Below are 72089 nucleotides of genomic sequence, written 5' to 3'. Positions count from 1 at the left end.
CTGGGTTCCACTGGACACTTTTCTTCTTTCCAACAGTGACATTTCTTTGAAGGCTCCTATTAAGATCAATGAGGGTTTCCAACGCCAATACAGCACTATACATCCGGCTTTCCTGGGATAGGTAACTCTGGTACTTCGGTATCCACTGGTGGGTTGGCTCTCCAACCTTCTATGATCTAAAGCATTACCCCTCGCATTGAATTGTACGTAGCAAGCGGTTGTGTTCTCACACTGCACCCGTCTTCCGTGGGGTCCCTCCTCACTCACCTTGGGTGGCTCCTTGGGGTCCCAGTGATTCTACAACCTTAGACACTGTCTTGACTCAAGTCGGTGTTCTAATTACACTAGTTTACTATACGGTTTGGTCTCCCGCTGGAGCCCACTGAGTATTAGTGCTACTTACGATTGTTTCTGTGCTACTGTATTGTGTGATTTGTGTTTAACTGCGTTTAGCAGATATTGTGAGGTATTTAAGGTGTGTTATAATAATAAATACATATTTTTATAACTACTGTGTGGCTCTCTTTCATTTAACCATTACCCTAAGGTTGTATTCTGGTAAAAACAAGCTGCTTAACATTCCTTCAAGACTAAGCCTGAAGGCTGCTCTACACAGCCAACACTTGAATAGCTTTCTAAGGTTATCTTTGACCTCTTCAATCACAATAACGGTTGTTTGGACTGGTGCCAGGTGCCCACTTCCATTAGTGAACATCATATACCAAGCCAACTTCTCACACCTCAATATTGTGCCAGTGGTCCAGTCAGAGCACATACAATGAGGTCTGGACAGCACAGATCCAGTGTGCAGAGTTCAAAAACCGTCACTAGCAGTTAACAATGAAAATGGGGGTGACCATCCAAAAAGAAGCACCTTCTCACACATCCCTGGATTCACTATTTAGGCCTAAAGTTAGACTAAAGGTATTTAGACTGCATCCACAAGATGGAAAGTATGGGGAAGCTACTAGTAATCCATTTTGGCTCCAAGATAAACTCACTAGAAACAACAGATTTTTTGACACTGTTAGTCTCTTATACACCATTTTGGTCCTTCATATGGTTAAGTACTTGCAGCTGGATTTTTGGATCTCAACAAGACAACTTTCAGAGCGAAATAATTCAGGTGAAACAGAACTTGAACTGCAAAATGCAATACTTGAACTTAAAGAGTCCACCGAATGGTAAAGAGAGCTATGTTTATTGACAGAAACGAAGATATCCCCAGTGGAGCAACCATCGCTTGAATGTTGCAGTAAAAGACTTATGACAAGAATCTATGAACATGTTTTAATCCATTTGTTAAATCTGCCACACTTAGAAGAAATCATTCCTTTACCGTTAATAGGATTTATTGGATGTTGAAGAAAATTGTAAAATGTAATTGCTGGTGCTCAAGTGCAAGCAATTTAATGAGGATTACTTGCATATGCCTTTCACCTGTCCAGCTCCACAGTGCTATTAGCATGCTGTGAGTTATTTTTAGAGCTTGGATAAGAAATAGAGATAAGTGCCATCCTGGTATTTTGTTGAAGTCACAGTTACAGTAGACACAATACTGCTAAAGGAACAAAATACATTTAATGTATTATTGCTGCCAAAGAAAGAGGTTAGCAAAAACATATTTTGAATCACATTCCATCATTAGTTAAGTACCCACAGTCTTTTGAATTAACTTGAAAATTAAATACAGCTTGTTGATCAAGAAAAGAGTAATCATCTGGCTTAAATTTAGATAACTGGCTAGGGGGAGTGAGCATACACTGGCAAAAAGGAGCTAATTATGTTTGTCCTTTTTTGAAATGTTCCATGATTATCTCCCCCCTCTGAAAAGTGGATCTGAAGGGTCTGGAATTTACCTCTGAGATGGTTGAGATCGACTTCAGGTGGGTAGTCTATTTTAAAGGCTTTGTTAGGGAGGTCATACGAGGACTTAAAAAAAGACTACAATGTGGTAAGGTATGTCAACAGATTAGGGGTCCACATTCAAAAAGACTGGAGGAGATAACAAATGTGTTTTGCCATTACTGTTTGGTCAAATTGATAACTTGCAGGTTCAGCACACTTCGCTGTTGAGAAATGTAACAGCAGATTTGACTTTGAACAATTTATTGAATTCCAGCAAAATAGAGATTCAGTACGACTGCTCTGAGGATCCAGGAGATGTTGGGTTCATTTGGGATGGGAAGACGCTAATGCATCACTTTGATTCTTCAGATGGTGTCTGGATCCAGAAACAATTAGAGTAGATGTTTTTAACAAAAGGGGCAAGGTTTGATGTCTTATGCTTTATCCTCTTCGTAATAGTTCCTAAAATATTGTTATGAGTGAAAAGGATCCAGGGCACAACGATAATAATAATGCAATTGCTATTGCAGATGTCTTAGACCTGGTATTTAATGAATATAGAGATCTTGGTGTAATGCCAGCTGTTGTTAGAGATATATTTGGGCTTCCTGATTGTCCCTTATAGGGAATATTAACCATGAACATGTCTATGCTTTTATTCTTTGCTTGCTAGAGGAGAGTATCACATTTGATAGCATTGCTTGTCACATTTAGGTGCTTTCTTGTCGACGTTTGTGATGCTTTTTGACAATGTCTTCAAGTAAATGTTATTCTTTTGTTTCAGGGCCATGAAAAGTTATATTCAGTATTTGAACAAGTATGAAAGGCACCAGTCATAAACAATTGCTGATTTCTTCATAGAAACCTCTATGTTTGAGTACATTGACCAGGTGGCTGAGGAACCTTACAAAGAAGGCTGGTGTTTATGCATTTAGTCATAAAGCAATAACCTTAAATGTGTATATGGTGGCTGACGGAGTAAGTAGAATAGATGTTGCTTTTCAAAGGTTCTATTTGACAGCAATTTAATAGAAAATGCTGCTGTGGAAATCGTTTAGATTTGAAAAGGCCTGATACTAGCTTCCATGCCTTGCATACAATGTAAATTTTCCACATCATGCTGGGTAGAAAATCATGATTTAATTAAAGACCTAGAGACTAGTAATTTACTGGCAGATTTTCTTCCCAACCTTTCATTTACTGTTTTGGTTAATTTCAGTCTAACAACTATCCTACAGAGTACGAAGCCAAAGACTTTCAGGGCTGATGCAAGTTACAAGTACTTGTTCTGGAGACATTCTATATTACTATGAGGGAGAGGCAGTGTTGGCGAGGTTATCTGTACTTCACAGCTTGTGGAATAACAGAAGGAAGATGGCTACAAGGTCTACTGCTTTTTCTCTGTTACACTATTTCCTTATTTTCAATACAGTGTTCCTTAATTGCACTACCACTCCATTGCACAGTACAGAAAATAAAGAGCAATATTAGCCTCTGTTAAATAAAGAAACAAGTCATGATCTAGTAACCTAATCTGCGGTGGAAGCCCTACACTGTTATGCTTCTCTTAATGGAATTAGAACACTAGAATGTAATCATTTTAAAATATGGAGTGGCAGAGGGTCCAGAATAGCTGCTGCTGAACAGCCTGATGTTTGTATTCTTGGTTCTCTGTATGTTAGATAACATTCTGCCCTCATCCAATAGAATTTTTTGTAGCATTATAGCACTGTAGTACAGGCTGGTTGTTGAAAATAATCTGAAGTTTAAAAAAACAGTGATGGGTGGAATGCTTGAACTAAACTCATCCACTTGTGTTTACTTGGAACTTCATCCAAGTCCATCATTACTTTGCTCACCATGCCACCTCTGATTTGATCTAGCTATATGCAAATACGTTTTGAACTTTCCCAATAGGAACAGGCCAGCCTGTACTGACAAAACACACCACACCGTCTTTGAACCAGACACAAGCAACCAGGACGGATTTTGCGTTGATTGGGGCTTGTCAGTCTTCTGTAGCTTGATTACAGTGGCACAGTGAGCACGGGACCCATGTCTTGGCACACTTAGGGATTTGGTTTGCAGTAAACAATACAGCGATGCATGGGATGTTTGAATTAATCTCAGCCACAGGCAAGTACTCGAGCCTCAATCCAGTTCATCATTATTTTGCTCATTTCCCCACCATGCCGCCTCGGATTAGACCCAACTATATGCAAATCAACCTTGTTCCAGTATGAACTATCTAGCCCAAACTGCCATGCCAGGTTCTCTTTGAATTCGAACACAAACAACTCAAGATCTGATTTGTCCTGGTATGTGCCCATTAGTTGGGTGCAGATTGGGTTTAGTAGTAATATGAGCACAGGACCCACATCTGGGCCTCTGCATGGTACTTAGAGCATCACACTGAACTAAGCAAAGCATTGATGAGTAGAATGCTTGTACTAATCTCAGCCACTGATAATTACTCGGGCTGCATTCCAGCCCATCATTCGTTTGCTCGCCATGCCAACTCAAATTAGATGCTGCTATATGCAATTTGGCTTGGTCCTCTTCCAAAATAGACAGTCCAGCCTGAACTCCAAGTCAGGCCATCTATAATAATAATAATAATACTGAGTTTTATAGAGCGCAAACAGCTACCTCCGTAGGAAGTGTCCCGCCGCTGGCGTGAACAGTGAGAGTCATAGTGCAAAGAGATGAGATTTATTGCGTGAAAAGCCATGTTTTCAGTAGGCTTCTGAAACAAGGTTCAGAGGGTGCTTGTTGGATTTCCTGTGGCAAGGTGTTCCAAAGCAGTGCCGTACTTGCGGAAAAAGTTCTGCCACCCAAGCGCGCCCTTTTCACTCGAGGGACGTGGAGATGGACCTTATAGCTAGACCTTAAGAATCTGACCTGAGAATATCTAGGCAGTCGTTTTTTTAAGTAATTTGGGCAGGTCCCATAGAGGGCTCTGTAGGCCAGGGTGAGCGCCTTGAATTTTATGCGACTTGCCACAGGTAACCAGTGTAGCATGCGCAAGTGAGGAGAAATATGATGTCTAAAAGGGACCTGCCTGAGTAATCTAGCTGCTGAATTCTGAACGATTTGCATCTTTTGCAACAAAAACTTCGGGAGGCCTAAATAGAGGCCATTGGCATAGTCTAGCCTTGAAGTGATTGTGGCGTGGATAATCGTTTTGCGGCAGCTCACTGGGAGCAGTCGGAGAAATCTGCGTAGGCTCCTCAGTTTACCTATGCATCCTCCAACAACCTTCTGTATCTGGGGAGCAAAGGATAGGCCATTATCCCATGTAACCCCCAAATTCTTTGCCATTATGCTCGGAGATGGTGCGGGACCCATCTCTTCCGGCCACCAGAACTCAGCGGGGGGGGTGGACGCTTGTGCCAAAGAAGATCACCTCCGTTTTGCCCGCGTTTAATTTCAGCTTGTTGGTATTCATCCAGCAGGCCACGTCTCGAAGGCAGCCCTTACAGTTAGAAAAGGCTGCCTCAGAAACCTCAGAAAATTAAAAGACCAGCTGGGTGTCGTCAGCGTAGGAAATTGCAGTGACTCCCCAATTGGCAATCAGCGTGAACAGCGGGGCCAAGTAAATATTAAAGAGCAGCGGGCTCAGGGCAGAGCCCTGTGGGACCCCGCAGTTCAATCTCCTGGAATCTGAGGAGAAGGTACCAAGAGCCACCTTCTGCGATCTGTTGGACAGATAGGAGTGGAGCCAGCCCAATGCCTGGGCTTGGAGGCCGATCTCAGCCAGGCGTTGTAATAGCCTGTTGTGATCCACCGTATCAAAGGCGGCCGATAGATCCAGGAGCACCAGCATTGCTGATGCTCCTGAATCCAGCGACCACCTGACTGACTCGGCCACCTCGATCAGGGCGGTCTCGGTGCTGAAGCCGGCTCTGAAACCTGATTGTGTTTCATGTAGAGCGTTACTATCCTCCATGAATTTATTTAGTTGCCGCTGGATTAATTTTTCGAGCATTTTACCCGGCGCTGCCAATAAAGAAATGGGACGAAGATTACTCAAATCTTCTGGGGCCCCGTTTGGCTTTTTTTTCAACTGGAGAATGGTAGCGTGCTTCCAGCACTCTGGGAACACTCCAGAAGAAATGGACACATTCCATATGTGCTGGAGAGTAGGTGCCACAAAATCCGCCATCAAACTCCAGAGTTTTGGTGGGCAGGGATCATCAGGAGATCCTGATTTGCAACTGTTAATTTCCTGCATAACGGCATCTCGTGTGATTGGTTGAAATTGGCCCAAAGTTAGTTGAGGCGCTCTATACTCCATGACATCTGATTTAACAGTGCTTACTGCAGGAGTGAAAGAGTCAGATACTTTCAGAATTTTGTTCTCAAAATATTCAGATATAGTATCACAGAGTTTGTCAGACGGAGTCACATCCAGCTCAATACATCTGGGTTTAAAAAAAGACTGCACTATCTTGAACACTTCTTTGCTAGAGTGTTCTGCTTGATGGATGGAGGTGAAGAAAAAAAGTTTTCTTGCGATTTTTATAGATTTGTGCAAAGCGCGGATGGCGGCCTTGTAACGTGCCTTCGCCAAGCTGCAGTAGTCCGCCCTCCAAAGTCGCTCTAACTTTTTACAGGCGGACTTCTCCGCCCTCAGTTCCTCAGAGAACCAGGGAGCGGAGGGGGAGTCTCTGTGGGACATTGCCCGTTTAGCTGGCGCAATAGAATTCACCATATCGCCTATCCATTTTGACATAGCCACTGCATCCTTATTAACATCAGATGAGAGTACAGGAGGGTTGTGGGCCAGGACGGGGCCTATGTTTTCAGGGGTCAGGCTTTTCCACTGCCTCTTCAGAAAGGAGCGTCTCCCTGTTTTGGGCCCTGACCCGGGTAGCCTGACCGAGAATGGGATTAAAGCATGGTCCGACCAAGTCAACTCTAGAGGTGTACCCACTACCAAATCGTTGATATTGGAGAAAATTAGGTCAAGCATATGGCCTGCTTTGTGTGTGGGAGCTGTGCTACATAGTGTCAGGTTAGCGGCATTCACTGTTGAAATAAGCCGCTCAGCTAGTGGGCAAGCCGCCGCCTCGGCATGCACATTAAAATCCCCCACAGCTATAAAGCAAGAATGGAGGATAGAGCTTTGGACAATGGCGTCAATAAGCGCCGAAAGAGTTGTATCTGCACAGTCTGGAGGACGGTAGATAACCATACCTGCCAGGGATTGGCGGGGATTAATTTGTAGGCAGAAGAACAAGCCTTCCAACCCTGCAATTGTAGTGGGTAGTGAGGACGTGAGTTTATAGCAATCTCTAAAGAGATCTATGAACTAGAACACAAGCAACCCAAGACCGGTTTTGCCCTGATTGGGGTTCGTCAGTCTGGTGAAGCCTGGTGCAGGACCCAAGCTGATTTGCATAGGGCTGGGTCTAGTCTGAAGTGGCACAGAGGACTAAAAATGATGGGATGGAGTACTGACTGACTGATTGCAGTTAGACTGTTTGCAAGTATCCCTCCCATCACTTTTTGATGTTTAATATTACAAATAATCTCCTTTATTGTAGACCCTTACTGCGGATGATGGAGATATTCTTTTATTTTTTCTCTTCAATGTATACATGAAACATCTTGGACCATTATTAAAAATTATATTATTTCATACCACTTTTACATTGATGACACTCAACTATAGCTCCCCAGAACACATTACCAGAACACATTACCTATTTGGTACAGATTCTGAGACAAATCCAATCTTTTGTCCTCTATCACCACCTTAAAATAAACTTCTCAAAGCAGAATTATTTCTAATATCTTCCCCCAACAGCTCAATCTCACTGCTATCTTAGTTGAATGCCCTCAACATCTTAGACTCCACCCATCCATTGATAAGCCTTCAAAATCAGTGAGCTTCCTCCTAGACAACAGCCACCATGTATAATCACATTTAATCTCTCAAAGCAATGATTATCAATTGCCAATCAGACTGCTACAAAGCATTAAACTATTTCTCTCTTCAGAAGATTTGAAACAAGAAATCCGGTTGCTAGTCTTGTCTACATTCATCTATGGGAATGCTCTTTTTGAAGGCATAGCAGAAGGCAGTCTTGCTCCTTTGAAAGACATACTCCACTCCTCAGCCAGACTAGTCAATGGAACCAGGAAGCCTGGCCAGACCACTCCATTTCTGGTGTCTCTTAACTTGCTCCCAATTGAATCAATAAACACTCTCAAGTTGGCCTGCATCATAACTATCTCTTCTGCTCTGAAATCAAAAACTACCTATTTAGGGAACAAGTCATCTCAGGTGGTCAACAATTCTGACGAAGCTACAACACCCTTCTTCTGTAAACTTGCATCTTCAGATCAGAAAGGACATATAAACAATCATTCTCTGGTACTGAACACAGACTTTGGAATCCCATCAAAGGATACTTTTTGACCCAGATTTCTCAGCTTTGATGTGTATCTCTGCCTGTTCTCCTTCATAGGTCTTCATCACCTGAGAATACTTTCGTGGAGCGGATATGCCCCCGAAGAATTGATCCTCAAAGGAAATCAATACCACAGTTTACAAGTCACTTTTACATCGCCTTTCTCACCTAGATCCCTCTAGTGACTACCTGACACACAGGCACGCTTTACTTCTGACTGATAATCATCATTTTCATCACCTAATATTCCCATACTTTTCACATTAAACTAACAATTGTCCCTCACTTTTGTCACCCAATCTTTCCCATTTTCCAGAGCCGTGCCATGGTAAATTTGCCTTATTACAGTGTTTTAATATTTTTACAATTGTGTAATTTATAAACCTGTCTGAGACACTGCGATCATGTCTATGCTAAAAAAGATCCACAAATAACTAAATAAATAATGAAAAAGTGTACATGCTCAAGTATACATAAGGCGATACATTAAAAGGTTGTGTTTCAATCGCTATCACACGTAGATTCGCTCATTCTGTCGGTAATATTGTTGCTTGAACATGAAACACCTTTGAAAAACAAGAGACAAGAGGCGTTTGGCAAAACATGAACAGTTTGTTTAATTAAACATTTACAATCAATCTGAAACATTCTTATATAGAGTTCATGCCATAAACAGTTTCCGGTGAATCTTGTATGGTAAGAAATGTAAGTTGCTGCCTTTGGAGTCATAAATTAATTGATTGATGGATAATCCAAGTGGGCTTCGACTTTGAGTGGACACAATGTGGCCAATGAGTAATGTGTCCAGATGTCCAGCATCAGGAGTGCGTGATCACTACTTGTGCATTTATTATTTATTTATGAAACTTGTAGAGCGCACGGCTACCCCCAACGGGGGTGTCCCGGCGCTAAGACTGTAAGCTGGAAAAGAAAAGAAGTCTAACTAAGCAGATGAGAACAACCAGGTCTTGAGACGGTTGCGAAAGAGTGCTTCAGAGGGGGTGAATCTGAGATCTAACGGTAGGCTGTTCCATAGTTTGGACGTGATGACTGCAAAGGCTCTGCCACCCATTCTAGAGCGGCGGAACCGCGGGACAACAATGAGGGGAAGATTGTTAGATCGTAAGGTTCTGACAGAGTGGGATAGAACTAGTCTCTTTCTTAAGTATTCTGGTCCTGCTCCATTAAGGGCCCGAAAAGCAAGAGTAAGTAGCTTGAACTTAATGCGACTGGCTATTGGGAGCCAGTGGAGCTTCTTGCGATAAATTGAGACCGAGTGCCTATAGGGAATATTGCCAATCAACCTCACAGCCGCGTTCTGAACGATTTGTAAGCGTTCAATCTGATATTGAGGGGCCCCTGCGTAGAGACTGTTGGCATAGTCCAGGTGTGAGGTGATCAGAGCCTGAGTAACAGTTCTACGAGCATCTAGAGGCAGAAAGGGGAAGACCTTTCTCATCATCCGTAGTTTCCAAAAGCAGGCTGCAGCGACTTTATTAATTTGGGGGCCGCAGGAGAGTGTATCGTCAAACTGGAAGCCTAAGTTGCGAGCGGTATGAACAGGGGTAGGGGGGGGGTCAAGTACCGTAGGCCACCACAAAGGGGATGGTATGCTCTGTTTTTGATTGAAAAACAAAACCTCCGTTTTGTCGGTATTGAGACGAAGATGGTTAGAAGCCATCCAGGAGCATATTTCACCCAGACAGTGTCAGAAGTTGGTGAGGCCGGAGTCAGAGTGATCTCTAAAAGAAAATATAAGCTGTGTATCATCAGCATAAGAGATCACCCTGACCCCAAAAGATTCCACCACCTTGGCCAGCGGGGCCAGGTAGACATTAAAAAACAATGGGCTCAAGGCCGAGCCCTGCGGGACTCCGCATACAAGTGGTTTGCCTTCAGATTGAAACGGTTTAAGAAGAACCCTCTGAGTTCGTCCTTGAAGAAAGGAGCTAATCCACGACAGGGCAACACCGCCCAGTCCAATCTGCTCCAATCGATCTAGAAGTCTCATATGTGACACCGTATCGAAAGCGGCGGATAGGTCGAGGAGGACCAACATGGCCTCCTCTCCCCTATCCACACATTCTCGAATGGTCTCAGAGACTTCCAGGAGCGCCGTTTCCGTACTGAAACCTGTGCGGAAACCCGATTGGGAGTCATGGAGTAAGGAATTGATCTCCAGGTATTCTGCGAGCTGTAGTTGGACAGCTTTTTCCAAAACCTTAGCAGGTTTGGGGAGGAGGGAGATGGGACGATAGTTACAAAATTGCGTAGGGTCCGCATCTGTTTTCTTCAAGATGGGGACTAGCATAGCTTCTTTCCAGGCGGTAGGGAAATGGCCATGATGAAGTGAGGCATTCCAGATGGAGGTAAGTGTGTGCTGTTTTCTGATTGGCTATATGTTCCTAACTTATGTGGCATCTGATGTGGTGTTTTAGGGGCATGAGTACCCCCTCTGGCCATGTGTGCTTTATTGGGGCCAGTCTCCCTTGCCCATTGTAATGTTGCTGCGCCTTTCTATGGGACTGATCTAAGGTTTCCTGTCTGTGTATTTGTCTGCCAGCTACGTGCCATCGCACCTGTGACCTGTCAATCAATAACCTCAGGCCTAGGTCTCAGTGCTTGCCTAACTACATATTTGTAAGTCGGGTTGATGTGGAATTCACAATGGCAAATTCGTTAATAAGGACGCTATTTTGTTCTCATAAATGAATGTATCGTTTCTCATTTACGCATCAACGTTTTCCATGTTAACAATGTCACTTGGGCTTCCATGGTGGATACAATCTTTTTGTGGATCCTTGCCTGACTACAATTTTGTATCTCCTGACACGGACCATATGCCTCTTCTTCATTCATATGAGGAATAAAGGGTGAAAGTGCTTGTGATGTTTCATCATTGATATTTTACTTCTGCAGATCAACAAAAAGCGTAGGTTTTTTTGAGTGGTGCACAGGGTCAGACTGGGGCAGAAAAGGTCCAGTGACCAAAATAAAAGTGGTCCACTTTAGTGAATTAGATAGCTGAAAAAGTGTCCCATGTTTTCAAAATGGGGCAGTTTTGAACTTGCGAAAACATGCTGTATAAGTTTGTTTTGCATTGTATGGAAGACAGCATGTATTTGAGCTTGCTGCAGGGTTTTTTGTTTTAATAGCAGGGCAATTAATAGTAAAAACCGTCCAAACAGACCATAAAACAGCCCCACAAACAGCCAAATAACTGGCCCACGCACTGGCCTGTCAGACCGGTCGGTCGGGCAGTGCCCGGTTACACTATGAGCCAGTTGGCACTGGCGGTGCGTGCACAGGAGTGCAGTAGATTAAAGGCCATTTCAGACTGCAGGGTGAAGTCCACTAAAAGATCAGGGCTTTGATCGTCCTCCCATAGTTGCCATGCAAGCAGCTTAACGTGTGTTTAAACAATGTGTTTAAAAGCAGTGAAGTAAAATAAGCAATGTCAGCTGGAGACAGACCAGAAGCAGCCTGAAAAGGAGTGAGTGAGGACGGCAGGCGGCATCCAGCTCTTAGGGGATGTTGTAAAGCAACATCTGCTAACAAATATGTTTTTTGTGTGGAGTTATAAATCTCTTGAGTTGATTTCTGAAGGGAATAGTTGCAGTATCCAAGTTTTCATAAAAATCACAAAATGGATGATGTTTCTTGTACTCCTCCTTTTAAGGTCACATCTAAATGATGACTTGCTTTTGTGAAATAGGCAGGCCTCGTGGATAAAAAGTATAGCGAGGAGCCCTGCTGGGATAATATATGAATCCCAGAAGTCGTATTACATTTTCTACATTTTCTAACTCAAGCGATGAACTCAAATTCAGTACAATTGAAACTAAAGTCTGTTTCTCGTTACATGCAGCAAAACTTTGAAGTGAACAGATTATGGTGGGGTGCCAGAGTGTACCTATACTAACACGCAACAATCTGGGACCTGTTCCACAATGGGAAGGCAAAGAACTTGGACCAATCAGTTGAAATTTCTGGTTCATGCCCAACAGGGGCACCTCTTGCATCGGGCTCTGCATATATGCCTCCTCCATTGTGAAGAAAACGTCCACATTCCAAGGGGCATATTACCAAGCAATAGCGATAATTATCGCTATTGCTTGGTTAGAGACAAAAATTTACCGCTGAGCTGCGGCGATTTTTACCGCAAATAAACCTTGGTATTAACAAGGTTTATCGCAAATGCGATAAAAATCGCCGCAAATGAATGAATATCGCTGAAAAGTCAGCGATATTCATGCATTACCGAGCTAATGCTCTTAGCCATGTTATCCACCTCCCATTGGATAACATGGCTAAGAACTGCTCAGGGCAGGTGTTAGCTTTTGGAGATATTCGCGCTTAGCGCAAATATCTCCAAAAGTTGGTAATAGGAGATAGCGATGTTAGTGACTGTTTTCAGTCGCTAACATCTTGGCACGCACACTTTGCATGTCATTAGTGATAAATATCACTGACTAGCAAAGTGGGGCCCAAGATGGTCGCTATCTCCTACTAGCTGTCGCTAACTGGTGTTAGCGACAGCTAGGTAATAGGGAGATAATTTTAACTCCGCTTTCTTGGCTTTTAAAGCCAAAAAAGCGGAGATAAACCCCCTTGATAATATGCCCCCAAATGCCTAGAGGTACTTTTCCAAAAAGTATGGCTTGCTTGATGTCATGGAGGCAGTAGTTGTGCTATAGTTAGTGACTAGTGCAAAACCGTTCCCACCATCACTTGGATATTAAAGTTTTAGTCGACTTTGCCAGATAACTGCACATGGTTCACCGCACGTAAAATATTATGAAGGAGAAAACTAGAGGTAAGTTAAATTGTTGTCACAAAATCGGGAAATTTACTAGCAGAAGGTGCCCCTATTATTACTGGTGCTAACACACAAATTAGGCTTAAAACGGGTACAAGTTTCGAAAATTTATTTATGGGCTGCAAGGGTGACCAACTGGCATGGGGTGCAAATTCAGGACGGTGAGTGTAAAAATCCAGGACAAAGGGTCAAAATTCACAACACAAATGCTGGACTGTATCTCAAAATTCAGGACAAAACTTTGAGACAAAAGGTACGTTTTACAGGCACACCAGTGGCATTTTGAGATGTAAAGGGGCATGCATAGGATGTAGCTAATTGGGACCTGCAGTGCTGGACTAGAGTGCAGTCCTCTAAGTAGACAGCTTTTTGTGTCAGATCGCTTCAAGCATTCCATTTCTGTTCAGCTGGTGGTGACTTGCATAGGGGCTGATATAATACTGATTAATGGATAAGACCCATAGCGGACTGGTCTAGTGTGAGGGTAAGAGCATTAAGCAGGAAAAGGAAGTTATTAACCAGCATGAGCTATAATTGTCTGCACACTGCTGAGCGTTATGGTATTATTGTGGTTTAGAGTGATTAGACACGTGTTGACATTACTATATAAAGACCTGGCTAGTGGCTAGCCATATAACAGGACTCCTTATTTTATCTGCATATTGGAAATAGTGTACTGCATGGGGTGTTTCATTCCTGTGAGCTGTAAACTGTAGATTCCCATTGGTGCACAGAAGTGTGCTGCAGACTAGAAACTGTATACATTGTTAAGGTATACTTGTGTACTGTGGGCAGAAGGAGGCACTGTCATTTACATACAGAACATTATCTATTGAATGAAAGAAAAATGCCAACATGCAGTTTTACTGATAAAACTATTGTAGGAAAGTAGTGTCTGCTTCTTATGGTTACCCCTATGTTTTGCTTGAAGTGATGCTGTTTTTGACTAGTCTGACTGGGATCCTGCTAATCAGGACCCCAGTCTATCTGCTTTCTCCCTAAACTGTTGTGTTCAGTACGAAGGCACATCCCAGATTGGACACAGGGGTACCCTTGTCAGTCCCTAGTATATGGTGCCCATATACCCAGGGCATAGGTACCTCAGAGGTCTCCCATGGGCTGAAGCATGCATCATGCCACCCTTGATAGACCATTCAAAATGGATCTACAGGCCTGCCATTGCAGCCTGTGCACGTTGGTACATGCACCACTTACTAAAGATATAGGTTTACTATACCTAAGGGTCACTGCACTTAAAACCTATAAGTTAACTCTATAGCATGCCTTTACAATCCTGAGGGCAGGATGCTTGGTTCTAAGTGAAAGGGTGCCCCATTATTAACAGGACAACCCTGAAGCATACAAAGTCAATTCTCCTGAGTTATCAGTGAAGCAGCCATATACCATATAGAGGGGCATTGTGTAATCACATTATGAACATCTCGAAAACGGGTGCAATAAATCCTATCATGTTTGGTATCAAACATGTTGGAATCATACCCCCACACCATAAACGGTGTAGGGGTGTGTGATTCCAGGCACCGGGAGAGCCCTCACTAGGCTTTCAGTGTTCCCAGTACAAGCCTTCCAGTACCGAAAAGCACAAAATGGTTACTGCTGACCAGAGACACATTTCTGCCCTCCTGCTGCTTAGCCAAGCTTGACCAGTAGAAATCAGAACACCTCCCAGCCAGGATTTAGTGTAATAGGGCTGGGTGGGTGCGGTGACCAGCACTTGAAAGTCTGCATGAAGGGCACATATGTTCTCCCTGTGCATAGTCCAGTTCAAACCAGTCCTGGGAGCTGTTGGCTCCCGCTTTGGCATGAAATTAGACAAAAGAACATGGGAGTAATCTCTCCCCTGTCCAGACCCCCGTTAGGTGGGTCCCCTGAATCTTCCCAACCCTTTCCTTTGGGTACTTGAGGGTTTACCTGGGTGTGTGTCCCTACATTTTTCATGGGATAAGATTCAGAACTGAAACCACTGTACTTCTACCGTCTGGGCACTCTGGACTACGCTGGACTTTGTTTGGGCCTGAATTCATCTCACTTCCAGTCTGCATTTGCAGGCACAGCAATGAAGACTACCGGTCTGTAGATCCCAAGCTCCTCCATAATCTGTGGGCTCTGGAACACAGGTCATAGTTTTCCTTAGCTCCCGGGGCCTGCTCTACCCTCTCACCAATTTTGAGGCCAGTAGTCCTTGAGGGGGTTGCAATAACTGAACACCTGGGTAACACATCCCTTTGCAGTTGTAAAGGCTTGTTGGCATCTTTGCAAGAAGATCTTTGGGCTCCAAGTAGCCCCAACCTCGAACACCTTAAGTGACCAGAATCTTTGGCCACACCACAATGTGTGTATCGTGGCCTACATCCTTTTGTGATCTGCTTGAGGTCCTCCTGTGACTCCAGTGCCTCCGGCCTGTGGTTCCACTTGAGGGTCACCTTTATTTTCCTTGGGCTCCCCTGATTTGATTTCTTTGGCCCTACCCTGACTCCCCTGCTTGTGGTGAGTCTCCTGGACCTTGCTGGTCCCTACTGTGTACCTTCTTTATTTTCTGTAAGAGTTGCATTTGGCAAGACTTGTTAATGCTACTACCGGACACCAACCCGTCAGCCCTCAATATCCTGTGTGGGACAGCTTGCATCAGTTCCTGGTCATCCTCAGCATTGCCTGGTCCTTGAGGCTGCAGAGTCAGGCCACCGTCATCCTTGTTGAAGCACCTGACATCAGAGGGCATTCGCTTCCAAGTCTCCTGGTCACTCCCTAGCGACACAGACACTGTCCTCTCTCATTTCAGGTAATCCTTTACAAGAATCCACGTTTGGATTCCTTCAGCCACTTTCACCTGTTCCAGCAACAGCACTTTCCTGAAGTCCTCCATTGGGTTTGAAGGTGGTTTCCCATGCCACTTCACACCTGCTAACCCGGCTTTCCTGGGATAGGTAACTTGGGTACCACAGTATCCATGGGTGGGGTGTCTCTCAAACCTTCTGTCTTCTACTGGATTTCTTCAGGTTCCACTGGTAAGGGTCTCTAATCTTTAAAATTCCAACCGCGACTTGCACCTAGACTTTTACGGTGCATGCAGTCATGTGCACAAGCTCTCCATGGGGTCCATATCTACTTACCTTGGGTAGTTCTGTGGGTCCCCAGCAATTCTACGTCCTCTTTACATTGTCCTGACTCGAATCGTGGTTCGTATACCAATTCCTTAGTATATGGTTTGGTCTCCCCCTGGGGCCCACTGTATATTAGTGCTATTTACTGTGGTGTCTTTGCTAAAGAATTGTGTGTCTCTATCTCCATGTAGGAGATGCTGTAAAGTACTTTAATCCATACTATAAGATTGCATTCTGGTAAAAGAAGCTGCTTTACACTCCTTCAAGAATAAGCCTAAAGGCTGCTCTCCACAGCTACCACTTGGATAGCTTTCTAAGGTTGTCTGAGACATCTTAAATCACCATAAGGGTTGTCTGGACTGGTGCAAGTTGCCCACTTACTTTAGTGGACATCAAATAGCAGGCCAGCTTCTCACAACTATATAGCGCACAAACAATAAAATGTGGAAATGTGGTTTTGGCAAACATGTATCATTTGAACATCACTGAGTTAGATGTCTTGATGTTTTGATCCTATTAAAACTCTGTTTCCAGCACAAAAAAGTTGTCCATTTGTGGTTTCCTGACTGCTGATGTTTTGAAATGTTAGCACAGTTCATTTGCAGATATTTAAAAGTCGTGTGTTATAAACTAACTCACAACTTACAGCCTTTGTTTTCCCATCCCTAAGAATATTTGGGAAAACATAGTGCATTCCACAACACATTTGCAATTATGTATCAATTGTTGTAGCTTCTAAAGTATAGCAAATGATGACTTTTCTGAGCATGGGTATACAACAATCTTATATGGGGCTCTTCAGTGAATCCCTCACTATCACCAACAATACCTCTCTCTCACATGTATTTGTTTATAGCACCTCTCATACCTGTGTAGGGTGCCATAGCACTTTACATCACACAAACATACATAGACAATGAATCATATGTGTGTAAATCAGTGTGTAGAACATTTTACCTAAGGCAATGGGAACTACAAGATGTAGGATGCACATCACCCATACTGATAGGCATTTTTTAAGAGTGCTTTGTCTGAGAAGCTCAAACTCAGGATTCAGAACATAACAAAGTAGTTAGTGTTGACTGTAATGATAAGAACTTATTACTACACACACAAACCTTTTTTAGCAACATCAGGATAATGAACAACTGGGAAGAAAACATAACTTTGTAACCTTTACCATGCAGCTTGGATGCAGCTCTTTGATGGCAGTTCATAGATCACTATGCTAGATTGCATATGTAACTTATGAACTGCACAGTTACAAAATAATCTCAGTGAAAAAAGCAGTAACTCTCTGAGCTCTGCACATAAAATACTGTTCTTTGATAGGCATGGTCACATTCTTTGCAGCAGGCATATTAACCCTCTGTGCTACCTTAGATGATTCAACACTGACACTAAACAAAACTCCAATCCCTCTCACTTTTATTGCTGCCTGAAAACTGCTGGATATACAAAGAACTTTGAAGTGCTAGCCCCCAGTAACAAAATCCCGGTATCCCAAGGAAACACACGATGCGGCCAGTCTAGCCCGGCCACCACTCTCCAATGGTGCCCCTCAGCTTCACATGGATCCCCTCTCATGTGTTGTTATTTATTTTTATAGTGCTACTCATCGGAAGTATGTACTGCAGGGTGTCAGAGCTCGTTACATCACACACATAATATACAGAGACAATGACTCATAAATGTGAAAGTCAATGTATAGGAAATGTTTCAAACAGAATTGGGGCTGAGTTATTGAACGAATCTGAGATAAAATCCTAAACTTACTACTTTTTGTATTCACAGAAGGCATTGGGTAGCAGTAAAGTTGGGACTCCTAACTTTACTACTACTAAATGCCTTTTGTGAATACCAAAATTCATAAAATTAAGATTTTGTCTCAGTTTTGTAGTAGTAAATTTAGGAGTCCTAACTTTACTACTACTAAATGCCTTCTGTGAATACCAAAAGTAGTACGTTTTAGATTTTTATCTCCGATTAGTTATGTGAATCGGCCCCATTGAGGGCTACCAGGTGTAAGGGTCAAATGTCACCTATACTGGTAGGTAGTGGTGTAGTGTAGGCAGGGCAGGGCCAGAGGGTTGGTTGCCCCAGGTGCAATATTCTTTGGGATGCAAAATTTTAAAAGAAAACAAATTTGCGATGGAAGGGACTTGAATCATGTCAGTGCTGTTATCTGCAAGTGCAGATTATGTTGTTTTGCCCATCTTTCCCTGCAGAAGGGCTGCACGGAGCTGTGCCCTCATGCATCTCTCATGGCCTCGGGCAGGTGGCGGGCTCCTCTTGCTGTTTCCCAGTGGCATGGGATCAGCACTGCCCAGCGGCACAACAGCGGAACGTCTCTTGTGGTACTATGGCACAGTACAAGGGATTTGTTTCTGCTTTTTCGCAGGCAGGAGCACTTCAAGCCTGTGTTCTGCACTTGCTACCTGATGTCATGTGTTGGTTTGGGATGGTGGGTTGAGTCACCCAGGGGTGTGGCATCCATTCATTCTTTCATCCATCATTTAGTCTCTCACCATTCATTCTGTCCAACCATCTGTGTGCCTCTCCATATCCAAACCTATTCAACCCTTTCCAAACCTATCCATCATCCATCCTTCCATTCATATTTTCACTCATCCATCCCTCCATCCACCCTTGCACTCATCCATCCATCCACCCACCCTTTCACCCCATCCAATCTTTCACTCATCCATTCACACTTCCACCTATCCATCCATTCACTCGTCCCTCCAACCATTTACCCTTTCACCCATCCAGCCATACTTTCACTTATCATCCATCTATCCATTCACCCAGTCACTCATCTGTCCATTTGTCTATCCATTAACTAGTTCAATCACCCATACATCCCTTTTTCCCGCTCTTCACTCCCCCTTTCACTTATCTATGCACTCTTTCAATCATATATCCTTCTTTTCAGTCATCCATACAGCCATTCGCCCATGCATCCTGTCAATTTTCCATCCATACTGCCACTCATCCAACCACCCTTCTTTTCTTTTTCCATCTCCCTTTCACTTAGCTATCCCTTTACCCATCCATCCACTCATCCACTCATGAATCTATCTATTGGACCCATCACTTATCCGTCCTTTTACTCATTAATCCATCCATCAATCCTTCACTCAATCATCCTTCCTAACATCCACCCTTTGACTCATCTGTCCATCAATTCACCCTTTCACTTATCATTTCATCAATCCATTCATCGTGTCTCTCATCCACCCATTCACTCGTCCATCATCCACCCTTTCACTCATCTATCCATTCTTTCACTCTTCCATCTACCCTTTTACCCATCCATCCACCCTTTTCGCCATACACCTACCATTCCACCCATTCATCTAGTATTTACTCTTTCTCTCATCCATCCATTCTTTCTCCAATTATCTATCGATTCACCCTTTCACTAATCCATCCAACCATTCACCCATTCCTTCACTTATTCACTAACCCACCTTTTCACATTAATTATGAGCTGAGCCTTTCCCTGCAGAGTTGTAGACATAAGGGCCTATCAAGCACTTCACCCTGGCTGTAGATACTAAAGCAAGGTGTGGGGCGGGGTAGGGTTCACTATGCCCTTGCACATAGGCAATCTGAAAACTTGGAAGTCATGAGTCATGATACACTGTGCCAGGATGTGAGGTGACTGTGAGTTGGTGTTGTTTTCCAGGGTTTTAAGTGGATTGAAAAAACGTGGGGGTCTCTCCAAAGGGTGTGTCCGAAGTAATTGAGGGTGTGGCTTAAAACACATAACCTAAAAATATGTGCTTAACTTAGTGTGCTGCTCGACTGGTATTCTGGCGCTACTGTTATTGCATCCAGATATATAATAAATTACACCTACAACAAGCCAGGACTATTGGCTTTGTCAATGGTTGTTAGTTGCATAAAATAAAAAAAGCAGAAACTATGGCTTTGTTGTATATACTATTAAAACGCTTCAGTTCTAAAATGTTGCAGACATTGTGATGAACCTAAAAAAGAGAGTGATATGCTCTCTTTATAAGACAAGGTGTTGTGCTGTGTTCCCCAGAGAGAAATTTCCTGCCGCATAATATGTCTGAGTTGGCCTCATACGACCCATTTGACTCAATAAAGCCCTAGTGGGCAATCATAACTTAATCCCATTGTGGCACAGATGACCGGCATACATATTGTAACTGCTCAGAATGGAAATAAGTTAGCAGTCCTTCCGGCGGATCCTATTGTCGACAATGTAATATCTGTTGGAGGCAACTGTGTCGTCATCTATGACGAAGAGATAGAATCCTTGTCTGTCTCTATCATTACGCAAAACTTAGAAGTACCTCCCGTATTTCCCATATTTACTACACATACAAAAAAAGAGGAAGAGGCTCATATTGATCTCCCAATTAATGTAGAAAAGGTAGCCCCTATAAAGCATAAAAAGAATAGAACAAAAAAGAGGAAACCTGTCCGAAGATTTTCTGAAAAAAGACAGAGGAAGCTCACTTTTGAAAATAACTTAGAGGCCTCATTAGAAAAATCCTGCTCGAATGAGCTGTCTCTCAATTTACCTGATGATACAACCCAAAGTGGATCAAGCGACTATTAATACTGGTTTTCCAGGATCGACGAATCACTCTCGACCTATCGATTCGATATTACCGGTAAATCTTTTACCTTCTACTCTTAATCCCCTGGCTAGGCCTTTTCACGATTCTCCTTCAATTGTGCCTATCCCCTCTGTGTCTATTAGGGAGAAAGAAAATGTAGATACCGCTTTTTTAGATTTATTTCCTCTGTTTGATACCGATCTGATTTTAAATAGATCAGTTCTTCTTAAATGTTTCTGTGAGATTGAAAGTCTAAAACGAATTCAAACCTCGGATCTGGACGTGGTATTTCTTTCGAACGCCACTTTTGGGAAAACAGCAAGGGTTAAATTTCATTCTAAACTGGTTTTAAATCAAATCTTACAGTGGGCAGAGGAATTGCAAATCAGAGGGATTGATGTTACCCCGTTCTTCGTAGAGGAATTGAGTGATAAATTATCCACCAACTTGCCAACAATCTTGGGTGTAAATCTGAATTCCACAGATCGGTCCTCAGCTAAATCAGAGGATTTAAAAATATGTGTTTCTAAAAATGAACGGCAAGTTCTCTATAAAAAATCCCCCTCCTCCTAAACAAGTTTTGATGGATGACAATTCAAAATGGAGTTGGTTGCCCGGCGTTCTTTCTAGTAAATCCACTTCTTGCCTTAAACCGCATCTACATTTTTAACACTGATGTGAAGATAATCTCTTGGAATATTGCGGGTTTCAAGAATAGCCAGGAAAAATTGTCATTCTTACGTTCTTTAGAAGCTGATATAATTTGTCTTCAGGAAACTTGGGTGGAAGGAAAATTAATGTTGGAAAAAGAGTACTTTGTTCTAGATGGCAGCGCATCTCCCTCCAGGAGAGGTCATGCGAAGGGTGGAATAGCAAGTTTACTTTCCAATAAAATCAATTGGAATTTCTCTCACCATTTAGAACCAAATAAACTGTTCCAGGCAATAACTTTGAAAAATTTGATTAAGGATTGCCCAAATAAATCGCTTGTTTTAATAAATACCTACATTCCACCAAATACTCGTTTTAATGATGGTTTAAAGTCGCTTTTTTCCTTTATATCTAAACTTATGGATATTTCTCCCCCTCCACATATATTGTTACTTGGGAACCTCAATTGTAAGATCTCTAATTGTGGCCTTGATTTGTTTAGAAATAAACTTAGGGAAGAATCTCTCCATATCCCTCAGGCTCAGTTTCCTACGAATATTAAATCCAACAAAAGAGGTAAACTAATCTTGGAAGGTCTCTCTAAGGTGGATTGCCTAATAATAAATGGTAGACTCCCCTCTGCCACCCCTGCAGCTTTCACACATAAATCAAAAAATGGAGATTCAATTATTGATTTTGTAGTTGCTGATTGTTCCTTTTTTTCTTATATGAAGGATGCTTTAGTTGTTAATTCTGAACTAAGCGACCACAAGGTGCTGACGGTTACTCTCAGGCCTTCCCTGTCGGATTCCTGGCACATTGACACTGATTTGGTGAATTTTGGTGCCAGTTCAGGGAAATGTTACTGGAATCCTCGGGCTTTTTGAGTGTTTGTTGAGTACCTTAACTTCTACCGTTGAGAATTTGTCCCAATGGGATGGGAGGGTACTCCTAGGCTTTGCAGATTTTTTAGAATTAGTAACTTCAATAGCAAAGAAAGTCCCCTCTATTAAAAAACCTTTAGTATTCCCCGAATCACTTCGGCAATTAAATATTGAAATAAATAAATTGATAAGGGGTCAATACTTATCATTTAATCAGGAAGAGCATCATAAATTAGTACTATTAAAAAGAAGGAGATCAAGGCTGAAGGCTAGATTAAAAAGAGACAAGGAGGATTCTTTATGGATTAAACTCCGGGAATCCTCGTATAAGGGTCAAGACAGGATATTCTGGTCATTAATTGGCAAAGGTTGTGGTACTAGATCTTGTCCTATGCCAATTGCCATTGATGAGCAGATTTGGGTTCATTACATTGAGAATTTTTACAGCAGCAATGGCCTGCAATGGGATAACGATGCTCTTTATGAGGACTCTCGTTTATATGATCCCCCGTGCGAAAAGGATATCGAACTTGCCATCAGGGGCATGCACTCTTCTGGTGCGATGGGTTCTGACGAGGTCCCCATTTCTGTTCTAAAACAACAGAGTGAATTATGGAGCAAAATTATTTATCCAGTCTTTAAATTTTGCTTTATTAGCGGCACCGTTCCCCCATCTTGGAAAGGGAGCATTCTAGTCCCTTTATTTAAAAAAGGGGCCAGAGACCTACCCCAAAATTATAGTCAAATCGCTTTGCTAGATGCCATCGGCAAGGTCTTTGCAAAATGTCTTCTTAATTTAATTAACGATTGGGTGTCTAAGGCCGAAATTTTGCCCTTTGAACAAACTGGTTTTAGGCAAAAGCACGGTACTCTAGATAATTTGACTACACTCCAGGTTATAACGGAGAAATATGTTAAAGTTCGCGGAGTGCGAGTTTATGGTGACTTCATCGATTTCTCCACAGTTTTTGATAAAGTAGATAAAACATTACTGTGGGGAAAGTTACTCGATTTAGGGATGCCATCCTTTCTTATTAGGTTAGTCTGTGCCCTGCATTCGGACACCTGGTGCAGAGTGTTGTTGGGTGGGGAAAGAGGACTATCTAGAACTATTCCCACGGCCAACGGGTTAAAGCAGGGTTGCCTATTGGCTCCTCTGCTGTTTTCCCTATATATAGTCGACTTACCTCAGGCTCTCTCTGCAAGTTCAGGTATTGCTCCGATCCTGGGGGGTTCCCCATTTGTATGCCTTATGTACGCTGATGACATTTTGATTCTTGACCTAACGCCTAAGGGGCTGAATAAACGCCTGCATGCCTTATATAAGTATGCAGGAAAGCATTATCTGCTGATAAATATCGCAAAAAGCAAAGTGATGTGTACGTCGGGTAGGAAGAATGCTAAATATGCAAACTTTCTTTGGACTGTGGGGGGCCAAAAATTGGAAACAGTGAAATCTTACACCTTCTTTGGCAAAATTGTTATGAGTAACTTAAGTGAAAAAGCTCACATAGCTAATAATACCCGGTAAGCTATTGTCCACGGAAAGAGTTTGGTATCCTTATATAAGGCCACAGGCAGAAGGCATTTCTCGATACTGCTGGATGTATTTTGAGCAAAAATCCCTGCCTCCTTACTCTATGGAATAGAGTTAATTGATATAAAAAGTTGGAGCTTCTTGAACTCCTCGGAAGGAAAAATCTTACGTAGCCTTTTATCTGTCAACACATCTAGTTCAACAGCTGCTCTCAGACAGGAATTCGGCTTACGTAGTAGCTGGGTTCAAGGTTTGGCGGGGACTGTGCGCTGGGTTTTTAGCCTAGCAATGGGTGAGCCAGGCACGCTAAGACATCTTATAAAAACTGAGCTGCTGGGAAACTTTAATGATTATTCTTTCATTTTAAAATTTTTCAGATATGCTGTGAGTCATTTACAATTAGATAAAGCTGTTTTATTTTCTTTATCGCCATATCAGTTAAAAACCCTTTTGAAGTCTACCTCGTGGGAACTAGGGTTTAGACTGGATAGAGAGCTTCGCTCTTTGAAAAAGGGTGTTACTCCAGTTATTGACTCCTGTCTGGTGAGGAAAGCACAACCATATGTTCATTGGAACATCCCTCATGGTGTCAGGCGTTTATTGTTTTTAGTAAGACAGGATTTACTCCCTTTGAAATCGCTCTTATCCAGATGTTATGGTTCATCAGCTGTCTGTGATTTCTGTTTTATGAAAGATCAGGACTTGCTCCATGTTATTTTTGTTTGCCCAGCTTTAATGCCGTACAGGCGAAAGTGGCTAAGACCCATTTGTCTCCAATTGAATATTCTGTCTGCCTCTGCTTTTAGTTTGGCCATAAACAATCCCCCCAATTAAATGTTTTGTTTTAAACTGTACAATTTTTTCAAATGTTTTTTGGATTTGTATTAAGTGGTAATTCAGACGCCTTGATTCCTCTATATCTCTTTTTTTTTATACATTTCATTTTATGTACAGGTTTGTACTTTTATTCATGACTTTACCGAATGTAATACTATGTTTTTTATGTGGATCTCATGAGAGTTCCGTTATCATAAATAAAATAAACTGTAAACTGTATAAACTGTAAACTGTTAACCGCCGCAGGGCTGCGTCGGCCAACGAATTTTCGCAGCACTATGGAGGTAGTGCTTGTGGTGGCCGTTGGCCGACGAACGCACGCAAAGGGATACGCACAGTGTATCGTAAGGGAAGAAAAAGTTGTTTAAAAGAAGGCAAAAAATAACATTACAATAGCTGATCTGACACTGATAGCTCAATATTAAAAACAGTGAATATTATTTGTCCGACAGACCCTGTCAATACTTGTCAGTACATGGAGATGTCAGTGAGACAACTGGATCTATATTTCCACCACAATTCGGCCCAAGTGGCAAATCTCCACCCTTAGACAATGTTAAGCATACATCATAGCTCTATAACTGGAGGGCACTGGTAAACAGAAAATATGTTTCATGTAGTACAATACTACTATGTATACAATCCCCAGCTAGGATCTCCATAGCATCCCTTATGATCACATCAAAGAAGAAGGAAGGAGAAAGCAGGAAGAATAGAAGAAAGTATAGAAAATAAAAAAAAAACAATATCTCAGCTCTTAGTTGCATTCAGCTCCTCAGACTCGGAGGAAAGTCAGGAGAAAGAGTCCAGCCCCGTGAGCAATTAGCTACAGCTCAGAGCATCTGTCCAAAAAGCTTTAGAAGGTAGCCCCAACATTTGTGATCATAAACAAGAAAATTAATTCACATTTATGAAAGTTGATATACATCATAAGAGACACAAAGAGCACTAGAGTTTATAGTCATTCCTACCTAGCTTTAAGAATACCTTGATTCATGTTGTGAAAGCAAGGTGGATACAATAGTTACTCACCTAAATGGATATCTAACTCCTTGTCAAAGTTCAGACCATTGGTAGCTCTAGTATCAAGATCCAATATATGTTTGGATTCAAGTTGTCTAAACTTGCGTGTTCTGTTCCCACCCCTTACAGATTTGAGAGACTGTCCATGGCAAAGAAGTGTAGTAGATTTCTGTTACCCTTGTGTTATCACTCAAACTGGTGTGCCACTAGATGATGATTATACGTTTCTTTACTGGATGTGTTGTTCTCCCTGTGTACATCTTGTCACACAACACACCGAGGCATACACACTAAAGTCAGAGAGACAGGTAAGATGCTTGCCAATCTTTTTATGAGTGTTTCGGTGGGAAATATTCTTTCACATTGGAGCTGTGTTTGCAGGCCTTGCAATCCCTACAGGTGAAACAGCCTACCAATGCAGTATCTGTCCTAGTAGGAATATCAGTTCATTCATTTTTGTAGAGTCTATCCTGAAGGAAGATCCCTTTCTGTAATTTATATTAGGATGAGCCTCAAGGAGGTCAAAGACGGTGATCTCTGTCATCATGTTCATTAGCTTCTCTGTGTGGAACATCAGAGTAATAGAGTGTGCTCTTAAGAAATGTGTGCATGTCTGTATACCATCACTATGCCTGATACTGGTATACAGGCTGCTAACATCAAGGGCGATCAACAAGTAATTATTTTCCCATGGAATATCATAGGTTCTCTGCAAAAAGTTCTTACTTTCCGGTATGTACAAGGGTAGGGATTTCATAAAATGACGTAAGAAGTAATCTATATACTTAGAAGTGTTTTCCAACAGAGAGCCAAATGATGATACAATCGATCTCCCTGGGGGGTGCTAATGGTTTTTTTTTGTTGTTGAAATGTTTTATTGAAGTAAAAATGTACAACATGTTTCAATGCAATAAAGGCATTAGTGTACAACATTGAATGGCACAGTAAGAAATGGAGGAAGGGGAGAAGGATAGGATGGTAAGGGGGAGGGAGCAGCAGTAGTGCAAGAGGGAGGATACAGGTCATTAGCGGAGACTGAATATCCAACCTTTCGCCCAATCGCTATGTGCCAGACCCCGGGCTACGGCCGCAGTGTAGTGGGCATAGGTATTTCTCACATTGCAATCAGCATTGAGGCCCATGCACCATGATACCTCTGGAGATGAGGAAGGGAGAAAGGAGTGGATATGAGTGAGTCTCCGTGCAGGGCCGGTGGGTGGCAGGCTGGGGAGGGGGAGTACGTTGTCTATGCCACAGATCGAGGTGGACCACAGGTCCCGAACAATGAAGAGAATGCCGCAGCAGGAGGAAGGGGTAGCAGTGGAGGTGCTCAGGGGGTCTGGGGTGCAGACGGGGGAAGGTCCTAGGCCTCCTGTTTGTGGTGCGTATAGTGTTCTTGAAAGGAAGGACTACATAAGGGTGTGGATGTACAATATTGGGGATTACTGCCAAGGGGGGAGGGTCTGTATGTCAGCGTGGAATGGGAGGAGAAGGGAGAGGCAGAGAGATAGGGAAGAAAGAGGGGATTCTGAAAGGGAGAGAGCGGTAGGGAGGGGAAAATGACCCGGGCAGTGAAGGTGAAAGAGGGAATAGGGGGAATAGAGTGAGGCTGGGGTGCGTGTGTAGGCTGGGATCCCAACCAGGGCAGGAAAGGAGAAGCCTTTACTACTGTGTTGAGGTCAGGTTGGCTCCGTGCCTGTCAGGGATGGGAGGGGGAGGTGGTGTCTGTATGATCGACCTCAGTGGGCTTCATGGACAAACGGCGCTCATGTCTAAGTAAACACCTCAGCCTGGTCCTGCATACCATTGATGACAAATTCATGGGACACCATCTGTATTGTAGTGTAATTCCTATATCCCTGGTATGCTCTGCGAATTGGAATAATATACACTATAGATTTGAAATAGAACTGAGGTTAGTATGTCTCTTTCGAGTACATTAAACTTAATTACTTCAGTGTGCTAGCTAACTCAGAGGTCACTAGAAACTTTCTCGATTGAACAAGAAGAGATTTGTTTCTGACAACTGCATAAACATGACAACTTTGAGTTGGATCAATATCTTCAGAGTCGTGGAAACAATAGATTACAGTTTCACTCAGTCAATCGTGCATGCTAAGTTTCTACAGAGTTGCATAGAAGTTGCATAGAAATAGAGAGACGGGTGTTTCAATAAAAGGGTTTATTGAACAGTCTCATTTCTCATGCAAGAGATATGAACTGCTACAATCGTCAGACAGAATGCAAAGTATAATACATACCACGTACATATTAATATAAAGTAATACTGTAATAGCATGGTCTGTAGCTATGACATATATAAAAATACATACATAAGTAACACAGGCTAAAATACTCAACTGGTGCTTCTAAAATAATCCTACCCCAGTGTATCTAACTTAAGTCTAGTACGAGTGGAGAAGTAGGTTCTGTTTTAGCTATAGTTTAGTTTAGTTTGGTTGTGCCAAGAATTGCCAAAAGTTTCTCCAGGTTCTAATCAGGTCCATACCTTAGAATGAGAGAGGTTGGTATCTCTTTCCCGGAACTCGATCTCTAACACTCCGCAAGGAGAGTCAGAAACACTGGATCTGGATTCTCGGCGAGGAGGATGACAGCGTCTGGTCAGTGTGTCAGTTGGGGGGAGGACTTCCTTCGGGACTTGCTGTGGCAAGCCACGTCGTGCAAGTAGGTAGCCGAACCGCACCGTGCCTTGTCGTAGCAAGTGGAGGTATATTTATACCTTAAAGGTGTTTAGGAATGCCGGTATTGACGTACAATTCGGGCATATGAACGTCATGAATGAACCCCTAAGGAATAGATGTTCATGCATAATAAATGAGTTCTTGGAGAAATCAATATCGAGGCAAGGGGAGGTCCTAAAGGCTTAAGAGTCTGGTTTTCAAGAACTCGTTGTGACGAGGAGGATCGGATGTAGTTGACCATGCCTGTATTTGGTTAGCATAAGCAATGCCTAAATAAGGGCTGGATTTCTATGCCTAAATAAGGGCAATGTGAATTATACCTATATAAGGGCATGAATCGGGAAATCTAAAGACGGTATCTAAATCGACACACAGCACCCACTCCACTTTCGTATGAACGACATTACTAGATCCTAAACATAACATATCTAATATATATCTACACACTGAGTGCTAAAAACATGTCAAAAACATATTTCTAAAAAATGCATTTCAAAGTGTTGCTGTACACATTAAAGCAATGTTTCATTCTAAGCATATGTTTACATTTGAATGCTAACTGAATGAATCACGAAAATATGCATTTGTGAAATGGCTCGTAAATACAGAAGAAAAAAGGGCCGAGACCTTTTCATGTCAGATTACATAAAACTGTTGTGGACAAGGTCATATATTGTCTCTGGAAGTTTTCAAAGAATTATGTTCTTGTGGCAAAATGAATTAACAAATTTGGAGAAAAAAAATTAATCATAGGAAAAAGGTTCCTAGACGTGGAGGGCAAGATGGCGGCTGCGTGAGCTGTGCGGATGTTGCTCCCCTACCATTCTGTTTATTCTGAATGTCTTCTACAGAGTTACTGCTCTGCTAACCCTGACCCTTTGTGCCCTGTAAAGATCATAACTGCCTCCAGTTGATCCCCCGGATGATTCTCCTTCCCGGACTGTGCAGGATCTGGCACCGCTCTACGGAACTCCACCTCCGGGTTCCGCAAAGCCGAGCGTGTCAGCTACTGGGGCTGTTTTAAACGCTGATTGCCGGCAAGTTATCCGGATTAAGATGCAGCATCGCAGAGTGGCTCCTCAGGAGGGGGCATCAAGCGTAAAGGTGAATGTGGCCACTAAAAAACCACCGAGAGTGAAGGACCCTGAAGGGGCTCCCATCTCCGTGCAGGGGGATGGGGAGAAGGCGGAGCAGGCAGTGGAGAGGGGCAGAACTCCCGACACTGAGCGGGTTTCGCTCAACAGGGGGGCAAGGAGAAAGACCCCGACGATCCCTGGGATGTTTTCTGGCAAGCCGCTAAGTGAGAAACCGAGCTACCAGAGAATGCCAATTCAGTTAAGAAGTACAGACTCTGTCTCTACTACAGCTTCATCTGTCACTGTTACTGCTACTGTTGCTCCCAGTAACTCCGCTACTGCTACCAGCAAATCCGGCAGACAGACAGTGTGTTTAATATACCGGAGGCTGTGGACTCTCATATTGTTATGTTACCTGAGCAGGATAGAATTGGAGGGGTGCCCGGGCTATGATCCCGATTTTTCTAATAAGCTTGGTGATGAACAAGAAGGAGGGGACAAAGTACTGGGTACCCCGGATGGAGAGAACTTTTTTCCATGGCTGATGAGTCGGATTGTATTATTGGCAGTGATCTGGATAATACAGATGCAGATGTTTCTGCAGACGATAGTGACATGGATAGTGCTTCCACAACCTTCTAGTCATGTCAGGAGGAAAAAGCACACAGGTTCCAGGCATGAGAGTTTACATTTGGATCCCAATGCCCATCTCCAGTGGGACTACTCTACTACAAATTCTGGAAGTGAAGGGGGTGAGGGGGCGTAGGACCTGGATTTCAGGAGGAAAATCGCTGTGCTTCAGGAAACAAGAGTGAACAAGCTCCCTCAATGTCACTAATCTATGCAACTCTCAAGGCAATGCAAGTTGAGGCTCGCCAGGAGCATAAATGAGCACAATTGGCGACAAAGAAAATCCAGGCGGCTATCCGAAAGACCACGAAAGCTTATACTGAAGTCATGGCACAAACTACGGCCCTGGAGGAACGTGTAGTATGATTGGAGGCTGGGCTGGAAAGTACAGAGCAAAAAGCATCTGCCAACGATGCCAGAATGATGGACATATTGTGGAAACTTGATGAGTCTGAAAATAGACAACGAAGGAACAATTGCGCTTGTTGGGCATTGAAGAGAAAGCTGAAGGTTGGGATATACGTAGCTTTGTGCTCAGGTTCTTCAAGTCTGCCTCCCCAGAACTCTCACACTGGAACTGGGAGACTGAGATCCAGCGTGTTCACAGATTCCCATTAATGGTAAAGAGAAATCCCCGCCCGGACCCAAAACCACGAGCAATCCTGATATTTTTGGGGAATTTTCTATTCCGGCAAGCGATATTTGAAAAGGCCTGGCTGGATGCCAAGAAAGTTGCAGAAGGTCAAACATTTTTTGTGCGACCAGACTTTTGTCACACATCCGTTGAGAGAAGATGGCAAGTTAGGCAGATGATCTCCCCCTTTCAGAAACTAGGTTGTGAAGTAAACCTGATAAACCCCGCTCGCTTGAAAGTTATACATCGGGGCGGGTTAGGGTATTCACCTCTGCGATCCAGGCGGGGAACTATATAAAGGAGATAACTGGCGAATAGGAGAGCCATTGTTGTGTCTGAAAACTTCGGGCCAATGGGTTTCGCATTGTTTTGATTCTTTCTTTTCTTCTCTCTTCTATGTCTCTCCTTCTCCATTTGTTACAACAGGGGGGGGGGGGTTTGGGTAGGGGGTAGGATATTCATCAGGAAAAAAGCAAAAAAACAAAAAAAAATAAGAAAGGCCTTGTATGTTTTTGTTTTTTTGAGGGGACAAATGTATAAGATTTATTGAATGATTTACTGAGTGTAAATATGGGTGGCAAAGGGGGGATGGTAGGGCTTGACTTCTTATTTTTTGTGTTATAGGTCGGGGAGCGACAGGGGGTGCATCAACGTGGGAGGCATCACAAGGGTCTGAGGACCTTTTCTGCTATAGTATTGGGTGTGGGGAGGGTTGGGATGGGGGTAGGTGGATCCATTTGAAGGGAAGGGCTAAAGGAATCTTTTGGGGGAGTTTAGAAATGTGTCTTTTTTTGATGTTATGAGTCATTGACTATTGATGTATGTACTATAAGCTATGGGATGTGTTAGGATAGCCACTATCAATATTTGTGGATTAAATGACCCAGTGAAACGTCATAGGATAAAAGAAGATGTTCGAAACCTGAAGGCAGATATTATCTGCCTCCAGGAGACCCACATCAAAGCCAGTAGAAGTAAGATCATGGAGTTGGATGGGCTCCAATTGATTTTATGGTCAAAGCAGGAGGTCAAAACAAGGGTGGGGGGTGGCAATATTTGCCTGTCGGGCGTGGCAAACTTTTCTCTTTCCATTTCCGATAAATATGGTAGATGGGCAATTACGCAATGCTCAATTGATAATAGCTTGTTCACACTGTGTGTGTTACCTACCCTCTTTCCATTGGAGTCCATCTCACAATTTGTTTATTATGTTGGTATGTTAAAGTTTTATTTTTTTTTATTTTTATGTAGTTTATAAAGCGCGCAGCTACCCCCGAAGGGGTGTCCCGGCGCTGAAATCCAGGGTTAACCAAGTGGGAGGGGGAGTGAAGAAAGAGGAACAGAGGGGGACTAGAGTCCGGAGAAGAGCCAGGTCTTAAGTTTGGCTCGAAAGGTGGTTTCGGACGGGCAGAATCTAAGCTCCAGTGGAAGGGAGTTCCAAAGTCTGGCAGCAATGACACTGAAGCCTCTGCCACCGGTTCTGGACAATCTAAAACGGGGTGAGATCAGGAGGCGGAGGTCATTGGATCTCAGGGATCTGGTGGAGCGGGAAATCGAGACCCTTTTTTTCAAGTAAGTAGGTCCGATGTTGTTGACGGCTCGATATGTGAGGGTGAGGACCTTAAACTGAATGCGACTAGCCACAGGGAGCCAATGAAGTTCCCTCCGGTAGGCAGAAACAGATTGCCGGTACGGGATATTACCGATCAGTCTGGCTGCAGCATTCTGGACAATCTGCAGCCGGCCTATCAGGTACTGGGGGGCTCCAGCGTAGAGACTATTGGCATAGTCCAGGTGGGACGTGATGAGAGCCTGGGTGACTGTGCGGCGGGAATCCAAGGGGAGGTAGGGGAGGATCTTTTTTATCATGCGTAATTTCATTTATCAGTTATGTTTCTAGTTATTTATTATATTGTTATCTTAAAGTTACATTTCTAGTTATTTATTGTTGTTTTAATAAAAGTTAATAAAAACAAGTATATATGTCTTCTTTTTCTGACAACATTTCACTATTATTTAGTGTGATAATCGTATGCTTAGAAAACATTAAACAATTAAAAATAGAAATTATGTTTATAACTAGAAGTATAATACTGAGGTTAACTCTTTATCAGCTATTTACCATAGTCTGTACCTGCGATTAACGGTTCCTATGGAAAATTTTAAAAACTCCAGCACAGTAACTGTTTGGATTAGCAACATTGTGTGGTGAACTTGTAACCTGTGTACTCACTTAAGTGTTCCATGAACTGTTACTATGGTACCAGGCAGTAAGTAGTTTGGGGGTAGGGTTGAAAGGTACTGGCTGTACAGAAACAGTTACATTTACCTAGGATCCTCTACATGACAGAGAGGAAAGCAAACTAAGACAGAACACTGTTTAGCAGACTTACAAGTCCCTTGCGCCACTTTCACGTAACTTTTCCTATGTTAAAAGTGATGCAATAGTGGCGCAAGGGACTTGTAAATCTGCCCCTATGTACATTACGAGCAAAAGAAGTACACAACTCTTCAAATTCTTTATCGATCACAATTAGACAGTGTTGCTTCACGATTCACAATGCACTTCACTAAATACTTTGTGCCTATTTAAATGGGAGACGGGATTGCCGACATTTAAGCATGGGTGAATTTTGTGAATTCGCGATCAGCGAATTTGCGGATTTGCGGATTCGCGATCCGCAAAATTTGCGAATTTGTGCGAATTTGCAGATTTTTTTTTTTTGCATGTTCGCGGGGTTTTTTGCGTGTTCGCGGGGTTTTTTGCCTGTTCGCGGGGCTTTTTGCGTCTTCGCGGGCCGCTTTGCATAGCGAAGTTACCCATGCAGTCGTTTATGGGAGAGGGAGAGATAGATAGATAGATAGATAGATAGATAGCTAGATAGATAGATAGATAGATAGAAAGAGAGAGAAAGAGAGGGAAAGAGAGAGGGAGAGAGAGAACGAGAGAAAGAAAGAGAGGCCAGATCTCTGAAGGGCCAGATTCCTGAGTTGCCCCTACAGAACATACAGCTTTTTATTTTTAGCAAAATGCATGTGAAAATTGTGCTGTAAAGGTCTCTTTTAGTTTAACCCCTCCTGACAACTCAAAATGGGTGTATTTGCCATCCTCTCCCTTCTTCCTGTTTTTTATATCTGTAAGTGCTTCCTGATGAGGTTTAATTCCTTGGACAGGTGCCTCGTTGCCTACTTGTAACTTTTCTCTGACCCTGCTTCAAGGGTCAGAGCAGGGTCAGAGAATAGTTGCAAGTAGGCAACGAGGCGCCAGGAAGCAATTAGCAGCAGGTGTCCAAGTTGAAGTTAATTTGTTTGTAACCCTTTTGTAAAAGGTTACAAAGAAATTAGGTTCAACTTTTGCACCTGCTGCTGTAACCCTTGCTTGGCTTAAAGTTCGTCCCCGCTGATTCGCGGATTTTACCGCGATTTCGTGAGATTCGCGGATCGCGAAATCGCGGAAAATCCGCAAATTCACTCGCAAAACGGATTTTACGCCCACCCTTAAAGACATTACAAAACTTAGGGGCATATTATCAAGGACGGCGTTAAAATTTTCGTGAAAATTGTTGCCGTTTTAACGGCAGAAAAATTCCACTACAACTAAAACGGCGATAATGGATTTCAAAATTCTTTCTTATCTTACCAGAAGATTTTTTCAACATTTCTGTTTGCTATGCAAGAGTGAGAGCCGAGTCTCTCGCCCTGCCATAGCAAACTTGGGGGCATATTATCAAGGACAGCATTAAAATGTTCTGGTGTAAACCTGGGCTTCTATTGGAATTATCACAAATTCACAAAATATATATATATAATATATAATGGGATTTGTAAAGCGCATGGTGACGCCATCTCGGCGTGTCCCCGCGCTGTGGAGAGAGAAACAGTGCCGTGACAGATAGACAGAGTCTATAAGGTGTAAAGATAGGTTTTTAAAAGTTTTCTGAACTTAGTTTCAGTTTCTGCTAGCCTAAGGTTCACAGGGAGTAAGTTCCATTGATTGGCGGCTAGCACTCTAAAAGAGCGGCCTCCCAACTTAGCTTTTTTAACACAGGGAATTTTGAGTAGTCCTGTCCCTTTAGAGCGAAGTGCTCCGCTTGGCTCATAGGTGTGGGCTAGGTCCTTAAGATACTGAGGAGCTTTGTGCCATATAATCCTATGGCACATTAAGAGTGCTTTGAATAGGATCCTTTTTTTTATGGGGAGCCAGTGTAGAGCAGCAAGAGTGGGTTTAGATGCTGCTCCTTTGGGTAGTCTCAGGACCAAGCGTGCTGCAGTATTTTGAAGTACCTGCAGACGCCTCAGATTTTTTTCGGTGGTTCCCAGGAATAGCACATTGCCATGATCTATACGGGAGGTCACCAGAGCTTGGGTCATGGTTTGTCTAGCCTCTAAGGGAAGTAGGTCCAGGGTGCGATTGAGAGTTTTTAATACCCCGAAGCATTTTCCCACTAACCTGTGAATATGGCCATCATATGATAATTTGGGATCAACCCAAATGCCCAGATTCTTAGCTTCTTTACAGGGGGTAGGCAGTGGGCCAAGACAGTTTGGCCACCAGTCCCCTGTCCAGCTAGAGTAATTCCCTCCTAGCACCAGTACCTCCGTCTTGGAGCCATTGAGCTTCAAGCAGTGGTGATTCATCCAACCTGCTAGATCCTGCATGCAGGCCTTGAAGTTGGCAGCTGCAGTGGTTGGAGCTTGGGATAGAGAGATCAGCAGTTGGGTGTCGTCGGCGTATGAGACTAATTCTACCCCGTACGATTGCATCACATCTGCTAAGGGCGCCATGCCTATTTTTAAGCCATTATGGCCGCTTTAACAACACTTTCCTAACGCTAAAGCAACACTCATTTTAACGCTGTCCTTGCAAATATGCCCCCAATATCACTAGAAATACAGCGATAATTTATGTTCGCAAGTGAAAACCTTATTAATATAAGACTGTGGACTTAGCATATCAATCCACCTTGCATATTAAACATGCTTAGGTCTACTTTGGAACAGATGTTAGGATCCGACAAAAACTGCAGTTAGCAAGAGTTTTCCTATCTGTCCACTGAGAACACCTACATTGCAACTCATTGGAGATACGAGGCGAGCCCTTAGCAAACCGGCTGCAAACATGCATTAATGCATCTAAGCGTCACCTAGTAAGTGGGACGATATAATTTTCACTGCATTTTTGGCTTTTTAAAAAAATTGCTGCAAAATGACGCTTGTTAATATGCCCTCAAGTTTGCTATTACACAGCAGGAACCTCGACTCCCACCCTGCCAAAGCAAACAGCAGTGTCCCAGGGGTAGACACTCGGAGACACAGTAGGAGCCGCTCCTGGGGGGTGGTGTTCCCCAAGGCTTTTGACTGCTCCAGAATGGAGACCACACGGCCCCCCTCTCAAAATATAAAAAGCCCCGGAGGGTGGTAATCCTCAGGGCTTAGACAGACCTTTGAGTTGCCGCACCCATTTTGTAGCACCGAGGAATGGCGGTCCCCAGGTTACAGGGCCCCTCTGGACCCCATCAAATGTAATTTTTTAGACACCGGGATTTGGCCCTTCCAGGTAGCGAATTTTTAAACAAGCACAGGCGCCCCAACTTTGTTTTTATTTTTATTACGGCGGATCCATGCACCCAATGCACATTTTTCTGTTTTTTCCCAAAAAATAATACATATTTTTTTGGCCCTAGGGGTACTTGTGGGACCCTGTAAGCAGGTCTAGATGATCAAAATATTTCTTACATGCCTCCTTTATACGTGTTGAACACTTGTCCCACTATTTCCTAGATCCGCGCTTCTACCGAGGCACAAAATGGCTGCCAACACTTTCTGGTTTCAAATGTTGACAACCACCTGACAGTCAATTACCGTGTGATCGGGACGGTGCACTTAGAGTGCGCGAAAGATGCGCAGATCCACCGAGGCCATAGATATATATGAACTTTTAAATGTAATTTTCTAAGGAACTATTGAATGGATTTACACCATTTAAGCAAAAGGCACAAGTCAGAACCAAAGACTACCACTTTGCCAAATTTGGTGTAATTCCGTTCAGCCGTTGGGGCTGGAGCCGCGATGAACGTTCCTATGGAAAATTACATAGGGAAAACAAGTTTTGGGACCCCCCTTTTTTCTCCGCCCGCTTCAAATGCAATATTTTAGACCCCGGGATTTCTCCTTCCCATGTTGCTAATTTTTAAACAAGCACGAGCACCCACTTCGTTTTTATTTTTTTTACGGTGGATTCATGCACCTAGCGCACATTTCTCTGTTTAAAAAAAATAAAAAATCTTTTTTGTGACCCACTAAGCAGGTCTAGAGGGTCAAAATATTTCTTACCAGCCACGTTTATACGTTTTGAACACTTGTTCCACTAATTTTCAGATCCTCGCTTCTACCGAGGCACAAAATGGCTGCCAACACTTCCCGGTTTCGAATGTTGATAAATCTTGACAGCCAATCAGCATTCTGCGCTTGATCGGGACAGTGCGCTTATAATCTGCGAAAGATGCGCGGATCCACCGAGGCCATAGATATATATGTACTTTTAATTGTAATTTTCTCAAAAACTACTGAACAGATTTACACCATATAAGCAAAAGGCAAGAGTCTGTACCAAGGACTACAACTTTTCCAAATTTGGTGTAATTCCATTCAGCCGTTCGGACTGTCGCTGCGATGAACGGTACATATGGAAAATTAAATGGGGAAAAACACGTTTTGGGACCCCCTTTTTTCTCAGCCCCCGCTACACGAATTACCCCAAGACTTTCAGGATAGGAGCGAAGATTCGTCAACGGTCGCCAAAGTCATTCCAAATAGAACTTTCGGATTTCCTATGGAAAACAGGTCCTAACTGTAACTACCTACTGGCGACTGCCATATATATATATATATATATATATATTCACTGAACATTATAGTTAGTTGGACATTTCACTAATACAAAAATCAGAGAAATTCAGCTAGTTGTGCTAACTATAACTTGCGCCCCTGCAATGCACTGCTGATGACATCACATATTACATCACTATGGTTTTTTCAGTGAATTTCTAAGGTTTTTTAAATGCTAATTTCTAACTATAACATGCCTGTAACCTAAGGTTTTTTCAGTGAATTTCAAAGGTTTCTTAAATGCTAATTCCTAACTATAACATGCCTGAAACCTACGTTTTTTAAAGTGAATTTCTAAGGTTTTTTAAAGGCTAGTTTCTAACTATGACTCCACATAGTTGTACTGGTAAGTCTAGATTTGTTCTTTTCACAGGGAGGCCTCCTTGTCCTCTGGTTGAACCGTCTTGGGTGAGTATGTTTGAATAATCCATCAAGGTGCCTCATTCACAAGATAAAAAATGTGGGTCATTCATGTAATAAAAATGTGGGTTGCCGTGAGAAGGAAGAAAACAAATGTTTAGCTAGGAAATTGTATTTTGATTCAAAACATTCTACTAAGGAGACAGCTGTCAAGATTGGAGACTTGGTTGTCATCAGACTTCCTGAATCAAAAGTCAAATTCTCAAAACCCATCAAAATGATCAAAGTATTCAAAAATGCTGTGAGAACTCAGGATCACAGAATTTATTTTGAATTTAAATAGAATTTCTGTTTGTTCTGGTTCAACTTCCTCTCAAGAGTCTTCATCTGGTGCAAATATTGAGGTTCATTCTTCTTCTCCACGATTGTCCTCTAGATGTGTTAAGAAGCCAAAATATTTGAAATACTATGTATCTTGATTTTTGCTGTATTTGTTCTCTTAGTTTATTGTTTCTATTTTTTGTTGCACAGCTCTCTCATCTGCATTGAAGGGGAAATGTGGGCTGTGGCTTGGATGTGTCTCTCTTTCCTTGGATTAAATTTAACAACCTTACTAATGGATTCCACAGCAGCTAATATAATAGGGGACCACCCCAATATCACCTACAGAAGAGCCAAAAATGTACAGGATAAGTTAGTTCATAGTCATTTTCAACCCCCTGAAATGCTCAAAACAAAAAGGAGATTATGATGGCCAATAAGCGCATGTGGAAAATCCAACAACTTATAAACTGCAAGAGTCAATTTGCTGTATATATCATGGAATGCCCATGTGCATTGAAATACGTGGGGAACACGAATTGCGAATTAAAAAAATGCATTTAGAACACGTTAGGGCCACTGGTAATAATGATCATAGTAACGCTGTGGCAAAACACATGTAAAAGGAACATGGAGGAAATTGGAAAGAGCTGAAATTCTATGCAGTAGAGACAGTAGGCATTCATCCATGTGGTGGAGATCACGAAAAAATCCTCAGGAAGAAGGAGTCGAAACACATCCTGAACTTCCGAAACCTGACCCCGAATGGACTGAACCAGGATGAGGAATTACATTACCACCTCTGAGCTATCATACTTGGACCATTATTGCCCCCCTATTTGAAAAATTAACTTTGTCCCCTTAGATAAGGCAGCATAAGTTGTTAAAATTACCCACTGGAGGGTAAAAGCGAAATCATTAATAACGAGTGTTAAAATTATGTGCAAAGGTATTTATCTAAAGATTTAATAATTTTCCAAGGAATGAATTGGTTCAATGAAGGAGTATTGAATATAAAATGAAATGTGCACTACATGTACCACAATTACTAGCTGCCGCCAAAATGAAATGATGTCACTTTGTTTTTTCACTTTTATTTAAATACATTTGCAGGAAATGGCAGTTAATAGTAGTCTCGTGAACAAGGTCTGTGCGAGACCGGAACGCATAGAGAAGTGCTGCTGGTAAAGCTGTTATGAAATTAAAATAACGTGCACTGCATGGAATTGCTGGTCGGCATTTAAAGAAAGCTGGTAGCACGCGAGAAAATGCCTTTGGCAAAAGGAAAGTTATTATTTGCAGCAAGGCTCTGCTGCACTTGGAACGCACCGCCAGAGAGCGCCCGGGAGCCCTGAGTTGGGCCACATTTGTATATACATATATATATACATATATATATATATATATATATATATATATATATATATATATATATATATATATATATATATATATATATATATATATATATATATATATATATATATATATATATATATATATATATATATATATATATTATAGTTATCATTATCTCAATTAACTATAACCCCTGTCCTAAGGCAACTGTAATAACTTTTACCTCAGCCATGCAAAGTTTTCTCATCAATAATTTCATTGTAATGCTGTTTACATAAAAGGTAAGGGTTGAGGCCAAAAGAATGCACCTGCTTTCACCTGTGGCTTATAAATAATAGTGATGGTGCTTGTGATTCCAAGGACAACAACCCTGTCTGTTCCTTCAAGGGCAAAGCCCAAAAATTGCAATAAATGGTAAGAAATCAGCACCCATCCAGAAAGTGTTTTCTTTATGGTTTCAAATGTCCACAATACATATGAAAGTGCACGATCTTGTAAAAAAAGGTCCGGATTCTTGCAAGATTTTCTTTTTCAAGTTCTTTATTGTAGTAATTCAACACAGGATAAATCCCAGAACACAAATGAATTTCCTTCTTAGCCAGCCAACACGTTTCGTCTCAGACAACAAGACTTCTTCAGGGCTTGAACGTTAATTGATAATCACAAATCATCTTGGTAGATATTCTCAAAGACAACATGTTTATGGTAATTTCTCTTTATCCTGACGAGATGTGCTCAAAGAGATAAAACTCATACAGATTCAGGAATACCTGTCTATAAGATGCTTGTATTTCTAATGCTGTTCTTGTCGTGCTTAGTCTTGATAATCTAAGAAAGGTATGATAACCCCACAAGTTCCACAGCACCGGTGCGACAGCAACTGAATACGGACCTTTTTTTGCAAGATCGTGCACTTTCATATGTATTGTGGACATTTTTGCAGCCTCAGGTTTGAGGCCTCAGGGCCTTTCTAGGCTCAGCCAGGAAGGCTGCACTTCCGCCACTATTTTATTAAGTATACCTTTAAGCATCAGCCTTGAAAATGCCCCACCAAATGTAAGTTTCAGAAGTCAAAACGTGTTGGCTGTGTAGGGATCAATGTAAAAAACATCATAAAGAAGTATATCATGGCAATTCCTCTGGATGTAAAGACCATTTTTCCACCTATGCCAATAACATATTAAGAAACTGTAAAACCACCATCGAGGTGACTTTTTTGACGATCTTTAAAAAGTAAATAAGAATTATAGCCAGGTTCTACAATAAAGAGTTTTCAAGTTTAATATATTCATCACAATATTTAATTATGTATTATTGTATTATTGTGGATATTTGTAAATCATTTCATGTGATGCAAGTGCATTAATCCACATTATGTGAAATGTGAGTTACATGAGTATTGCTAATTATGGAATGCTGAAGGCCACTGTTTTGTTCACTGTGTGTGCATACATGTGTTTTGATTATTGCCAAACATCTAAACAAAGATGTCCTGAGTGCTCAGTACAATCTTGATATTAGACATAGTGCTATCTCCTGAGGCGGAAGCCGGGAGAGTTAGTCGCTGCATCTTTTTTAAACCTGTTGTTATTTTAAAATTTGGAAACTTTGCACAACCTACCTTCTCCTAACTGCACCTTACCCCTCACAGCCGACTAGGCGCTGTTACAGGGAACACTCTGAGCAAGCCTCCATCTTGGGGGAAGTTCTGGGTTGCCGGTGCAGTTGCTTGGCCCCTCCCGCCCTCACTCACTAGCACATAAGTCGCACTAGGAGCCATGCGCGCATATTAGACATAGTGCTATGTCCTGAGGCGGAAGCCGGAAGAGTTAGTCGCCGCATCTTTTTTAAACCTGTTGTTATTTTAAAATATGGAAACTTTGCACAACCTACCTTCTCCTCACTGCACCTTACCCCTCACAGCCGACTAGGCGCTGTTACAGGGAACACTCTGAGCAAGCCGCCATCTTGGGGGCAGTTCCGGGTTGCCGGTGCAGTTGCTTGGCCCCTCCCGCCCTCACTCACTAGCACATAAGTCGCGCTAGGAGCTATGCGCGCATATTAGACATCGTGCGGGGAACACTCTGAGCAAGCCGCCATCTTGGGGGCAGTTCCGGGGTGCAGTTGCTTGGCCCCTCCCGCCCTCACTCACTAGCACATAAGTCGCGCTAGGAGCCATGCGCGCATATTAGACATAGTGCTATGTCCTGAGGCGGAAGCCGGAAGAGTTAGTCGCCGCATCTTTTTTAAACCTGTTGTTATTTTAAAATATGGAAACTTTGCACAACCTACCTTCTCCTCACTGCACCTTACCCCTCACAGCCGACTAGGCGCTGTTACGGGGAACACTCTGAGCAAGCCGCCATCTTGGGGGCAGTTCCGGGTTGCCAGTGCAGTTGCTTGGCCCCTCCCGCCCTCACTCACTAGAACATAAGTCACCCTAGGAGCCATGCGCGCATATTAGACATAGTGCGGGGAACACTCTGAGCAAGCCGCCATCTTGGGGGCAGTTCCGGGTTGCCGGTGCAGTAGCTTGGCCCCTCCCACCCTCACTCACTAGCACATAAGTCGCGCTAGGAGCCATGCGCGCATATTAGACATAGTGCTATCTCCTGAGGCAGAAGCCGGGAGAGTTAGTAGCCGCATCTTTTTTAAACCTGTTGTTATTTTAAAATTTGGAAACTTTGCACAACCTACCTTCTCCTCACTGCACCTTACCCCACACAGCCGACTAGGCACTGTTACAGGGAACACTCTGAGCAAGCCGCCATCTTGGGGGCAGTTCCGGGTTGCCGGTGCAGTTGCTTGGCCCCTCCCGCCCTCACTCACTAGCACATAAGTCGCGCTAGGAGCCATGCGCGCAAATTAGACATAGTGCTATCTCTTGAGGCGGAAGCCGGGAGAGTTAGTTGCCGCATCTTTTTTACACCTGTTGTTATTTTAAAATTTGGAAACTTTACACAACCTACCTTCTCCTCACTGCACCTTACCCCTCACAGCCGACTAGGCGCTGTTACGGGAACACTCTGAGCAAGCCGCCATCTTGGAGGAAGTTCCTGGTTGCAGTTGCTTGGCCACTCCCGCTCCCTTTAGCATATACGGCCACATGCATCAACCTATTTAGGAATTGCAAACGGTTCGAATCGGTAAATTCGGCTGTTTGCGATTCCTAAATAGGTTTTTGGGATGCATCAGACATTTTTGGAAAAATCGCTATTTTTAGCGAATTCCAAAAAAGCGATTGCTTTTAAGGAATCACAAATTTGCGATTCCTTAAAAGCAATGCATGATTACTTTTAAATTTGCGAATTCGCAATTAGGGGGTGCAAATTACCACGAGGGTGAACCTCATGGTAATTTGCGAAAATGTATTAAAATGCTCAAAATTGCATTTTATAACACTGTCATGTTACAGACACACATGTCCTTAGGACATGTGTATGTGAAACATGCACTTCAAAATACATTTCAAGGGTGCAGGGGGGGTCCTTTGGACCCCCCCCCTGTACCCATGGAATGCATTAACATTTTGCGAATCGCTAATTGAAATTCGCAAAATGTCAATGCCTTACTATTGATTTCTATGGGCCTTTTGGCCCATAGGAATCAATGGGAATTGCGAAATCGCAAATTAGAAATCGCATAATTTTTGCGATTCGGTAAAAATTGCGATTTTTACCGAATTGCAAATATTATGCGATTTGAATTATGCATCCCATTTTGCGATTCCTTATTTGCGATTCCCTAAAAATCGCAAATAAGGAATCGAAAAACCGGACTTTGATGCATGTGGCCATATGACAATCCCTTCCCGGCCGCGCAGCGGGTGCGCCTAAGGCAAGTCTGTCTGCGCCCATCCGGGGCTGGATGGGGCCAGGGGCCACAACCCCTGCATCTTTTATTAGCCCTATTAGGAGCTATAGTCCCAACTTTCTCCTCAACTTTCTCCTCAAATTAAGAACAACTGTAAAGGCCCTATGCCATCACTCCTGGTAGCCACTAGAAATACCTACCATCTACCCCCAATGCAATCTTGAGCTCAGCTCAATTCGCCATAAAAAAGAAAGGTTCGAACTCAAAATGTATCTCCTGGATTGCAGGTCACTCCCCAAGCATCGCATAGAAATCGCCTTGCTCCTAGAGGAACTTTCTCCAGATGCCCTTTTCTTAACAGAAACATGGTTAACCACCGACTCTGATTGAGATCTGTTGCAAGCACTTCCTCAAGGGTACCAGATCACACGGAAAGACCGCTCTCATGGAAAGGGGGGCGGCTTGGCAATTATTTGTAAAGATCGTTACACCTGCCGATGCTCCTCTGATTTAATCTCAGATTGCGAAAGCCTTTCCTTTTCTATTGATTTTTCCCCCAATAACAGTTTCTCCGGAACACTTATTTACCACCCTCCCAGAACCTTAAAACAGTTCCACAACACCTTACCCTCCATTGTTGACGGCCTAGCCACAAGCCCCTCTAACTACACTCTGTTAGGGGACTTTAACATTCATTTTGATGATAGTTCAGACCACACCGCATCAGAACTGATAGCCACTCTTTCTGCTTTACAACTGAAACAATTTGTTCTTTTCCCCACTCATGTCAAAGGTCACCTCCTTGACCCCGTTTTTAGTAATTGTACTGACCTCAAGGTAGGTTCCCCCTTCCCTCTTCCGTGGACGGATCACTCTCTGATCCCTCTTATTTGGAATACCCATAACCTCCCCCCTCAAATCCTACCTCACGAAAATCACGCAACTGGTCAAAACTTCCCTTAGACAACTGGACTGCAGCCCTAGAGACCTCCAGACCCCCAATAAATCAGGACCCCATATCAGCCAACAACAATTATAATAATTGGATCTCGAATTCACTGGACTCCACACTCCCTATATGTTGCACTAACTCGAAACGACATTCAAAAACTGCCTCATGGTATTCCTCTGGACTTAGGGAGAGGAAACGCCAGTGCAAAAAATTGGAAAGGAAGTGGCGACTACACTATACTCCAGTAGACAAAACCATATATAGGGAAGCGATAAGGTCTTATAAAAACGAGATCAAAACTGCACAATCTGCTTTCTACACAGGAAAAATCACTGCAGCCCCTTCCAAGCCAAAAAAAATATATCAGATTGTAAAAAGTCTCACTAAGCTCCCCCAAAATGTGCCACCCAATCACAACATAGAATCTCGCTGCAGCGACCTGGCAGAATTTTTCTTCCCAAAAATTCAACCCATCTACACTTCTTTTCCCACTACTGATATTGACCTCTATCTCGACTGCACACCCCTGCCCCGTCCGGAACCCATGCGGCATCTTCCAAATACTCTTGACAGCCTTCCTCTTCTGGACCTAGAGATGCTCAGTCTCATAATGCACCAAGTAAAGTCCGGTTCCCCTTGTGACCCTGCACCCCCTTGCACCCTAGTTGCTGCTACTCACAGCATTCTTCCTACCTTCCTTGACTTACTCAATGCATCCATATCCTCAGGCATTGTCCCTCCCTTGTGGAAACAAGCGATGGTAAGAGCACTCCTCAAAAAATCAAACCTGGACCCCAACAACCCCAGTAACTACCGTCCCATCTCCCATCTCCCTTAGCAAACCCCGGGGCTGTGGGGTACTGCAGGGCTCATCCCTGAGCCCTACGTTATTCAACGTACATATGAGCCAACTAGCTGAGATTGTCCATCCCTATGGTATAAAGATCATCACATATGCCGATGACACTCAGCTAGTGGTATCCTTCAATCAGCTAGACAGCCAACCAGCACAGGTCAATCTGAGGGGCTGCCTAGAAGAAGTTAACAACTGGATGACTGCCTCATGCCTCAAACTTAATGGAGACAAAACGGAACGATGCTCCTCGGTAGCTCCATCTCTCCCACGATCAACTCAATCTTGCCCCCTTGTCTCGGTCCTCCTCCAACACCCAAAGACACTATAAAAAGCCTTGGCGTCTGGCTGGATAATCTCTCAGCTTTAACAGTCAGGCAATCAAGTTATCAGCCACCTGCTTTGGCCTTCTTAGACTTCTCAGAAAAATTCTTCCCCTCTTGCCCTTTGGAGCTAGACAAATCGTAATTCAAGGTCTATTCCAGTTCTGCCTTGATTTTGGCAATGCCCTCTACCTAGGAGCCCCTGAATATACCTTGCAAAAACTCCAGATAATACAAAACTGTGCTGCTCGAACTCTGCTTCAGCTCCCCCGCCGCCTCTCGGCAAAACCCGGCCTGAGAAGCCTGCATTGGCTCCCTGTTAGGGAAATAATCAACTTTAAAACTCTTTGCATTTCCCATCAAGCTTTTTGGAAAACGGGCCCGGTCATTAACCATTCCCTAATCACTCCCTATCATCCCACTAAACAGCTTCGCTCTACTCATGCCTTCCTTGCCACAGTCCCCACAATTAAGCGATCAAGATGTGGAGGCCGATCATTTTCTTATACCGCGGCCAAACTGTGGAACTCTCTTCCCCTTCACCTGAGATCTGACCCCCAACTTACTTTCATTTCGTAAACAGTTAAAAACTTTCCTCTTTAAGAAGTCTCACTAAACTCTTGATGCTAGTAGCCTCACTAGAAAGCACTTCTGTTTAGCGCTAGGACGCCTCAGGGCAGCTACCGCGCACTACAAATTTTCTTTTCATTTCATCTTTCATATCTGTCATTTCCCAAGCTAAGACAGATTGTATGCCACTGGAAAATGGCACTTAGAGCTTTATTCAGCGTTTGGTAGCTGAGCTTCTCCATCAAAAATATAGCAGGTGTCCCATCTGCCATAGAGCATGACAGCTATGGAATTTGTAATACAATGGATTGAATATCCCCCATGTTAATGACAATGAATGTAGTAATATATTGTGTTTGCTGGATTCTGAGGCTTGTTGAACATGCAAGCCAATAGTATATGTTAAGGCTTAATGGATAGTGTGTTTGTATTGCTATTCAGTCCATCTTGTGGGTCCATTGAGTAATGACAACGTAGGTCATGTTTGGAGTTTGTAGATGGGACACTCCATCACAAAGTGGTGAATATCCTGTCCTCTGTATAATGAGTGGATTAAACCCAATGGCACTTGCAATATGGCTATCATATATCTGCCACGTTTTAAAGAAGTTGCCCCCTCCTCCAAATAAGGCACAGTGTTATTCTGCCAGGCACAATTTTGCATAAAGGGTTAGTTGACTTACTTTGTGTTTTTTTATTATGCACTCTTTCTTCAGAATAATGGTTAGAATCATTAAAAACATCTTTATTTTTTGCACACATTGATATTTCCCTCTGTACTGTTGAACTAATTTGGGCATAATTCTGCTTCTCTCTCCCTTAAGAGCAAGTGAGGTCGACACGGCCTAGTCTGCGGGGGAATGGCACATGGTCAACTGGAATTCATAAGGTGCACACACCAGCACTGAGGGACCCAGTGACACTTAGGATTAGAGTGCTGGCCATCAATCAAACTTCCTCAGTCTGGCCAGTGGCTGACATGCCCACTAGTACTACCAGCTCCTCCCTTACTCCTGCCCCAAGATACCAAACAAGCACCAAATCTAAAGACGGACTGGGGTGTTCGTCGCTCTTGGCATTTCTACCTCTGCTCCAGTTCCACCAAAACTATTGTCTGAGGAGGCACTGCTGATTCTGTAGAACATATCTGTTGAGGTAATAGAAATTTTCAGGTAGCTAATGTGTCCCCCACTCGCACCCTATCCATACACCCATGTTCCTTGTATGTCATGTAACTTCCTTCCCGTGCATGCTAGAAAGACGCATATGCATTTGCGTCCGACGTTAACATGTCAGATATATAATTCTCCAAGAAAATTACGTTAATTGGGCTTCTACGCCTATGGTGCCAACGTCTTTACATGGTACACTTCTGAATCTTGCACACGTTTTCTCCATGTTTCCTGGCTCAGTCGAGCTAGGCCCTTAATTGAGGCTCCAAGTCTTTTCTGTCTCTGAAAGCTGTAGTTTAGGTATGCATCCCTGACCTCTGCCTTACTTCCTGCCCAGCGAAGCGGTGCCCGGCCCAGCCTGGCCTTCCTGCCAAAGACAGTATTTTGCCTACAGTTATCAGCTCAGCCTCCTTGAAAACACATTCCAGCCTAGTGAAATAGGTAAACTTATTCCCGGCTGCAGAGCAAAGGGCCCGGCCTTCCTGTCCTCCTTGCAAGTGATTTACAGAACCCGTTACTATGGTAGGCCCATGGCCCCGCGCATTGCACCAAGACACGTATGCACGCACTAGCATCCAGTATTGAACGGCCTCTGTCCGAGAGACCTTTTACTCCAGATACTACATCCCCCAAACATGAGATACCAGATATGCCATAGGTACAGGTTGTTCTGACATCCCAGACACCAGTCTCCTCTTCTAGTGCTAAAGTCAAAGCCCCCAGTTCTCCCCAGTTACACGTCATATTCAGTTGCGCGCGCATCTAGGCCAAATGTTTCTGCTGACCCTGCAGGAATTCACTATGTACCCACCCACTTATGACACTTCTTGTGACGTTTCTCTGACATGTCAAGTGCACGCCCATGTGTACGCCTTCTTACACGCCTCCTGTTACGCACATGTGTTCTTATCTCTTACTTTTCACTTGTTACGCCTACTGTATTCATTTCAATTATACTGTTTTACTATATATAATGTGTGATGTTAATAAAGCGTTGAATATCCCTTCCTGAACCTTAGTGGTGATGGAACATGATGTCCTGTTCCTCGAGGATCATAATTAAAGCCCGTATGACTCAGATACCACGGACTCTGCCTCTCATTTGATTGAGCTATCCTTATTGATATTTAATGTATGGAAAAATAGTCCGGTAAATTTATTTACCACATAATCTGGCGCCTGAATAGGGACTCCCCCCCTTCCCCACTCGCCGGCGATGTAACGCAGGCCTTGACCCCTTCTACAGCCGTGAGGGATCCAGTGCACACCTACGGGTTTTCCTGCTATCTCCCTCAGGCCCACGGAGGAGACGGAGACTGCGGTCCGGCATCCAGACGAGGCGGTGAGGAATGCGGAGGATCCCGACCAGAGCCCCAAGTCGAGAGAGCAAGGTCCGAGGTATCCGGAGGCCCACCTGTTCTGAAGCGCATGCGTAGGAGAAATCGTAGCCCGACGCAGTCCAGTCCAGTCCAGTTTCCGAGGCCTTCAGTTTCTGCTTCCCGGTGAGTACCGTTGTTGGGAACGCATCTAGACGGGTTCATTAATTTGTGCCCGGTCAAGACGGGTCTGGGTACATAGACCTGGTCCAGACGTGTTCACTTAGGTGAATGCGGTATGACGTGTCTCTTTATGGGACCGGTATTGTCTGTACTGTTTTAGCAGTGCATCTAGTAATCCAGTATTCTAGTATTGTTTCTCGAGATTTCCAGAATATATGTTTTCTTTGTTCCAGGTAATATCAGTCTAAAATGTTTCAATGTGTTTAATGTCGTGGTATGAATGATTGTTTGCTATTCATTACTGTGTTTATTGTGCTCACGTTCAAAGTCAGTTCAAATATGCCGCTGTTCTCGAAATTACGTCAGATAGGTACTAGGAAAGGGATACTCGAAGAAGCAGTTCCGGTCCCGCCTAGGGACACTCCAGGACATTTTATGTACCACAAACACGGCTTAGATGCCATACTGTACCTAGATTTGTGGGTGGATTATACTAAAGATCTGGAAGAGAAGTATAGATGGCCTGTCTCAGGGACATGGGATGCTGAATGCATCATGAGAGTAGAAGAAGCATTATGGAAGAAGAAAGCCAGACAATCCCAGAAAGATGCCATAGAATTATGGCGTAAAGAAGCGCATAGAAGAACAGAAAAAGAAATCAGAAAAGCAGAGAAAAGTAGAGAGGAATCTGAAAAAGCTAAAGAAAAGGAATTACTAGAAGAAGGAGAACGAGTCAGGATAGAACAACAAGACCGTCAAAGAAATGCCCTTATTACAGGCATGTATCCTGTTCTTGCCTAGGGCCTGCCTAAAGCGACCCCGGAAGTACCCTGTAACTTGCCACCACCATTGGTCCCGACTAAACTCCATCATAAACAGACCGCAGCAGACATTTTTCTTTCTTCCTATTTAGATGATGTAGCTCCAGCATACACCAATGTACGCGTACCACCTGTTAATAATGTACAGCAGCCTATTCAGCCTGCTCAGCCTGTTCAGGACACGTTACCTCCACTCCCTCAAGACTCGACTCCCCCACCCGTCGTCATTTCCCATCCTGTCACTACTACTGCTACTGTCCCTCCTGCTGTCGGTCCTACCAATCCTTTTGCTACACTGACAACCCAGAGTCTGCCTACATTACCTACACCTACTTTTCAAGCTCTGACACCAGTAGCAACAACACATCTAGTTGATGGTTACGCTTCCGCTTCAGGAGGCGCCGTAGGAGGTCGCCCTGTGACCCCGCCTCAAGTAAAAAGAATGACGCTTAGAGAAGTGGCGTTACAGCGTACACCCAAAGCTGCGACATTCGCAACCCTTAGACAGTACATAACAGATTGTAGATATGATCCAGTACCAGGTGTAGAAGATATGATGTTAATTTCGTTACGTTTACGACGTGTTACCAACTATTTGATTCTTTTACCAGAAATGACTAACCATTTAGACAATATATACCGTTTTATTAGAACAGGGGAGAGACCAGAATGCATTCGCGAGGCCATGGCACACCACAAGGTTGAGACACAAAGAATGATCTTACAGTTTTTGATAAATTGTTTGATAAGGGAACGAGATCGGCCAGGTACAAGCAAGGAAGAGATGGACATACTGATAAATTGGAGTAACAATATAGCTGATGGTAAACATAATAAACAAAGTTGTATAGAATCCATGTACAGAAAGATCCGTAAAGAAATTATAATAATACACGAAAAAGAAACTGCAGCTAGGGAAGACGAGAAAGAGAATGAAACAGAGGAGGAAGATATAGAGGATGCAGGAGACCCAGATAGAATAGCGTACGTAGGCAGAGCAAGACCTTTTGACAGACCCATTCGTCTAGAAAACAAGAAACGTTTCCTGTCTCCCATACCAGAACAATGTTCTCTTGAACATGTATTCCAAGCCACTGATAGAATACTGAAAGAAAGAATAGGTTACAGTGAACTTAGTACCATGCGTGATCAGGAACTAGCACGGTCAGCAGTACAATGGGCTGGAAATACTAGTATATATAAAGATGATTCAGTAGCGCAAACATTTCTGAGTCTTACCCCAGACGAACAGCGACTAGCTGGTATGTACATGATCCAGCATCTCATTACACTATATGAAAGCCAACATTCTGATCCAGGTCCCCTATATAATATACTGGAAGAATTACTCCTAAAAAGATGGAGAGGCCTAGGTACCGATTTAATTAATACCATCCTAGAACAACGCCACAAATACAGAACTTTCCTGACTCCACATTTCGTTCCTGTTCCACCCCCAGTAAGACAACCTTTTTACATAGACAGACAGAATCCTTTACGAGAAGTTCATCTCGTCCAGACCCCAGGGGGTGAGCTTCAACGAGTATTTGTATACACACCCCTGACCAAAATGGAATTATTGGAAATGAAGAAATTAGTGCCCTGTCATGATAAAGATACAGCAGGGTTCCACCGTGAATTAAAAGATATGTTACTCATGGGAGATTATACGTATTCCGACATTCTTAAAATGTTAAAGGTATTGTTGCCTGCCGGCATTTACGAAAAACTTAAAGAGAAAGAATGGGAGGTGGGAGATAAAAAGATTATTTGTACTGAATTAGAAGACGAAGAAAATAGGCGGGTCCCAGGTACAGGTCTTGGGGACAAAGCCAAAGCATTACCAGGATTATTAGTACAAGTCTTGCCTAGGTTATTGACAGTTAAAAAGGAAGACTGGGATGCAATCTCAGCCTGCAAACAGAAACAAGACGAAGACACTAGTGATTTTTATTCTAGATTTGAGAAATGTTTTATTATTAATAGCGGTCTGAAAACAAGTAGTGAATCTTATCCACATCTTTTTGTGACCAAACTAGTCGAGAATTCCTTACCACAGGTTAAAAACAGAGTACTGAAAGTCGAAAGTACTTGGCAAGCAAATACTCCTTCCCAAATGTTACAAATGTTACAGTACCACCAGAACCGAATCAGAGAGGAACACGAACATGAACAGAGACGTATGAAAGATACGAAAATGAAAGTACTAGTTGCCCAGTCCGTCCCAGCAGATAGCCAGAAGAGAGGTACGACACAGACTAGTCACCCTGCAGTTCCTGTTAAAGGGAATTGCAATTACTGTAAACAGCCAGGTCACTATATAAACGAATGTACCGTTCTGAAATACAATATTGCTACAGGCAGGACGAAAGAAAGACCGCGTCCACCTAGACCAGAACATGTTCCACAGAATATTCCACAGAACACGCAACCTCCCCAGAATGCACAACAACAGACAGTAGCTGTACCCCGGCCCCAACCCATTGCTGCCACGCAACATGTCACACAGCAAATGTACCAGTATGCACAGTCAGAGTACCCCGATTATCAGCAGTATTCATGAAACAGCCTAGAGAGGGAGGTTGGCTTGCCCCTTATCGAGGTTCCTGTAGATCAAGAGGGTCCCTATGTACATAGTCAGGTATTAGGGAAAGACAGAAAATTTTTGATTGACACAGGGGCGAGCAGAACTACCATCAGTCACGACGAGGTTCCAGGGGCACCCCTCTCAGACTCACAGAATGTTTCCCTTGGATTTTCAGGAAAGCCTATTGTTAACGAAGTGTCAAAGCCAGTTCCCCTTGCAGTTGGTCCATTGTCTCGTACTACGGACTTGTTACTTACGAAATCATGTCCAGAAAACGTACTTGGTATTAAAACATTGAAAGCACTAGGAGCAGTGATATGTTGTTCTCCGGAAGGAGTGAGATTGTTTCTACGTGACTTTAAAGGTCATTATGTGTTGAGAGATTTTGATCCAAGATTGCAAAATGTACCACAGCATTTATGGGCGCAAGGTCCAACTGATGTAGGTTGTATGCACATTACACCCTATCGTGTTACGCTCAAACAAGGTGTTGTACTACCCCGGATCCGACAATACAAGTTGCCACCTGAGGCTGTAATAGCCTTACTGAAAATTATTGACGAGCTCATTGCACAAGGAGTAGTAGTAGAAACTGACTCCAATGTATGTAATTCTCCAATCATTCCGATTCTTAAACGAACTGACCCAAATGCACCACCAGTCTACCGATTGGTGATCGACCTTCGAGAACTGAATAAATGCATAATACCACAGTACCCAGTAGTCCCAGATATTTCTTCCCTATTGACTGCCATTGATTCCGAAGCTGCGTTCTTCACTGTAATCGATCTCAAGAACGCCTTCTTTAGTGTTCCCATTCATCCTGAAAGCCAGTACCTTTTCGGATTCTGTTTAAATGGCCGAAGCTTCAAATTTGCACGTGCACCTCAAGGGTTCACAGAAAGTCCTAGTATTTACAGTCAAGCTCTGAAACGACAACTAGACAATATTCAAATGCCTACTGACACTGCACTGCTGCAATACGTTGATGACTTGTTAATTACAGCACGGACCGAACGTGACTGCGAACGCGCATCACTGACAGTCTTGTATTTTCTGGCCGAAAAGGGGCATAAAGTGTCCCCTTCGAAGCTACAATTCTGTGCCCAGCAAGTGGTATACCTTGGACACTTGCTGTCCAAGAGGGGTAGACAGTTGACACCAGATCGTATTCAGTTAATTGCACATCTGCCACAACCCAAGACACAAAAGGAAGTACGGGCTTTTGTTGGCCTCACTTCTTACTGTAGACAATGGATTCCTCAGTATGCATACCTAGCCAAGCCACTCATACAGTTGACAACACAGGAGGCAGCGACTTCGACTGTCCTCCCTTGGACTCAGGAACATACACAAGCTTTTAATGACTTGAAGAAAGCTTTATGTCAAGCACCAGTTTTAGCTACACCATGTTACAGCAAACCTTTTACACTTTTTGTCACAGAACGCGATGGCACAGCATTATCTGTTCTCACACAAGATCAAGCAGGACACCACAAGCCTTGTGCTTATTTTTCTAGTACATTGGATCCAGTAGCCCAGGCCTTGCCTGCGTGCTTAAAATCAGTTGCAGCAACAGCTCTAGCTATCAGACAAAGCGATTCAATAGTGTTAGGACATCCCTTGACAGTACAGGTTCCACACTCCATGGAAGTTCTCCTAAACCGAACCCAGACTCAGCACTTGACCATAGCACGACTGACAGGTTATGAACTGACACTGTTTCAACCACACATAGAAATCAGACGTTGCAACATACTCATCCCTGCCACATTATTACCCTCCATTACAGCAGATACAGCACCACATGACTGTGTGGAAGTCATTAATACCGTGACAAAGCCAAGACAAGACTTGACAGACATTGCATTGTCCGATCCAGACCTGACACTTTACGTGGATGGTTCATGTATGAGAACAAGCACAGGAGAGTTAGTAGCCGCATATGCAGTGACCACTGAAACTGAAGTCATAGAAACACATCGTATTGACACATTATCTGCCCAAGCAGCAGAGCTCATCGCTCTGACCCAAGCCTGTATATTAGCCAAGAACAAGAAGGTAAACATATACACAGACTCACAGTACGCATTCGGAGTCGTTCACGACTTCGGTGTTCTCTGGGAAGAAAGAGGTTTTTTAACTTCTCACGGTGCCAAGATACAACATGGTCCCCTCATTCAAGCCCTGCTAGAAGCAATACATTTGCCCACAGCCATAGCCATCATGAAGTGCAAAGCACATACTAAAGTCACCGATACTATTTCCCAGGGTAACGACCTTGCAGATTGAACAGCTAAACTCACAGCTCAGACTCAGACAGACATACCAACTGACCCGACAAAAACTGAAGTGACTCCACTGACACATTGTATGACAGTTAAGGATCCCACGCTAGATGTACTCGACATACAGACACATGCAACTCCAGATGAAATCAAGAAATAGACTGAACAAGGAGGGGTCCAGACAGATCAGGGATGGATGACGAAGGGAAGAGCCACATGGTTCCTCCCCGACTCTATGGTTCAAGTTATCATTAACACAGCACATAGTCCAGCACACTTAGGAGAGAAAGCCATGTTAGACAGTTTACAGAATCTTTGGTTCAACAAGCATTTACGTGCAGCAGCGAAACAGAAAGTGCGTACCTGCATGATCTGTTGTCAGTTCAATCCAGGCAAAGGTATCCCCGTGGAACAAGGTGGATTTCATCCTCCTGACCATCCTTTTGAAGTCCTCCAGATGGATTATATCCAGATGGACAGATGCCGAGGATTCAAGTATGTCCTCGTAGTCGTATGTGCCCTTTCCCGATGGACAGAAGCATATCCAGTCCCAGATTACACTGCTGTAACCACTGCCAAGCAGTTGGTCCGCGAATTTTTCCCGCGATACGGTTTGCCCCGTGTCGTGTACTCTGATAATGGTCAGCCATTCTCGACCGAGCTCATGAAACAGGTATCACTCCTGTTAGGTTACCAGTGGAAATTTCATTGCGTACGACACCCTGAAGCCGCTGGTCTCGTTGAGAGACATAATCAAACCCTGAAAACACGGTTAGCGAAGATCTGTGCAGAAAAAGGTGTAGACTGGATAGTAGCCTTGCCAGTTGCCCTCTTTTACATGCGAATGGTAGCCCATTCTAGAACTGGATTGTCCCCGTATGAAATAATTTTTGGACGTACCCCAAACATGTGGGGTACGCCTATGCCTCGAAGAATAACTGATGTTGACAGTACTATGCTGACAGATTACCAAGCTTCCTTGATGTCTGCACTACTATCTTGTCGTTCACAGGTCGCGGCTGCCTTCCCGGACAACACCCAAGTAAAACCGCATGAAATCGTTCCAGGGGATCACGTCTATGTCCGAAACTTTGACCGATCGAGCCCTCTGGAGCCGAGGTGGAAGCAGCCAAAGTTGGTGTTGTTGACGACGAGGACCGCAGTGAAACTAGAAGGCCGGAAGGGATGGTTGCACTCCAGCCACGTGAAGAGATTTCATGGATTGTGTCCAGAGACTGTAATAAAGGACTGCCCCCTTTCAGACATTGACTCTAAACTCCCCCTGCTAGAGAAAAGTCCACAGCCGGAGTACCGAGCCAAGTTGAGGTCTAGTAAGTCAGACAGCGTTTAATTGTTTAAGTCCCCCTCGGGTGAAGCGGTTAGACAGGTTTCTGACATGTATAAGATATACCCAAGTAGTCAGAGAGATAGGCGAAACGAAAAGAGAGAAAAATATTGCAAAAATCTGCATAGCCGATGCGTTATTGCATTAATTTTTATGTTTCTTCTGAGTCTTACGGTTATATGCATAAGTTTAATGCTACATGTTTTCTTTCCTCTTGGTTCACATGTACATACTTCCTCTAATGACACTGTAGAGCACACTTTCAGCGACCTGCCCCCACACGAGTTGTCCTATCGATTAGCAATGCGCAACAATACTTTTATCCGTATGTTACACCATTCCCACCAGACTAGCAATGCCACCAATTGCTGGGTATGTGGCCGACTCCCTCCCTATCAGAAATACAAGGGAGTTCTGCCCCTCTTTCCTTATCCGTTTACACATAATGGTTCGTGTGGTGCATGGTTCACTTTAATGTCCTCCCTAGACAGTACGTCCACGGTTTCCCAAGGCAATTGGATTTGGGGGAACTTGAATACAGTTATGAATAAAATATGTTTCCCAGACAAGGAAGGTCTTCCCCGAAGGACAGGGACCGATCTAGAAAATGAAGTGTATGGATTAGGTAATTTTACACTTAACCTCATGATTCTGAATGTGCAGTCTGAGACTAATTCGGACTTGCCGTCTATTACAGTTTTACCAGTGAAAGGCGAATTATGCGTCAGAAAGAATGGTTCAGTACATCTAGGACACAGTGATTGTAATACTGTGGTCGAATTCAGTGATAAAGGAAAGTCTACTTTCAAAGCCTCCCGCCATTCTTATTTTATTTGTGGTCAGACAGCTTATGTACGTCTGCCATTAGATTGGGATGGGACGTGTTATATCGCGTTCCTATTGCCACCTGTTTTCCTAGCCCCACCCGATTATCATCGAAATTCGCATTTTGTGCATGAAAGACATAATGGAGACCTTCCTCCAGTTATCGATTATTCTGAGTCAGCATGAGACCAGTATAAGGATTATATTAAAGGATACTTCTGGTTCATAGGTCCCGTCCAAAATAGTAAGATAATACGAAGATTGACCAGAACTATGGAAGCAGTAGTGAACGAGACTACTTTTGCTTTAGGTAACCTGACCGAAGAGCAGTCTGCTATGAGACTCGTTGTTCTTCAAAATCGCCTTGTCCTTGACGTCATCCTGGCCGATAGGGGCGGGGCTTGTAGAGTCATCGGATCCAGTTGTTGCATTTTTATTCCTAATAACGCGCCATCTGTGTACAAAGCAATAACAAGGCTTCATGAGATAGCTCACTTGATACACCAGAATCCTGACACCTGGACTTGGTCCGGTTGGCTCTGGAGTGTGATATCCGCCTGGGGATGGAAAGTATTGTCGTTCCTAGGAATTATACTGCTCATAGTATTCAGTTGTTGTCTTTGTCTGCAATGTGGGCCAGCGATTTGCGGTTTGTGCGCCACAGCTTGTATTCCCCGTCCAAGTACACGTTCCCGTTCCCGAATGAAGAAAGATGAACAAATGATGCTATATGAACAGATAGATGGTCTCATGAACATAGATATATCCTAAAGGGTGAAGTAGGGGCCAAGGAGGGAATGAGGTAATAGAAATTTTCAGGTAGCTAATGTGTCCCCCACTCGCACCCTATCCATACACCCATGTTCCTTGTATGTCATGTAACTTCCTTCCCGTGCATGCTAGAAAGACGCATATGCATTTGCGTCCGACGTTAACATGTCAGATATATAATTCTCCAAGAAAATTACGTTAATTGGGCTTCTAGGCCTATGGTGCCAACGTCTTTACATGGTACACTTCTGAATCTTGCACACGTTTTCTCCATGTTTCCTGGCTCAGTCGAGCTAGGCCCTTAATTGAGGCTCCAAGTCTTTTCTGTCTCTGAAAGCTGTAGTTTAGGTATGCATCCCTGACCTCTGCCTTACTTCCTGCCCAGCGAAGCGGTGCCCGGCCCAGCCTGGCCTTCCTGCCAAAGACAGTATTTTGCCTACAGTTATCAGCTCAGCCTCCTTGAAAACACATTCCAGCCTAGTGAAATAGGTAAACTTATTCCCGGCTGCAGAGCAAAGGGCCCGGCCTTCCTGTCCTCCTTGCAAGTGATTTACAGAACCCGTTACTATGGTAGGCCCATGGCCCCCGCGCATTGCACCAAGACACGTATGCACGCACTAGCATCCAGTATTGAACGGCCTCTGTCCGAGAGACCTTTTACTCCAGATACTACATCCCCCAAACATGAGATACCAGATATGCCATAGGTACAGGTCGTTCTGACATCCCAGACACCAGTCTCCTCTTCTAGTGCTAAAGTCAAAGCCCCCAGTTCTCCCCAGTTACACGTCATATTCAGTTGCGCGCGCATCTAGGCCAAATGTTTCTGCTGACCCTGCAGGAATTCACTATGTACCCACCCACTTATGACACTTCTTGTGACGTTTCTCTGACATGTCAAGTGCACGCCCATGTGTACGCCTTCTTACACGCCACCTGTTACGCACATGTGTTCTTATCTCTTACTTTTCACTTGTTACGCCTACTGTATTCATTTCAATTATACTGTTTTACTATATATAATGTGTGATGTTAATAAAGCGTTTAATATCCCTTCCTGAACATGATGTCCTGTTCCTCAAGGATCATAATTAAAGCCCGTATGACTCAGATACCACGGACTCTGCCTCTCATTTGATTGAGCTATCCTTATTGATATTTAATGTATGGAAAAATAGTCCGGTAAATTTATTTACCACACTGTGGTGAAAATGCATTGTTGAATGCCAGCAAGTTAATCATTGACTGGAGAAAGTGATTCATATCCTGGAGAAAATCCACTCTGCCATATCTGCCTCTTGGAAAGGTTCTGATGTTGGTAGTGCTTCCTCAAGCACCAGTGGTTGTGGGACACATGCCCCATCACCTCAACAGATGCCCAGAATTTCCTTAGCATAATTTCTGCCCCCCTAGATCCTATCTCTTACCTCCCAAAAATTTGAAGACCCCCCCCCCCCACTCAATCCATGAAATTGTGCTAGGACACTTTCATTCCCCTGAGGCTTTAGCTTTTATAATTTTACTAGCAGCCCGCCCCAGCGTTGCCTGGGGCAGAAAGGGGCTGGGGGCAGTACACCCGCTCCCGCCCCGACCCCCTCCCGCACCGACTCCCTCCCGCCCGACTCACTCGCGCCCCCCTCCCGCCCCCCTCCCGCCCCGACTCACTCGCGCCCCCCTCCCGCCCAGACTCACTCGCGCCCCCCTCCCGCCCCGACATTTTCATTTACTACTGCGTCCTTCTTTCCTCCCCCTGCATCACAGTCTCACTTTCCCTTTCCTTACCTGTGCCGCCGCTCCTCACTGCACAGCCGCTCGTCACTGCACCGCCCTCCTCCTTCATCGTCATCGTCATCACGCACGTCGCGGCCAGCGCTAGGTCCCGGCCGGCGCTACTTTCAGGGGACTACTTTGTTTACAACCTTAATTTTTTTAATTTACTTTTTTTTTTAATTTATATAGCCCTTTGTCCATCTACACACCCTGACATTTTCATAGATGTATCGGGTGTGTAGATTGGCGCTGTGGTTCCCGAGTTTACCTGGCGAAAAGGTGCAAGTTCTCTCTTTATAATAGTAGTATAGATTGAAACTTTATTATTTTTTTGACATTATGGGCCTGATTACGATGTCAGGTGGAAAGCCATCTGACAGCTGGTCAGAGGCTTTCCACCGACATCGATGGCTTCTCTCGAAACACCATATTACAATCATTATGTTGTGGCAGCAGGCAGTATTCTAATCCCATAATGACGGTGGAGACAGACACTAATCTGCTGTGGAGATTACAATGTTGCTTTCTTCCTGCCCTTTCATAGCAGTCTACCTTCTATGAAAAGTCAGGCGAAAAGTGACTTTGGGGGCCCCTAGCAGGGCCCTCTACCCCCCTCCGGTATGGGTCCTGGAGGGCACCTAGGGTGCCTGCCACACGGTGGAGAGATATGTACAAACATATCTTTTACAATTGTAGCTTGTGCTGTGGGTTCTTTTCTGCCGCTGCTCATGCTACAATTGTAAAGTGGATGTTTCCGACCGCCCATAGGGTGGTCACATCCAAACTCTGGGGCGGGGACCGTCGACCCATGGCTGGGCGGTTCCATTCCGCAAAGGTGTTGGTCGGGTGCAAGTCTGGCCGACATCGTAATAAAACCCTATGTTTTTTGTTGATCATTCCCAGATAAAGCTTTTCAATTCGTTTTTTTTAAAAATAGTATAAAATCTTAAAATTGCAACATATGTGTCAGCTATTTTTTGGGGCATTGAGTCTTGGTGAAAATGTTAGAATTGTTGCACTTTGTGATTGTGTATTTCATTATTTCATTATGTTGCTCATGAAAATCCTTTGAATCTGTTTCCAGGTAATGTGATTTCCTACATGTTGCATTGTGGGTGTTCATTCCTATGTGTGTAAGTAGCACTGGGATTGGTGGGATGAGGGGATAGTGAGTGTGATATGCAGAGTCAAAGTGTCAATACCTTTAGTTACAATTCCTACTTGTTTGGTCAATTTTGGGTAGACCTTCAGGTATTGGAGTTTACATACAGTACATTTCATGATTTATGGGCTTATTTCAATGTCGGGCAGACGCCGTTGTGGACACGCGACTGGCCGACCTCTGGTCGGCGGTCCCAACCGCCTAATCACGATGCAACCTCACATAGTACGGACGCAGACTCTCATTCCTCTCTGGGAGCTCGTGTTACGGCCGCAAACCGGCCGTAACACAAGCTCCCATAGAGGAAGGGGAGTCGGTGTTTACCCATGCACCCCATGGCAAGATTCCTGCCACAAGGTTCAGGAATCAACAGGAGGGCACCTATGGCACCCCAGAGTTTCCATGTTGAAAAAGCAGGCATGGAAACCCTGCCGGAAACTGTGCATTGTAACCCAGAAGGCGTAAACACCTTCCATTTGGATTACAGGCTTTCCGACACTCATCGGAATTGACCCTTAGTATGCACACAACTAGAGACTCTAGATTTCTTCAATCTGTGTTATGTGGGTGTGTAGCCTGCACTTTTGTTGCGTGCACTATTTCGACATGCAACCTTTCAGCTAGAGGTTTATGGTAATGCCTATTTGTTTCCTTTCTTTAGGTAGTGTAATGTAAGTGCCTAGACAAAGATCAAGGTATGCCTTATCTTAGTTGTGTTCAATAAGCTACCTACTTATGTTTAGAGGCAACGCAGATGTACAGATACTTTATACAAAAACATTATAATGTGTTTTCATTATATGTTTGGCTGCTCAAGTACACAACAAAATGTGCAGTACCTTACAGATTTGAGGTCGTCGGGTAGTAAATTGCGATACATGAGTAATGTATTGACTGAGTAGTGTGAGTCTTAGGACCAGACAGGAGGATAGGGGATATCGTTACTACATGTGGCATACTTGCTCACATAAACTTAGGTTTGCATTAATTAGTATTTTTCATTGTGCTTTAAAAAAAGTTGTAACAGTTGTAATTTTCTTCCGTTTTGCTGGGTATTGTGTATCACTGTCAGATAGACACCCAGAAATTTTATTAGCAGGGACAAGGGGTTTGCGTATGTTGGGTTAGGGTAAGGATCGTGGTCAGAGTTTAGATTTTTATCCTTGTTTTAATCCACCATAAGTGTTAAGGTTAAAATTCCACATTTCCATCAACGGAAAATTAATTCTAAATATGGTGGACAGAGTACTGGGTTTCCTTTGGTTCGTCTACCTTTTTTCAGATGTTCCAACACTGGTTGAGTAAGTAAAATGTGATTTAGAAGGGCGGACCCGTGAGGAATTTCGTCCATCAAACCACCAAATTCTAAACAGAGCGGCTGGAAATCCATGTTGGACGATGTTAGAACCTACGAATTTGATGCCCCCATGGCAAAATTCAAAAGCAAATCCTTAGTGTTTATTACCAGAGGGTGCCAGTGAGTTTTCAGGCGTGCAGCCTTAAGCACTGAGATTCACTTGCCATCCTTCTACATAAAGCCGCAAGGTGTCTCCAAGACTCAGTGCAAATAGCTTCTTATTGCCTTCTGATCTATTGTCTGTTGCAGATAGATCATTGTGCATAGAGCACACACACCATCATTTATGGCTATACTGTGTTGTTTTACTGTTTAGTATCCCCTTCTCATTTGTCATTTTACCATATATATTTTGCCTTTCTAGTTTAGTTGTCTACAGGAATTTAAGCTAGGTTCCGAACCCAGACCACTCCAACCTGCTTAACTTGTCAGCTTCAGTCACGTCATTCTCCTTCCAGGTTTCATGCATTGACTTGTATGTGCTAAACTTCTCCTCCAGAATTATCTTGTCCTACAGAGTGCAAGTACTCCCTGTTAGGATTTCAAGGCCAGAACTCAAAAAGGATCCTTACAGCTGCTGGAAAATGGAGTTGACTCACTTAGGCAGAATGCGTTTGTTCATTGTTTTTTCTTAAAAAGTAATTAAGGCAGCTCAATGCTCTTGGGAGCTGGGATTTGATTGTTTCTGGAAATAGTCCAAGTCTCCTTTTCACCTCATAATCTGCAGATACATATTTCCTCTTGATTGTATGTTATAATCTTAATTTATTCCTTGGACATCCTTCTAAACAATGACCGGTGCTGCAGATCGGTTTTGGGGATTGCAAACTATAGACAACTAGAATAAAACATTCTAAAAGTTATTTTCTGTAGCTTCTCTGACATTCAGATCCCAAACCAGATTTTGTAAATGATCCAATGTAAATTCCACTCAATGGAAAAAAAGCCCTACATTTCTGCATTGCCCCATTTTTATGACACACTTAGTACCTCACATGTGTAGGTGGGCTTAGACAAAAGGAGAGAAACAACCAAACCTCTGAGTGTCTGAATTCAATGTAGAATCAATGTGTTGTGAACATGCTCATGGTCTAAGCCTGTTCCTGTTCTTTGTGCTAAGCCCACCCACATATGTAGGTTATGTTTTATTGGGAGTAGTATGGGACTGCAGTACTGTGGGACCTATGCTGGTGCTGTGTTCATGTTAAGGTACATTGGCTCACCCATGTATTCGAAGGTTTGCTTCACGCAACAAGCGGTGAGAGAAGTACAGGAAGCAAATCACCCAATCCATTGAAATTATTAAAATCAGAATATAACAAAATTCTTAATCAAATCTTCTCTTGCCAAGCCGTGAGACACACTGAAAACCAAACTACTAATTGTTATTATTATTATACAATGTGTACTGCACATGAAAATACAAAAAGGGTTTTCGAGTACGAAGGTACACCAGATACCACAAGACTGGCCTTTGATAGTCACCAAAGTCAGAACAACTAGGGGGCATATTACCAAGCAATAGCGATAATTATCGCTATTGCTAGGTTAGAGACAAAAATTTACCACTGAGCTGCGGCGATTTTTACCGCAAATAAACCTTGGTATTACCAAGGTTTATCGCAAATGCGATAAAAATCGCCGCAATGCATGAATATCACTGAAAAGTCAGCGATATTCATGCATTACCGAGCTAATGCTCTTAGCCATGTTATCCACCTCCCATTGGATAGCATAGCTAAGAACTGCTCAGGGCAGGTGTTAGCTTTTGGAGATATTTGCGCTTAGCGCGAATATCTCCAAAAGTTGGTAATAAGAGATAGCGATGTTAGCGACTGTTTTCAGTCGCTAACATCTTGGCACGCCCACTTTGCATGTCATTAGTGATAAATATCACTGACATGCAAAGTGGGGCCCAAGATGGTCGCTATCTCCTACTAGCTGTCGCTAACTGGTGTTAGCGACAGCTAGGTAAAAGGGAGATCATTTTATCTCCGCTTTCTTGGCTTTTAAAGCCCAAAAAGCGGAGATAAACCCCCTTGATAATATGCCCCTATGTTTTTAACTTCTTGCAGAAAACCGAGAGAGAGCGACATGCTCTTAGAGCAGGGGGTAAGGATTCCACAGATTCACGTTTAAGTAGAAAAAAGCTCAATCTCCTTTATGGGTTTCCCTAATTCTGGAAATTACAGTAAGATCAAGATTGCATGAGCGCAAAGACTACCTAGGTGTATGTGATGCCACCAGAGATCTGATCTAGAAGGGGTCAAATTAGAGAGACATCTGTGCACACAGCATAATGCTTTGAATTGTACACAACATTCAATCGTCAGCCAGTGGAGATGGTGGAGCATGCTGGTCGTGGAGGCAAATTGAGGGGGGTGAAGTAGAAATCTGCCTGTGGCAATTTTCACTGCCTGAAGTCATTTGAGCAAACCATTTGTGACACCTAGATAAAAAATGTTACCATAAACAGACTGAATTGAGCAAAACCTGGATAACAGTGCTTTGGGTAGAGACAGGAAGACAACCCTAAATTTTCTGGAGCCATCTTAAAATGCTAAAACAGGTTGACACCACCTTGTTAATTTGGTGACTCATAGTCATCCTGTCATAAAGCCAGATACCTAGATAATTGACCACAGGTACTGGAGGAGGAACAGTACCTACAGCGTCAGGCCACAGATGAGGATCCCAAAGGTGAGGAGGTTTCCCAGTGGCAGAACCTCGGTCTTATCCCCAGTCAATTTAAGGGAATTAGCATTCTTCCATGAAGAAACATGTGAAAGGCAGATGGTCAGAGCCTCTGCAATAATCTGTGTGTCAGCAGCATATGAAAGGTAAGACCCCAGTTTTCTGCAATATCTGCAAGTGGCCTTATGTAGAGGTTAAACAGGGTCGAACTAAAAGTGGAGCCTTGAGGGACACCAGATGGTAAAGAATATGGCTCTGAGCAGTGTAAGTGAGTGTGAACCTGAAAAACACGGTCTTGCAGGAATGACTCCAGCCAAGACAGGGTCATATCCTGCAAACTCATTGCCTCTAGTCTTTGGAATAGAGTGTTGTGGTTCACTGTGTCAAAAGCTGCGCTGCGATCCGCTGTGCTGAATAATCAGTGCAGCAGTTCCACATTTATCTAATTGATGCTTTTGATATTCCGACACAGCAAAAAGGGCCGACTCCATACTATGGCCTGCCCTAAACCCAGATTGTGAGGTGCGGAGCAAGCCATTTGTTTCCATGTACAGCATGAGCTGTTTATTCATTTGCTTTTCCAGAAGAGATTGGTCTATAGTTAGGCCAACTAAAAGGATCCAAGTTTGCTTTTCAACCCCTTCCATGCTGGTGACGAACCCCAGCCGTCACGCTCTGCGGCGCTCGTGTGCTGATGACGGCTGGGGTTCGTCACGGCCGCGCCCTGTTCTTTTGTTTACCGCACAGCGGCGGAAACGGCCCAGCATGGAAGGGGTTAAGCAAGGGAATGACCATTGCAGGGTTCCAGGATTTTGAAATAGTGCCTTCAAAAAGTGAGCAGCTCCAGATATCGTGATTCAAGTTTGCCAAGCATCAAAGGAGGACAAGGGTCCAGAGGTGAACCTGAATAGGTGGTGGAAAGAAGCGTTGAGAAAGTAAGGAGATCCAGTGGCTTAATTAAGCTCAATAAGCAAGGCATGGCGAGATGTCCCTGATGAAAATTAGGAACAAATGCAGGGTAGTAAGAAACCTGAATGTCTGCAATTTTATTTGAAAAAAACCTAACTCATCACGCTGAGCTTGTGAGATAGGGGCAACTGGGGCAATGTTTGTGGGATCTGAGAGAGTTTTCACAACTTGGAAAAAAAGTTTTAGGGCAATTTTGAACCAAAGTAATATTTCTGGCAGCATGAAGTTTTTCGTGGTAGTATTTTAAAGCCATTTATTTGTCCTCTTCATAGTATGATTTATGCTATACTCTTCCCAGGACTATACATATCTCAATAATTGGTATGACAGATTCCACAGAGTTGCACAATGTCAGGCAGTTCCACTCTAAAGTGGAATTCAGAGCAGGTTTCGACCAACTTCTGCCAAAAGAGACAGGCTGTAAAAGGAATGAGAAGGGAAAGCGAGATGGTAAAATGATCCGACCAAGAAAGGGGAATTGGCAGATCCACCCACAAGCTATTCAGATTTGAGAATATGGGATCAAGCAGATGACAAGCCTTGTGACTGGGAGCATTGTTAATAAACTGGACATCGAGGCCCATAAAGTCGTCAATCAAAGAGGAGACAATTTTACAGGTCATATTGTCAAGATGAATGTTAAGATCTCAGAGTATTGTGAATTTGGCATATGTTAATGATATACAGAGACAGAGCCTCAGTGAAGTTGGTGCTCATATTGCCCGCAAATCCAGGGGCATAATAAATTAGAGCACCGAACATGGAATGTTATTAGATAGGGACTGGGAGAGCAGCAAGGTCTCCCAATCAGGAATGATGAGTTTGTCCATTTTGCAAACAAAGGGGCTCATTCGGATGTCGGCGAGCCCTCCAACATCTTCATGAGCGGTCCGACCACCGGTTTCTGATCCGGCGGTCAAAGGCACTGGGCAGGGAGACCGACCGCTGCTTTTCTGACGGGCTCAAGGGTCCCATCGGTGCAGCAGATGGACAGTAATTCCTACAATAGGGGTGGTGCCTGCTGAGGCACCACCCTTGAGATTACAATGCCTTTTTCCTTCTGCCTTTTCCTGGCGGTCCAACTGCCATAGAATGTCAGATGGAAAGCGACTTTGGGGCCCCTAGCAGGGCCCCTGTGCCCTCTGGGCCTCCACAATAGGGCCTTGGGGGCACATGTAGTGCCCCCCACACATCCATATGCAGGGTGACTCGAGAGACATGATTATGTAAAATATTCCTTTTCCAAATGCAGCTTGTTCTGCTGCCCTTTTTCAGGCCGTGGCACAAGCTTAATTGGAAAAGTCATGTTTCCGACCACTGCGCTGGTGATCGCATCAGAGTACCGGGAGTGGAACCTCTGACTACTAGTCAGGCGGTGTCACTTCCACTGCGATATCAGTCAGAAATCAGAATGAGCCCCATAGTGTGCTTTAAAAATAATCGCCATGCCTCCCCCTATCCATTTGATTCACTCTATGTATGGTATAATCCGAGGGCAGGGCTGCAACAATATCAGGCATTGACGCCCTGTTAAGCCAAGTTTCTGTTAAAAAAACAGCACCGGGGTCATGGTCAGTTAGAAAATTGAAAATTTCGGACTGGTGACTAGTAAGCAGCAATTAATATTGAAAAACTTAAAATGGTCAGAGCTGGCTTCTTGCATTGCAGCGTGTTTTGGTGTGGGCAGTAGCATTTGGTTTCAGCTCTAAAAGAGGATCAGTGATCGTGAACTTACAGTATGGACATTCCCCCCCACCATTATCTGGATTCTAAATTGGGAGACAGGCTCTTGGACGGAGGGCAAGAAATTGGGATGAAGAATAGACCACCCTACCTGGAGACAATGGACCAGAATTTCTTACCCTTGGTCCCATTTGGGTGCAGAGCCAGCGGCTCACCCATTGCACTCGTCCACACCACAGACTTGATTGAGTAGGCACACCTGAGAAAGTGAGAAAGAGACTGCTAGGTGCTAGATTGCTACCCGCTTTTGAGAGCTGATCCAAAACTATGGCCGCCAGTTAACCCCCCAAAAAAGTGTTCCCAGTGGATTAGTAGCAAGTTTTTCAAACTTCAAAATCCGCAATACACTTTACACAAAACACAATACATATTCAAGAGTGATTTTGAAATGCGACGATATATAAAAAGACCAAAAGTGCTATGAGGAGTGCCGTGGGTACCATTAGTGTACCGGACATGCCCATGTCACGGTCACGATTAAGTAGGCAGGCCAGGAGCGAGAAAGAGATTGCTAGATGCTACAGCACTACCCGCTCTTGCGAGATGGTCCAATGAGATGGCCGCGGAGTGCTATAAATTCCCCCCCAAAAAATTGCTGCCAGTGGATCAGCAGCAAGTATTTCCAAACTTCAAATTCCCCAGCACAGTTTACACAATACACAAACGCATATTTAAGAGTGATTTAAAAACGTGACGTTATTTAAAAAGGCCAAAATGGCTATGAGTAGTGCCACAGGTACCCGTAGTGTCAGAAAGATCTGAAGATCCTTCTCCTTAGAATCCATCTAAAAGAGTAGCTGATTCACATGTTCCATTTTTAGTTCTCCAACAATCTCAATATCAATGCACACATGTTAATGCTTCCCACTGGTACTTGTAAAGCTCTTCCCTGCCCAAATGACTAGGTACTCGATATATGTAAATGGATGCATGTGATGATATGAATTCACAGTCTGGCACAAATCCATTGATGGAAATTCCTTCAAACCCTTCAGTGTAGTTCTGATATTGCCCAGTGCTGCAGAAGTAGACTCCAAGTTATGAGTGGGACTGACCATATAGGGCACAGGGAAACCCCTTGTAGACTGACTGACTGAAAGCAGCTTGACCGAGTGGCTGTAAATGTTCTTATATGTACATACCTAAATTGCTGATGATGAGAAACAAGTGTCTTCAGCACTGTCCCAGACCATGACCTATTTGAATATGTTATGAGTTTGTCTTCATACTGACTTCAAAACCAATAGTGTGCCCTCATTCGGGAAAATGAAGTCTTGGGTAAGACCCCAGCAGACACATTCCAGATACTGTTTTTGAATTACTGACCGTGCTCATTCGCGTGGTACAAAATGTAGAGGGCACTGATGCCTCTGTGCTGCTTTTAACTCATTCTGCTACACTTTTCTCAACCCAAGAAAGTGTTCTTTTGACCTTATGCAGTGGCAAGGCTAGGATTGCTGCTGGGAGGTTGAAGGCTTGGGTGGTCAGCCCAGACATGGCAGAAAAATGGACCGACACGGACTAGGAAAAATGCCTTTTGCATGCGTGATGATTATTCAGCTGTTCCAGTGTAACGTAAGCTCCTTGAAAATGGGGATTAGAAATATTTAAATGCCTGCAGTTGTAGGATGTCTGAAAGCATTATATTGCGTGACATATTTTTGCTTATTAACATTCCTGGCAAATATGTCATATTTGGGTAAAAGGCTGTGACATAAAGCGCGCTGGCATGCTTTCCATTAGCGCTCTGGGATATGTGTGTATAATTCCAATATGGTCTGAGGCTGTAGTGTATACACTCTGTGAAAGTTCAACTTGAAGTAGCTGCTAGCGGCTAATAAACTATCTGGTTCGAATTCCTTTAACAGCAGTAGCACACAATACCCTTATTTTTCTGAAGGATGTGTGCAGGAAACTTTCGAATAACTTAAAACAAACCAAGAATGAGTGTGTGTGAGAGAACATTTCAGGCTCGAACTTATAAGAAAGAGGTCACCAAACAAAGAAAGGGCCGAAGTTTATAAAGTGTGACTGGTGGCGCTGTAGATACTCCAGTGTCTGCAGGTGCTTTTAGGCAACAACATATGTTTAGAGCGCCTAAAAAAACAGCTTTTTGTTGCCACGCTACCATGTTATTTACACTGTTCAGTGAGAAAAAAGGTCACGGTTTGCCATTATCGAAGTGTTGTTTGGTATGGCGAAGTGTAGCTTTTATTTTTTAAACTATCCACTGAGAAAATCTTAGCTCTACCATGAGTTTTGGGGTCTTTAAGAGCCACAGCGAGACATTTAAGTTGAAGGATTACTCTTTCAACAAAAAACGTATTTTTGATTTGTGTTTTTGAAACAGTTAAGCTTTATTCAATGATTCCATTACATTTAATTTAAGCTTATATAAATAATATCTTCAGCGAGCAATAGTACCAAACTTATTTAACTCACTCTAACTAAACACATTTTCTGATGTTCGAACCAGACACAGGTTGTACAGAGTACAGCATTATAACACTGTCTGGTCCTGCATCTTTGGTTCTACCAGCAACATGCAGAATATATATATTGTGCGGTGAACTTTGTGGAGGAAGGCATGTGGAATTTTTTTCAGAGTGTGGCATTATAGCACGCCTGCTCTTTTTGTACCACGGGCACCTTAATAAACACCTCCACTTTGGGTAAGCATATGGCAATAAACTACTTTGAATTATGGTCCAATGGTTGTGCAGTATCCACAAGCCATACAGAGACCGGCTCTCATCAATGGTGTGTCAGGAGAAAGCCCTTATCAGCATGTCCTCAGCACTAGAGGAAAAACTTCATAGGGGACTGGGGAGACACAGAAAGGCTAGGATGTTCACGAGTGAGACCTTTCATACAGTTAGTGTTAGGGATGCACTCAGATGCCTAGATCTGTGCTGCCAGTAACCAAAAGTAGAACCAAGAACATCCAGACAAAATGGCTGTTACTACTTACATAAAAAACTTTACTGAAGCCTCCTCCAAGTGTACCTGCTCTAAAATCAGACTCTGACGCAGGTGGCAATATACTGATCAAGTTCACATTTTACACATTTCAATAATTTAATTTGACTCTCATTCCTCAGGCCCTTGACATAAAACAACCTTAAAAAACAAACTACACAATAAAGCTCTCACATGAAGGTGCCCCCTAAAATAAATCTAAATGTATTGAGAAAGGAGGTTTTGCTGACCATTAGTTTATTTTATGTCAACATAAAGGTAGAAGGGGTCATGGCGTGACAAAACCTCCATAACAAATGCAAGCTGGGACAACGTCCACTTATACGAACAAATCCTCTAAACGTATCTGTTCAGACCAAAACAAAATTGAACTTTTGGGTTTCCTTGCGCTGGGTGCACATATTTCCTTTGTCCTACGGAGGCACTTGGGAGGAATGAACATAAAATACTGAAGGCACCACGTTGATGTTGATGGAAGACATATGTGTAGTTGGTGGAGAGGAGTCCCTCGAGATCCTCACACTGAGATAAAGACCAGAGAGCAGGTGGCTTCCCTCAATGCCCCGCACTCTTGCTGAACACTAAACGACTGTCACATGGACCATGAGACACCATTTGAGAAAGCTTGTGGAGGAGGTGACAGTCGTCGTGCATGGTGTGATCATACAGGCTCTACATTGTAATGTTGTGATGGTGGAGGGACTGAAAAGGGGGTGAATCCCCTGCCCATCGGATGAGAAGTCTGGACTTCAAAGAGCAGGTTTCAAATATGGCTGACAGGAAGTGAGTTCTAGCTGAAGGATGAGTTTAGCCTCATGGTCGGCTTAGTCCTTCCCTTTGACAGAGAGGGAATGTGCAGCTGATGAGGCACAGTGATAGCGAGTTAGCTACAGACTCCTATTGGCCACTGGTGGTCCATTAGTAGAATGGGTTTACAATTCAGTTCCTCCTTGATGTGCTTGGCATAGGCCCTTGTGGAAAGGATAGGCAAAGCCCATCAGGGTACTTGGACTGGTGTTGGAGGGAAATTTTCCATTCTTCTCTTGAGCAGCATTTAACAGACCATAACCTGTGGAATCCCCTTCCACCTTTATTCTGAAGAGAGGATTGTTAGAGCCAGACATGTGGAATGCATATGCACCATAGGTCAGATTCGAGATGAAATTAGACACTGGAAACACCTTTTTAGGTCGAGCCTAGCACAGCGCCCATGCACTGCCCTATGGTAGGCTTCATGTAATCATTATAACATTTTCTGTGTGGGTCTGACTCCCCCCACATTTGGTTGACTGTTGGCTGTGTCAATTTGAAATAGGAGGCAGCAAATGGCCAAAGGCGGGCGCAGGTCCCACCTCTTTTGGAAATGTTCATTCCCATGGCGTTTTGCTCTCTGTTGCGAGCAGCGAAATGCAGGGTGGCAGCTGTATTCCTACTGTGCCACATTGTTTCACTTTTGCTTGTCATCTGAGCAGTGACCTCTGCGTGACTCTAGTCCTTGTGTGGCCAAGAAAATGTCAGCAGGGCACCTCGAGGCGTTTCATTTCACAGCCAGCACTGTACAAAGAAACTGTTGTATTTTAAGCACTTCCATACATTTACTGTAAGTGTTTATTCGTTTTTAACTATATCTAATATTTCTCTTTAAGTTATATCACTATGGAATAAATGATATCATGTTTAATGAAAATATTTAATACAGCACCTGGTATTTAATTCACTGAACATTTTATATGGTACACCTACTTTTTTTGTTTCCTGTTTAATGTTCCTCACGTAGACGCGAATCTGCTTGTGTTACAGGTGCACCGGTGTCAACCAGTGAGTTTGAAAAACATCTTTTGCTTGGGTGATTTTGTTCCCACAAATGTACTTCCTCCTCCTGGCAGTT

This window comes from Lissotriton vulgaris, chromosome 3_1 (assembly GCF_964263255.1).
Source record: "Lissotriton vulgaris chromosome 3_1, aLisVul1.2, whole genome shotgun sequence".
Taxonomy (NCBI): Eukaryota; Metazoa; Chordata; class Amphibia; order Caudata; family Salamandridae; genus Lissotriton; species Lissotriton vulgaris.
This window is presented reverse-complemented; position numbering follows the sequence as displayed.